The sequence below is a fragment of the Terrapene carolina genome, unplaced genomic scaffold (assembly GCF_002925995.2).
Source record: "Terrapene carolina triunguis isolate 2854851 unplaced genomic scaffold, T_m_triunguis-2.0 Scaffold23, whole genome shotgun sequence".
NCBI lineage: Eukaryota > Metazoa > Chordata > Testudines > Emydidae > Terrapene > Terrapene triunguis.
The window spans coordinates 30,524,181-30,596,269 of NW_020664374.1; the positions used below are offsets into that span (position 1 = coordinate 30,524,181).

Here is a 72,089-nt window from a genome sequence, read left to right on the forward strand (position 1 = left end):
TCCTAGCAATCCTTCTTCCCGGAACAATAGCCCATGGTCAGGGCCGGCTCCAGGGTTTTGGCCGCCCCAAGCAGCCAAAACAAACAAACAAACAAACAAACAAACAAAAAAAAGCTGCGATCGCGATCTAAAAAAAGCCGCGATCGCGATCTGTGGCGGCAATTTGGCGGGAGGTCCTTCGCTCCCAAGCGGAGTGAGGGACCGTCCGCCGAATACCTGGAACTGCCGCCCCTGTCCAGAACGGCCACCCCAAGCACCTGCTTGAGAAGCTGGTGCCTGGAGCCGGCCCTGCCCATGGTCAAAGAATCCAAAGCCCTCTCTCTGACACCGCCTGCGTAACCACACATTTACTTCCAAAATTTGATGGTCTCTACTTGGGCCTTTTCCTTCAACAGGGAGGATGGACGAGAACATGACTTGTGCCTCAAACTCCTTTATCCTTCTTCCCAGAGTCACATAGTCTGCAGTGACCCACTCAAGGTCATTCCTGGCAGTATCATTGGTGCCCACGTGGAGAAGTAGGAAGGGGTAGCGGTCCAAGGGCTTGATCAGTCTCGGCAGACACGTCATCACATCCCGAATTCTAGCTCCAGGCAAGCAGCACATTTTTCGAGTTTCCCGGTCTGGATGGCAGATGGATGACTCCGTCCCCCTGAGGAGGGAGTCCCCGACCACCACCACCTGTCTCCTCCTCTTGGGAATGGTGGTCATGGAACCTCCATCCATAGGACAATGCATCCCATGCCTTCTGGTCGATGGGGTCTCCTTCTGATCCCTTCCCTCAGATGACTCTTCCAAACCATTCTCCACCATAGTACCTGTGCAGAGAGCCTGAAAATGGTTTCTTACCTCTATCTGCATTGGGGGTACATGGGTTCTCCTCTTGCTTCTTCTGGAGGTCACATGCTGCCAATTATCTTCCCTATTCTGTATGGCCCTCTCTGATTCTTCAGCATGCTGTGCCTGCAGTACCAAATGCTGACTTCTATCCAGAAAGTCTTCATTTTCTCTGATGCAATGCAGGGTTGATACTTGGGTCGCTAGTCCTTTAACCTTCTTTTCCAATATAGAGACCAGCTTGCACTTCGTACAGACAAAGTCACTTCTATCATCTGGGAGAAAGACAAACATGGCACATCCTGTGCAGGTCACAACAGCTGCTCGCTCACTATCCATATTGTCTTCCTTCTAAGAGCCTCTTCAGATGTTGTATTTATTGCTCCCAGAAGCCTGAAAGGCAAAAAACTCTGTGGGAACTCCCCCTAGGTGAACTTCCTCTGTTTGCTTCTTCGCTGTTCGCAGCTCAAGATGATGACAGAAGAAGCAGTCACAAGCCTATGGGCCAAATTCTGGACTCAGCTCAGTGCAGGGAAGATGGGCTACACCCAGTAGCTTTCCATTGAATTGAGGAAGGCAGCAATAAAGCCACTTCACCACCTCTGTTATATTGTTGCCAGCTTTGGGTTGCAATAGCCTTGGCATCTGCTGCACTCCTCCCCCAGGGCAGGGTGGGATTATAGGTCAATGGAACTAAGTAGTCACTGGTCCACCGCCATGCCTTCGCTCTTGAAATTGCCCTGTGTGCTGGGGCAGAGGGAGCCTCCACAGTTCCTCTGTGCACCCGAGGTCACATCCCCTCTGCCCCCCCCCCCCCAGAGTAGAGGAACTGGACCAGTTCTGCTGCCTACTGGGCCCTCATTGGCTGCAGAGATGGAGACAGGTTTTCCTCCAAGTCACTTTTGAATGGCTTAACAAATCACTACTCTGAGGGAGCAGGGATGGAGAGGCAGCATGATACAGTAAATAGGACACTGGTGGAGGGAAAAGGGGGAACTGTTTCCCTTCTCACATAATCGTTATCTCCTCCCCACAGCCCTTCCGGCCTCTAAACAGTTATGATGCCAGATGAACTTCCCATCAACAAGGGGAATTTCTAAAGCCCCAGTAAACCGTGCCTCTAAAAATCCCCATTTCGATCAGCAAACATGATGGATGTGGAAATGCATAAGTGCATACAGAAGATAAGAGTTTAATTCTGTTTCTTTCAGATCTATTTTTACTGGCTCTGCAGAGACACTCATGCCTTTGAATGGTTTGCTGACCTCTTGCAGTCCCTGGAGAATCAAATGCAGGAGAGGGACAATGCAGAGTTTCTCAGTTACAACATCTACCTAACAGGCTGGGATGAAACTCAGGTAACCACTCTGGGGAAAATGTCAGTCTCTTAAGGGTCATGGATTTTATTTATTATTTTAACATCATTTGGGGTGGTTGGTTTTTGTGAAGATACAAGCATTCAAAAAGGAGCTGTACCATTCTCCTGGCCCTTGTATGGCTGTCAGGGATTTTATTTTTAGAAGGGTATTGTCAGAAAGACCAACTTGCACAAACCTATGGCCAACTGAGAAGTTTCCATATGCTAAAAATAGAATTTCTATTGGTAATAGTTAAAGCTGCGAGTCTGTCATGGAAGTCACAGATTCTGTGACTTTCCAGGACCTCTGTGACTTCTGCAGTGGCTGATGCGACTGACCTCTGGACCACGGGCCGTGCCCTCTGCTCCCTCCCCCTGCCTCTCCCTGGAGTACCAGTGGTGGTCCTAGGCTGACCTCTGCCCCAGAGCACCCACAGAGCCCCCTGCCCCCAAGCACCCAATGTGCCCCCGGAGCCCTTCCTCCAAATCACCCATGGTGCCACCGGAGACTCCCCCTCCAGAGCACCCAAGATTTAGACAGGGATATATGGTACAAGTCATGGACACGTCATGAGTGAATTTTTGTTTACTGCCCGTGACCTGTCCATGACTTTTACTAAAAATACTCATGACTAAAGTCTTAGCCTTAGTAATAGTGCTTAAAACCCAACATTGCCCTGTCGTAGGCCCTGCCTGCCTTCCGGCACCCCCTCTTGACCTAGTGTGGTGCTGCAGGCTCTCCCTGTCTCAGGTTCTCTTCTCTCAGGGTTGCTTAAGAACTCCACCCAGTCTAAAAGAATGTGAGATAAAATTCCCCTCCTCGGGTTCTAATTTATTCAATACAAATACACTTGAAAGAAAGCCTCTCTCCTTGGGCTAGGGGGTTGTTTAGCCCTCCTCCTTGGGACGTGTGGTCTCCCTTAAGAGAGCTTGTCTCTCTGCAACTGAGCAGTAACTCCAGCTGGGCCTCCCCTGCAGCAGCTAATGCACAGCAATGGGACTCAGCCACACAAAATTCTGTGAGTGGAAGGGGCGGGAAGTTGTCACACTTTTAGACTGGGGAAGAGAAGAAATAAGGTTGTATACCTCTTGGTTCTGAATAAGACACTTCTCTAATTCTTCCCCCAAATATAACTAGTAACTCTGTTAGGGCCTAATCCAAATCCCACTGAAGTAAACATGAGTCTTTCCATTGACTTCTGTGAACTTAGAATCATGCACTTAACTCTGTTGATGTAAATGGAAGTTACACAGATAGGGAGAAGAGAAAAGACTTCACAGGGACACACATTCCCCTCAGACATACCAGTGCAACCTCAGTGGGACCACACCAGTATAACTGAGGGGAGAATCTTGTCATTACAGTATCATCAGAGAACCTGAATCAGGCTGTTCACTACAACAGAAAGCTAATTACTAGCTTGAAGGATTAGTATTTTCAATCTCTGAGATCAAACATAAATTCCACATCCCAAAGGAACTCTTCTGGCCTGCAGATAATTCCACTGCATGCTAATGGGGTTAACTTTCTAAACTGGTGCTAAAGCAACCATCTCTAAACTTCTCTTTACGCTGTTCCCTAAAGTCTGTCTCCTTTCCCATAGGCCACTCATTTTACAGTACACCATGATGAAGAGAAAGATGTGATTACGGGTCTGAAACAGAAAACCTTGTATGGCAGACCCAACTGGGAAAATGAGTTCAAAACCATTGCAAGTCAGCACCCAAGGTAAATCAGATTTCAGATCTATAGTTTCTGTGGACTCCCTCAAACTAGCTGCCATAAAAAAATTGTCTTACTCCTTATGTTGGTAATATCTGAAAGGCAAAGTGATCCAACAGACTGAATGTGAACTTCAGAGCCAGGAACTCCCAAATTCTAATATCGGCTCTGCCTCTGAAATGTTGGATGGCCTTCGCCAAACCACTTTAGACCTACATTTTCAAAAATGTCCACTAATTTTGGGTGCTAAACTTCATGCACGGAAGGCCTCATTTTAGAAAAATCTGTAACTCCAATTGAAGTCAATGATTAATACTGATGAAAACCAGGCCTTAAAATGGATGGGCTGCATCTGGGAACCCAAAATTGGAAGCAGCAAAATTAGAGGCTGCGTATGAGAATCTGGGCCTTAACCTCTCTGTGTCAATTTCACTGGACCAAATTCTGACTCCATTGAAATCAATGGAAATGTTGGCATTGACTTCTGGAGGACCAGGATTAGGCCTGTCATTTGTTTTAAAAGCAGTTATAAATCTTGCCTGTCTACCTCACGGGTTTTAGGAGGATAAATTAGTTCCTGTTTCAAGAGCACTGTGAAGATTTAAAGAGATGTTAAATGTATTAATGTTAAGTAGCTGATATTGTAATACAAGGTTCTAATTTAGTGCCTTTAATGTCTGTCAGCTGCAGATCAAATGATCCATTTGCTCACCCACCCTACTCATGTTGTGGATTGAATACCTGCTTGATTACTTACCACACTGTGATGTTCTTTCTTAACAGCTCCAGAGTAGGCGTTTTCCTCTGTGGACCGGAAGCCCTGGCTGAAACACTCAATAAGCAGTGTATCAACAACTCGGCTGCTGATCCACGAGGAGTACACTTCATTTTTAACAAGGAAAACTTTTAACTCACTGGCCCCGACAGGATACTGGAGTAGCTAAATCCAAAAGCTAAAGAGCTTGGTGTTTTTTTTCTGTTGGAGTTTGGAGATTATGGACCGGATTCTGATCTCAGTTACACTAATGTTAAACCGTTTGCTTCAATGGAATTGCTCTGGATTTACACTGGTGTAACTTTGACCTTCGGTCTATTTGCATGGGCCTCCACAGTCTGAGCAATTTAGCAGAACTTTATTCTTTGTGGGGTTTGTCTCAACTAACTATCTTTAGCTTCCTGTCATTTGTAGTGATTTCCTCAGGGTATCGATAGAGGTTGCATCGTGGGGAGCCAGTTTACACTGATAATAGCTTAATCCTATGAAACAGAAAAGCGTGTTAGCAAAATGCTTGCTATTTAACATGCAGTTTATTTTGGCTGCAGGGATTTTCTGGAAGAAAGCGGGATTTGGGGAGGGATGAATGGGACTTAGGCTATGTCTGCACTACAAATTACTTTGGTACAATTTACATGGCTCAGGGGTGTGAATAATCCACACCCCTAAGCCAGTGGTTTTCAAACTTTTTTCTGGGGACCCAGGGTGTGGGAGGGGCTCAGGGCTGGGGCAGAGGGTTGGGGTACAGGGGTGAGGGCTGTGGGGTGGGGCTGGGAATGAGGGGTTCAGGGTGTGTGAGGGAGCTCTGGGCTGGGGGTGCAGGTTCTGGGGTGGGGCCAGGGATGAAGGGTTTGGGGTGCAGGAAGGTTTGAGGGGGGTCTCAAGGCTGGGGCAGGGAATTGGGGGGTCAGGGTTGGGGTGTGAACTTACCTCCAACGGCTCCCGGTCAGCGGCACAGCCGGGGTGCAGAGACAGGCTTCCCGCCTGTCCTGGCACCGCGAACCGCGCTGTGCCCCAGAAGCGGCCAGCAGCATGTCCAGCTCCTAGGCAGAAGTGCACAAGCGGCTTTGCGCAACTCTCACCCGCAGGCACTGCCCTCCCCCGCCCCCAGTGCCCATTGGCCAGTTTCCGGCCAGTGCGAGTACGGAGCTGGTGCTCAGGGTGGGGGCAGCATGCAGAACCCTGTGGCCCCCCTGCCTAGAAGCCGGACCCGCTGCTGGCCATTCCGGGGCTCAGCGCGAAGTCGGAAAAGGTAGGCACTAGCCTGCCTTAGCTGGGCAGCACCGCCATGGGACTTTTAACATCCTGGTCGGCACTGCTGACCAGAGCCAGGCGACCCAGCACCCTACATGCCACGACCCAGTAATGGGTCGCGACCCACGGTTTGAAAAACACCGACCTAAGTGCAGGTGTGGACAGCGCTTTGTCGGTGGGAGAGCTTCTCCCTCCTGCCAACAAAGCTCCCTCCTCTCACAGAGATAGGATTCATTAAGCCAACGGGAGAGCTCTCTCCCATTGGCTTAGAGCATCTTCACCAGAAGCACTACAGCGGCATAGCTGCATCAGTGCTGAAGTGTAGACATAGCCTTACCCAAAAGTGAGATTCTCTGAAAAACAACTCTCTGTTGCTCAAGTAGGCAAAAGGAATGTACAGATGATTATGCTGTAGCTACATATTTTTAATGTTTTAAAGGCACTGAATTAGATTGTAAGCTCTTTGAAGCAGAGACCTTGTCTACTTGTTTGTTCATACAGCTCCCAGCATAATGGGATCCTTATTTTTAATAGGTTCTATCGGCGCTACTGTAATATTACTAAAAACAAGTAGGAATAAAACACATCCAGGGCAGAAATGAGGTGAGTTAGTCTGCTCCCTTCATTCCTCAGCTTTGTTAATATCCAGTTTGTTCCAAGGGATTCCTTGGTAAAGAGCTACATTTTTCTAGGTGTTTCTCTGGTATATTTCAACTCAGGTCGCTGTGATCAAGTTACAATTTTCCTGAAGCGAATAGCTTTCAAACTTCTGACAAAACACCCCACCCCAACTCACAGGCTTTGACAGCTGGATGCTTTTATATTCATGGCACAGAAATATAAACAAAAATAGGGTTCATGTTTTCAGAGTCTCCTCCAGCTCTGCTTTCGAGGATAGCTCTGAAGCGGTGAATGTGCTCACCAAATGATTACCTGGGTCCATTCTTAGGAATTTTTAAATACATGTAATGCTTTTTGATCCTGCTGCTGAGCTATTTCTCTTTGACAACTGAGAGACAGGTATTGGAAAGAGGAGTTCCTGGGGGCTGGGTTTGGGATTTGTCTACATAAAGCTCTCTATAGACACCCACACACAGTACAGTAGTTTAAAGTAACTGTTACGGGCCACCTGGAGAGGCAAAAACAAGAAAAAGGAATCTACACAAATGGATTTTCAGTGCAGGCATGGTAGAGAGAGACACACAGTCACTAAGCAACCACACAAGGAAAAAGGCTTCCAGCAGCCAAATGTAATGTGCTATGGATTCCCTCAGTGCCTTCCTGGCTCTTGTTTATACTCCCCCAGTGCACTGCCTGCTTGCTGCCTTTTCAGCTCATAAGCAGTCCTCTGGAGCTCCTGCACACTAATTAGACCTTGCTGCCAGATTCTTGTAGCGATGTTATCAAGTGACCACCTGCTTCTTCAATTCCAGCCACGTTTGCGGAGGCATTTGATTGTACAAAATGTGTTTTTAACCCCCTACTTGCCAGATGCATTGTCATAACTATCAAGGGAAGGGTAACAGCCCTGCTGTGTACAATACTATAATCCCTCCTGGCCAGAGACTCCAAAATCCTTTTACCTGTAAAGGGTTAAGAAGCTCAGATAACCTGGCTGACACCTGACCCAAAGGACCAATAAGGGGACAAGATACTTTCAAATCTTGGTGGGGGGAAGGCTTTTGTTTGTGCTCTTTGTTTTGGGGGTTGTTCGTTCTTGGGACTAAGAGGGACCAGACATCAATCCAGACTCTCCAAATCTTCTGAACAAGTGTCTCATATTTCAAACTTGTAAGTAACAGCCAGGCAAGGTGTGTTAGGTTTATCTTTGTTTTCTCAACTTGTAAATGTTCCTTTTGCTAGAGTGTTTATCTCTGTTTCCTGTAGCTTTGAACTTAAGGCTAGAAGGGGTTCCTCTGGGCTCTTTGAATCTAATTACCCTGTAAAATTATTTTCCATCCTGATTTTACAGAGATGATTTTTACCTTTCTTTCTTTAATTAAAAGCCTTCTTTTTAAGAACCTGATTGATTTTTCCTTGTTTTAAGATCCAAGGGGGTTGGATCTGGACTCACCAGGAATTGGTGGGGGGAATGGAGGGGGAATGGTTATTTTCTCCTTGTTTTAAGATCCAAGGGGTTTGGATCGGTGTTCACCAGGCAATTGGTGAAGAAGTCTCTCAAGGCTACCCAGGGAAGGGAGTTAGCACTTGGGAGTGGTGGCAGCAAAAGCAAATCTAAGCTGGTAATTCAGTTTAGAGGTTCTCATGCAGGTCCCCCACATCTGTACCCTAGAGTTCAGAGTGGGGAAGGAACCTTGACATGCGTGGTGGTATCCATCGCCCCATCGCACATCTTTATTTTATGCAGGCAGCCTATATTTAAGTACTTCAGAAACACAGCTTCCCATTTTTTATTTATTAATGTCAGCTCCCCAGAGCTGTTTAATGTCATTTTCAATTATATCAGTGTTGGGAGGGGAATCCCATTTTGCATGGAGCTTGTAAATCCCAGCTTGTGTGGGAAATTTTTCAAGCTCCTTCTCTGCAAGGACATTTTTAAGTCTGAGAGTCAAGGGGGTGAGATAATATCTTTTACTGGACAAACTTCTGATGGTGATAGAGACAAGCTTTCGAGCTACAGATAGCGCTTCTTCAGGTCTCTGTGTAGCCTGAAAGCTTGTCTCTTTTACCAACAGAAGTTGGTCCAAAAAGAGATATTACCTCTCCCACCTTGTCTCTCCAATATCCTGGAACCAACACAGCTACAACAACACTTCAAAGAACAAATTTTAAGTCTGCACAGTTCTGATTGGAGGTCAGAATAAAGTTTAGCTAGAATGAAAGAAGTGTTTTCTTTTAATGGAATGTAAATATCTTACTGAAACAGAGTCAGGGTGAGATCCCGCACCATTGAGGTCAGGTGGAGTTTTGTCTTTGATTTTAGTGGGAACAGGATCAGACTAAGTGTATGAGAAGAGTAGCAAAAGGAAAGACAATGAATGAATGCAGGTTGTTTTAGTATGTTAAGAATCTTGCCTTTCATTATTTTTTTATTCAGTAGTTTTGATTTCATCTGTTAGTTTTCTAGAGGTTGCCATTATATTTGTTCTTTCTCAAGGCTCCAATGATCTTTTCTGCTTCCTCCTGTTTTAGTAAGGTTCCCTGTTTGTTGTATTTTATACCTGTATCATGAGTTCTTTGTCATCTTTAATTCAGAATAAAACCTCCCAAACTTCTTGCTAAACCTCACTTTCCAAAATCATATAAAAGAATTAGCAAATTCTTATAGTCCATGCAATGATATGATTCCTTCAGTTTCTTTCAAAGTCCATGCAATGATATGATTCCTTCAGTTTCTTTCAAAGGTTTGATGCATCAAACATGGATAAAATAACAAGACATAATTTATCAATCATGGTCTGAGTATAAAGATTTATGTATGGGATACTTAAATGGGCAGCCTTGAAACACAGCCAGAAGAAACAAACCCACTCTTCTCCTCCCATCCATCAGTGAAGCTCAGAGCAGGGAAGCCTGATGTACTGTTTAGCGTGAGTTGTCCTATCTTATGGGACAAAGAAGAAGCAAGGCACCCTCTCTTCACTTGCCTGGTCCATGTAAGGGATCCTAATCACAGCCTCTGCACTCTGGCTAGTCCCAAGGTGCTCCTCACAAGACTATCTCACCAGCAGTGATGGAAATAGGCGAAGTCATGGCTCCACGTTCTCCACACACAAGCTGGACAGCAGAGCAGACAGGCCATGCAGCAGGGATATCCTGAACCCTTTAAAGGGGTGTCACAAATTGTGTCCTACACCCTGGGAAATCTGGGCCGCATTGTGCCTCTCTGAGGCAGACTGCCACTTGATGTGCCCCCAATGGTGGTGTGACGCTGCACCCCCACCTACTCCACCCCTGTGCCTACCAGGGAGAATTGACCCCTAAATGTTTTTTAAACTTTCATGATAAAAAAAGAACCTTTCACTTGCAAATTGCTGATTCCAAAAATCTGCAGCATCCTGCCAGGGTTACAAACATCCCTTCTTTAAGAAAAGTCATAAATTGAATTCAGTAGATACGCACAGTGCAATGCTTTGCGGGCTACTGTTAAGCATCATAAACTTGCTGTGTGCTAAATGGATAGTAATGCAGGGTTCCCACACTTCAGCCTGATCCTACTGACTGCTGAATGCCCTCAATGCTTTATGGTGCGCAGCATCTGGCAGGGTCTTACCCTTAAGCAAGTTGATGTTAAGGCTTTCACGACCCCAGTAAAGAAAGCCTTTTACAATAACATACAGTACTGGTTCTAGGTCTCATCCTTATGGTGGAGATAGCTGAAAGTAATGCTTTCAGTACCTTTAATAATGTCAATAGAAATAGGGGATGTTTTGTGACATGCAATGTTGAAATCAAACCCGTGCTGTCCCTATTTGGAGGCTATAGAAGATGGCTTCAGACGCCAAAGGTGTTACTCATATATGTTCTACAAGGACTAAACAATTCACTTGAAAATGCTTTGCAAAAGATTACAGGGAATCAAACCAATTAATACTATGTTATCAAGATAAACACTTTAATTAATAGGAGCATTGTCCCACTATTTTTAAGATTTCTTTATCCTGCCAGCAGCTTAATCTGAACGTAGCTACTGAACTCAACTTCCCTCCCCTCTTATGTAAGATCCCCGCTTTCTGTGCGCATCTGGGCATGCATCTAGTAAGACTGGGCTGAGCAGCTGCCAGCCTATTTTTAACCATTGATGTTCATGGTTCTCATTAATTTAAGAAGTGTAAGACGAAAATAGCCACAACTTTCTTAGTCATAATCACCGTAGAAGGTACAGAACTGGCTCTGCAGTAGGAGGAAGAGTAAGCCTTTCCTGGAACCCCAAACAACGCAAGCTGGCTCTTTGGGTGAGAGTTACTGGACTGCCTGGAAGCCAGTGAGCTCCTCACTTCCCACCCTGCATTACTTCTGAGTGCCATGGCATGAGGCTGTGGAGCAGTCCCTGGGCTGCAGTCACTCTTCTAGGCACCAAGGGCATGGAAGGGTAGGCTCAGCAGCTGGACAGCTGCCAAAAGAAATCCAACTCTGATGTTTCATTTTCATGGCCCAGACTGCAGTGAAAGCCCCAGATGACACAATCGGGGCAGGACCTTGTGACAATGGTTTAATGACTCTGAACCAGTTGGTGCAAATTCAACCCATATCGTTATAGTTAGTCTTGCCGTTGGCGAGCATGAGCCTGAGATGTACTGAGCAATTACAACTCATCATTGACTTCAATGGGAGTTAAGGGCATTCAGCACATCTCAGAGGAAAGCACATCCCTTTAGTTTCTGGGATCCTTTATGGCCTGGAGAGCTTGTTTTTAGAAATCCTTGTACTGTTTCTGTAATTCATGCTGCTGTCAAATATTTACAAGATCAGCATGTAAGGCAAAGTGAGAGATTATGGTGTTAACCTTTGAAGCAGGTTTTTACATTTGTTGGTATATTTTAGTGCTAATAAAAGTAAGGGCCTAGATTTGGAATTGTTCCACACAACTCCAGAAACTTCTGCTATTTTAGTGACTAGCTTAATAGTTCCAAATAATGGTGGCATTTTTGCATACACACATGCACCGAAAGAAGACCTAAAGACCACCTAAAAGACTACGTACCTATATTATCATACAAGACCAAAGAGCCAGCAAGATTTTTATAAACTCTGAAACAGGCTTAGCCATGCAAAGTTTGCCATTGCACATCACAGAGGAAACCACACTTGTTGCAGAATATCTGTTCCTCTTTTCAGTCATGTTATTCTTTCCCAACAGGGCAGGGACTTACTGCATGTGACTGTCCACTGCCACATGGTTAAATTAAATTACTTTACTAAGAGCACAAAACTTCTCTTCTATACCTCAGAGAGTCTTTTTGATCACATAATAAATAGTGTCATGGCTTCATCTTGACACTGTCCCAGAGGATTCTTCTTCTGTAATGAGTATTCTTAAATATTTATTCCCAGTATTTTCAGATTTGATTTTTTTAAAAATCGGCTTCAACTGTTATTTCCTTGTAAGGCTTAGTGACAAATATAAGCCCTGATCCCTCAAACACTTACACGCGTATGTTCAAAGGGACTACTCATGTGCATAGAGTTGCTCATGGACCTAAGTGTTTGCAGCACTAGGCCTTTATGAGGTATGTCGGATTGTTCATAATGGACTCAATTCCACTGGTAAGAGCTAGCAGTGGTTCTCAAACTGTGGGTCAGAACCTCAAAGTGGGTCCTGACCTCTTTTTAATGGGGTTGCCAGGGCTGGTGTTAGACTCAGTGGGGCCAGGGGCTGAACCCAATGCTCGAGCCCCATTTTCTGGGACTGAAGTCAATGCTCCTCTCCCCCCCCACCCCCCGCCACCCGGGGTGGAGGAGTTTGGGCTTTGGCTTCCCCCCGCCAAGGGCAGTACAGCTCGGGCAAGTTCAGGCCTCGGTCCCCCCTCCTGGGGTCGTGTAATAATTTTTGTTGTCAGAAGGGGGATTGCGGTGCAATGAAATTTGAGAACCACTGAGCTGCTTGTGTATTTAGTCTTTACGAAAAGAGTCAATCCAATGCCATATTTGAAGAAATGGTTAGCTACGTGTCTGAGAGCAGAAATTGCTCTAAAGCTTGCAAAGATTTTATGGTGTGCTCTCCGAAGTATTATTTCCTTTTTTGGTCTATTCTCTGACATTCAGAATGTCATAAAAAGTAGCATTATGGATTATCCCAAAAGTGACACCAGCCTGGAATGGCTGATGATTTTAATAGCTTTCAGCTCCCTTAGGAAATACAGTCGAGTATGAGGAGTATTGTTTGGCTTTGAAATGCCATACATTCAGTTATTTTTGCCTTTTGTTTCATAAAATCCCATCACAATGGCTACCCAATTGGCCTATTTTGTATTTGTTGAAATTTGCATAATGTACCATACATCTAAGGGCTGGTCTACACTAGAAAATTACATCAACCCATCTCTATCGCTCAGAGGTGTGAAAAAATCTACACCCCTGAGCGATGTAGTTAAGCCAACCTAAATCCCCATATAAACAGTGCTAGGTTGATGGAAGAATTCTTCCGTCAACCTAGCTACTGCCTCTTGGGAAGGTGGATTTAGTTACAGAGACAGGAGATCCCTCCCATCATTGTAGCAGAGTCTGCACTGACGTGCTACAGCCGCGCCGCTGCCATTCTGCAGCCGTAGCATTTTAGACATAGCCTAAGTCTGCTGGTGCAATAACGGGGATAAATATGGCCCTAAATTATAGTAAGTGTAAATTTGGACTAACTCCATTGATATTGACAGAGTTACTCCAGCTTTACACTAGTGTTACTTAGGCTGTAAGGCCTGACTGACCACTGTGTTTCTCCAGATTTAGGTTGATGTCACACCACTGAATTCAGTGGAATTACATCAGTCTAAACCTGTCACAATGCAGTGGTGACTGATCAGGCTCATAGTCTGGTCCACAGTGTCAAAAGACTGGTGGTGTGATAATCCCAGTCCTGTAGGTAAGAAGCAAGAGGTTTCATTATGGCTAATTTAGGCTGTTGATGCCCTAAAAAGAATCCAGTGATCACTGAGTTAATTTTCATGAAAAGAAAATTTGATCAGCTCCAGGAAATTTAGCTGGGTAAAATATTCAGTTCGCTTAGTTCTTGCTGTGTTGTAAAACAAGTTCTGGGCTTATTTACATTTTGTACAATCCCATTGATTTCAACGAGCTTAGATAGGGAAAGGCAGAATATAGGCCATCTACAGGGGTATCGTTAAGGCTGCATAGCTCTTCAGTCTTGTGTGAAATATTTACATTCACATAGCTAAGGCCCTGATTCACTTATGCACATACTTAGATTTAAGAACTCTAATAATCCCACGTCTAGTCAACAAAACACGTAAGCATGTGGATAGTCCCACTGAAATGCATAACCTGATATTATGAATATTCAAATTTCTACAGTTGCTAGGGTGGAGTGTGGTTTGCTAACATTCAAGAGGCAGTTGTCTATATAAATAGAAACTTTGTTTTGCTTTCCATTGGTTGTTATGCAATGGCAGCAATCTCTATTCTTATTTTATAACGGGGACTATTCACAGCGATCAGATAGAAAGTAGGTGTGAACCTAATGCAGCCTATTGTTTGTTCTATTTGATTGCTATAGGACCCATAAAAGGAATAACATTTAAAGGAACAACTCACTTTCATTTCTAGAAAATACCATTTCTTTTTCTTTCAACCTTTTCCTGGACTCTTAAATCGCCCAGGTGGGCCGCAGGGCTCCTAGGCGCGCGTGAGGCGATACCACCAGCAGCGAAGGCAGCCGAGCGGGCATGTGGAAGCCCTGGCCGTGCCAGAAGAGCCCATTGACTGTTCTGCTCTGGGGGCCGGAATTGCTGTCGGCAGGCCTGAGTGCAAGAAAGAGAAGTTAAAGATTCCCCTTTGTGATTCCCCTCTCTCCCTCAAAGCATAAATAATTCCTGGCATTGAGGGAAGTAGGCGCTTAGATATTTGATTAATATCCACATGACAAAACTACCATGAGATTTGTCACAAATAGTCCAGGCCTGGACTAGCAGGGGTTGTACAGAACAGGGGTGAAGGTGCTCTGGCTCAGCTCTAGTGCAGATTGGACTGCATCTTTCTTTAGCAAGCCCCTGTTCCCTTCACCCCCACCTCCCACTTCACTGTGGCTCCTGCTTGTATTCTTCTGCCTCTCCCTCTCAAGCTCTGATCTCTGCCCACCTGGCTGTTGCCCATATCTCCTTGTCAGCCCCATGCATCTTCCTCCAGTGACCGCCCTTTTCTCACCCACTCCTTCCCTGCTCGTCCATCACTGCTAGTCTTCTGAAAATTCCTAGGTACAGAAGTGGGGCGGGGCCACTACCATGCCCCCTTTGGAGTGCCTAGTGGAGTGGATGATGCTTGGGCCTGGTCCACACTAACCCCCCACTTCGGACTAAGGTACGCAAATTCAGCTACGTTAATAACGTAGCTGAATTCGAAGTACCTTAGTCCGAACTTACCGCGGGTCCAGACGCGGCAGGCAGGCTCCCCCATCGATGCCACGTACTCCTCTCGCCCAGCTGGAGTACCGGCGTCGACGGCGAGCACTTCCGGGATCGATTTATCGCGTCTAGACAAGACGCGATAAATCGATCCCAGAAGATCGATTGCCTGCCGCCGGACCCGGAGGTAAGTGTAGATGTACCCTTTGACTCGCCGTTGGTGTGTGGGGAGAAAGCGTGAGCTCCCTGTGCCCACAACTCTGTGGAATGAGCCAGAGGCCCTTGCCAGAAGGTGTGGAAGTTCTAATGGGCAGACAATTGTTACCGTTGTCCCCCTGCTGTCACCCTTATCCTTCTACCTATTTATCCCCCTTCCACTCCTGGTAACCAGTGATAGACCAGACCTGAAAAGACCAACCTGTCTTCACTTGATTAGTCCAAATGAGCCTTCTAAGATCTGAATCCTGCCTAGCCAGCGGCAAGGAAATAATGAAGATGCCTAGTCCAAGCCAGCCTTGAGAAATAGAATTTCTATAGGCAATCTCTCAAAGAGAACAAGAGCCCTTTGATCCACAAGTAGCTCTCATTAGGCTTTTGTTGGCTGTCTTTGTGTCCCAAGATTATGATTATTACCATTATGTATTAATAATAAATAAGATACTATCCAGATTGCACAGTACTTGTACTGCAAGTGATTAAGTAAATATGTAGATAATTTCCCACAGTTGTTCTCTGTGTTAGGTCTGGGAAGCTGAATTCCTCCATCAGTAAAGAACTGAACCACAAGGCAAACATATTGATAGAGCTAATCTATAAATTACAACAATGTGGAGTCTTTTTGTTGTCGGACCAATATTCACTGGAGTACCAGTTGACCCATATTTTCTTTGCCAAACCTAGAAACCCATTAAACATATAATTTCTGACTCCATTCTTACTCTATGGGTTTGCCCATCCTGTCTATTTCCAATTTCATACTCTTTGAGGCATACAGCAAAATTTGAATTGAATGTGCAAGTGTAATGATCACTTCGGAAAATAAAGCCACTGCTGTGGTTATTTTAATTATCTGAATGTGTGACCATTGTTGTGTCTACCAACAGGTGGGTAGGGAATGAGAGTGATCTTAACCAGTTAGTGAGGTCTTTCAATAAGGACTATGGATATGTGCGTGCTACCTATTATCACAGTACTTGCTGATTACTGCTGATAGTGAGCAGGGAAGCAATACTTAAACACCCTGATGATCCATATGCTTTGTGCTGAAGCCTATGGAAAAAATGAGAACACTAAAAAGAAGATGTCTGAGATACCAATGGGAGCATTGAGGTATGCAGGTACGACCCCCTTAGTAGTGCCTGCAATGATTGAGAGAGACGTACTTGTCATGAGTACCTGCCTAAAATACAGTAAAGGAGCATTAGCAATGGCAGAGCAGCTGGCTGAAGGAGAGCTCCCTGAGTGCTGGTCCCCAGTAGAGACATAACTTTACCTGCCTAAGCCCAGGAAAAGATGATTATATTGATTGCTAATGAAACAAGTCGTGATGTTGTGGTGAAACATGGGCAGAAGATAGCAGACCGCTTTGAGCCCAAAACCATTGTGAGACCCCCAGTGTGAAGTTGTTGACTTTGGAGATTCACCATTGTCTGAAGAGTGAAAGGATTGCCTAAGGAAGACACTTTGTGGAAGATCCAAGGTATTCTCACTGCAAGAGTGGGATGAGTAAAAGGAGTGGAACACAACATCAGACTACAAGACTCACAATCCTTCAGGGAGCTATCTGGGAAGATTGTTCTCTCAGAGATGGAAGACGGGTAGGATCATCTCCAGGCGCTGATTGCAAATGGCATCATTACAGTGTCCCACAGCCTGTGCACCTGCCCCATTGTGAGAAGAATGGGAAAATCTGGATCTGTAACAACTACTACACCCTACATAGGTGCACTGTAGTTGATCAGCACACCATGTCTCGAGTACAAGATGCCTTGAACTGTTTGCTGTTCTCAGCATTGGATCTTTGAAGAGAATACTATCAGATCCTTCTGGGAGCAGAAGATAAGGAGAAGATGGCCTTCATCTGTCTGTTAGGCTTTCATCAGTTTGAACACATGCCCCAAGGAATTTTTGGAGCACCTGACATGTTTCAATGTCTTATGGAAAAAGTTGTTGGAGACATGAATTTACTGCAAGTCTTAGTTTATTTGGATGACCTGACTGTGTTTGGAAGAACCTTGGAAGAACATGAAGAAAGACTTCCTAAAGTTCTAGACCAGTTGGAAGCCTATGGACTTAATCTTTCAACTGATAAATGCCAGCTCTACCGAACATTGATGAAGTACAAGGGTCACATTGTGTCTCAAGAGGGCGTGAGTACTTATCTGGATAAAATAGATACAGGAGTGCTGCACCAAATCACCGCAGATCCTTTACAAAATCAACTAACATAACTAGTGCAACCAAAAAAGTACAGAGTCCTGGCCATGAGGATCCTGCATGATGACTTTGCTCATTTGGGAATGGAGAGAACCCTCGAACTTATTTGTAGTAGGTTCTATTGGCCCCGGATGTCTGAGGACATTCACAGAAAATGTGATACCTGTGCTCAGTGTGTTCAAAGGAAAACTGCCCACTAGAGTGGCATATCTGAAGAATATCACCAGCAGCAAACCCTTGGAACTGGTATGCATTGACTTCTTGTCTTTAGACTGTTGGGAACATCTTAGTAGTGTCTGGCCATTTTACATGGTATATGCAGGCATACCCCACATATGACCAGAAGGTCACCACCATCGCTTAACAGTTGTAGGAGAAATATGTTTCAGTGTATGGATTCCCAGCATAGATACAGACCAATCAGGGAGTCACCTTCTGAGGGAGGTGGTGAGGATGGCAAGAATTAAGAAGTCCCGGACAACACCTTATCACCCATAAGGTGACCCACAGCCAGATCAGCTTAATCAAAATCTGTTGAATATACTGGGGACTTTATGTCTAGAGCAGAAGGCAACCTGAAGACAGCATGTTGTGTTTTTGGTGCAGGCCTACAATGCCACAAAGAATGGTGCTACAGGAATCACCCCATATCTCTTGAGGTTTGGACAAGAACCAGGATTACCCATAGACTTGTGCTTAGGCACACCAGAGGATGGGGATAACTATGAGACACACCAGCAGTATGTCTCCCGATTAAGAGAAAAGTTGCGGGATGCTTATCGCATAGCTACAGCTCCAACCCGCAAGAACTGACAGTAACAAGCACTGGTATGATGTTAGGGTGTGTTTGCAAGAGCTCCAGCAAGGGAACAGAGTTCTGTTGTGAAATTTGGGTGTTGATGGCAAATACAGGATGGCCAACAGATGGAAGGCAATACCTTACCTGGTGGTGGAAAAACTGGGAGATCTGCTGGTTTACAAGATTAAACTTGAAATGGGGCCAAGGCAAATAAAGACAGTACATAGAAACCTCTTACTACTTGTGGGAGAATTGGTAGGTGACTGGTATGAAATGGACCATGACATGGGACCTGGGTGGCAAAAGTGTGCTGGACCAAAGCCACTGCCCAATACATGCAGTTGGCTCCCTAGGGCTAACCCACCCCTACTCACAGGGCCGGATTAAGACCTTTAGAAGCTCTAAGCACTCAAAAGATTATGGTGCCCCCCCCCATATGTAATTCAAAATAAAAACAATACTATACTGTAAAATAAAATTTTATTTTTCGAAATGACACAAAACTTACGTGTATGCTGAAATTAAAATAGCTTCTTTCTAGATTTTCTGATTGCAAAATTCTGGATAAGTTCATTGAAGCTGACTCGACGAAGCATGTCCGCTTCCATACACAATAGGGAAAGTGAATCGAGTCTGTCCTGACACATTGTTGTTCTCTGAGGGTTTTTTATTCTTTTCAGCTGAGAAAAAGAGCATTCTGCGGAGCAGTTAGCAATCATCAATGTTAGAAAAATACGTAGTGCGATCTCTACATTTGGAAATACACATTGTATTCCGTCTTTCAATATTGTGTCATGAAGATCAATGTGACTGAATTTCATTTTTCCTGTTTCATTAAGCTTTGCACGCATATAACAGTGGAACTGCCGTACTTCTCCACAGAGATTCATGTTCAAGTCAACAGGGTATGAGTCAACTAGCTTTTGGGAACCTTGTGAATATTGTTTGTCAGATAAGTCCATATCGTTTAGAAAAGAAAATCTACTTGATACTTCTTTGTACACTTCGCCTCTCCTCTTCATATGAGCTTCAAGTGTATCAATTATAGAGTAGTAAGTAGATACGCGAAATTTGTCTCTAGGATTCAATGCTGTTTCTGTTGCACTGCTATCATTTGCTTGTTTTTTCCTGATTCGCTTGCAGGACTGGGCTTCTTTGTAGTTAGTATCAGGCAAGATATCTTTTGATATGTCTTCAAATCTTTCGAAATCATTCCTCAAAATGTGTAAGTGGTCTGCTAATGATTGACAGAGGTCTGCACATGTTTTCAAATCCAATTCTTTTTCTTGGCGAGCTTGACTTGTGTGGTAAAAGTGTTGTAAAATTTCATTCCACATGGTCAACATGAATACAATCTCTAGTTCTTGCATCTTGTTTGCAATGTTTTCTGCCTCTCGTATAGTTTCTCCCTTTTGTGATTGGTCTTCAGCTATACTTTCTAATGCATCCACAATCTTTGAGTAGGACTCCAGAATTGCACTTGTTGCCACTGCATGTGCCTCCCAGCGAGTATTAGAAAGAGATTTCAACACACGATCATTGCCCAAATATGTTTTAAGAACTGCCCATCGGTGTGTTGAGGCAGAGAAAAATGTATAAAGTAACTGGACTGTTGAGAAAAACCTTACTGCCACCGGACAACAATCAACAGCACTGCAGCCAACAAGATTGAGAGAGTGTGCAGCACATGGTATGAATATGGCATATTTGTTCTATTCTAAAAGCTGCTTCTGCATTCTTTCATAACGCCCTGACATGTTGGCAGCATTGTCATAAGATTGACCTCTGCACTTTGAGAAAGCTATTTTGCAAACTTGGCACAGATAATGCAGTACTTGATTTGCCATTTCTTCACCAGTGTGGCTTTTCAAATTGAGGAACGTTTCATCCTGCCCCTTATCTCAGTTATCTGAACTTAAAAAAAAACAAATTACACAATGTACATTATTTGTATGTATATTTATTATATATATAAGAAAGAAAAAAAACGAATCAAGTATGTATAACTCAGAAGAATATATCAATAATAAAACATAAATTTATTGCAGTACATGACAGGATCTGATTTCCTTGCATTATTTCGATCTACATTAGTAGGATGCCCCCCTGGTTTAGGTGGGGATAAGTAATAAAAAGAGAACAGAAAAACGGGGGAAGAGTGTGTAGTGGAGTGTAAGGAAGTCTAACAAAGTTCTGATTTTTCCCATGATGACTACTTCGATGTTTTTTTTGAAATATCAAATATCAAATTTTTTTTGGTGCCCCCTGCTTTGCTGGTGCCCTAAGCATGTGCTTAGTCTGCCTGTTGGGTAATGCAGCCCTGCCTACTCAGCACATCTGAAAGTGAGTCTGAAGACAAGGACACTACCATGGTATATCCTAGAATGGAGACCAGATTCCAGCCTTGATTGGCTGACCCCAGTGAGAGCTCCACTTCTTTGGCCCTAAAACTCATGGCAGAAGCATTTAGGTCAGGGGTCGGCAACCTTTCAGAAGTGGTGTGCCGAGTCTTCATTTATTCACTCTAATTTAAGGTTTCGTGTGCCAGTCATACATTTTAACATTTTTAGAAAGTCTCTTTCTATAAGTCTATAATATATAACTAAACTATTGTTGTATGTAAAGTAAATAACATTTTTAAAATGTTTAAGAAGCTTCATTTAAAATTAAATTAAAATGCAGAGCCCCTGGACCGGTGGCCAAGACCCGGGCAGTGTGAGTGCCACTGAAAATCAGCTTGCGTGCCGCCTTCGGCACGCGTGCCATAGGTTGCCTACCCCTAATTTAGGCCCATTGCTGGCACACCCATGACACCCATAAGACCAGCCTCAGATGACGAGTCTGCCCCACCAAAATTTCCAGACCTCCTTGAAGAAAAACAGGCCTGTGATGACCCACTAGGTTGTTGGACAATGGGGACATACAGTTGGAAGGTGTCTCTGGTACCCTGGACCTTCCAGTGCTAGAACAAGAGGGGCCTGTGCCAATAGCTGAGGGACCCTCAAGGAGAAGACAACTCTTTCTCTGCTGCTCAGCCTGTTTCATTTTAAGACCATGCCCTTTGGGTTACACACAGCAGCAGCCACTTTTCAACGTTTGATGGACTGATTACTCCAATAGCACAGTCAATATGTGGCAGCATACTTGGATGACGTAGTTATCTGTAGTAAGGATTGGGGCTCCCGTCTTGAAAAAAGAGTTTAGCTGCCAAATGGGCAATAAAGAACCTGCAGTACTCCCTGATCACATGCCCCTGCGCTGGCTAAATGTGATGAAAGAGACAAATCCCAGGATCATGAGATGGTACCTGTCATTACAACCATACACCTTTTGGATACAACACCGAGCAGGAAGTTTGCATTGTAATGCCGGTTTTCTGTCCAGGGAAGTAGCCTACGCTAGGCTAGGCCTCGGTCTTGTGGGGGAGGATATGTAATGGTGTCTACAAACCAAATACTGAGACTAGACAGAGGAGGAGGAGACAGGAGAGCCTCTCTTGTTTGGAGGCAAGCACCTTGACCACACTAGCACGCAGCTGCCAGAGCTGCCAGTCGTGGAGGCAGGCACCCACAACTGCATCCAATAGAAAAAAACAAGGCCTGCTATAAAGGGGAGAGTACACAGAAGGAAAGGAAGTCAGAAAGATCTGTGATAGCAAAGGGGCAACACCCCTGCACCAACCTCCCTGAACATAGCCAAGAGACTGAAGCATGCTTCTAGACTTAGAGGTGAGGGTTCAAGAACTGCCTGACCAGGGACTAACAAAGGAGGGCCAGTCAGGGGTAGCAGAGACCCCTCAAAAGACCACACCAGGGGCCGGTGACAGTCCCACATAAGCCTTCTGCATGCTGACCCTCTACACAAGAATGAATTTCATCCTGTATGCTTTAACCCTTTCCCTGGGTAATGTCTTAGGCTAAAGCAAGAGAGAAAAAAGAAGGGGACCATTTATAATTGTTGATCATCTAAAGAGCAGAAACTAATGCCGAAACCAAGAAAATGATGAAAGCGGTCCTGATTTTATCAGCATATGGAAAGAGTAAAATGTAATCCAATGAGATAACCGCTTCCCTTTCAGAAGTAACAGATGTTTCCTTGCTTAGCTGCTCAGACTAAATCCACAGTTATTTCATTAGTTTCAAGATACAATCCATCAGACTGGGCTTTCATTTCTCCCACTGCCAATGATAAACTGCTCATTGTCAGTCAATGGAAAATGGGCTGTGTGTTCTGCAACCCAACAGGAAAGCTACATAAGGATCCTGGCTGCAGAGAAAGCACAGTTGGTTTGAACTTTCTGGCCTGACTGCCAACTGCCTTACAACCTGGGTGGGCATTTACTCCCATGCAAGGAGGGTGTCAAAGGCTACTGTGCCGAGGGGCAGCATTTTATACTCACTTTGCACAGGTGTAAGTGACCGCACAGGGTGCAAAGCAGTGGAGAGCTGGACCAGGGCTTTCCAGCTGCCGCAGTTGGTGCAGTGCTCGAGACGGGCTTCCAGAGTGACTGGTTTTGTGGTTTTTGGTAGTGGAGCCAACATTGTAGAATTTGCTTCTCCTTTAAATCATCTCCCCGATTGGCTAGCCTCAGTGGCTCCCCACTCAGCTTGCTGGCTTTTGTGGATCTCATTCCTATAGACACCTAATTCTCCGCCGCATTGTATAGGGAGCCTGGGCACGAAACGGGGCTGAGGATGCCACTAGGCAGCAGGCTACCTAAAGTTAGGCATTGCAATGCTGAGCCTGAGTCCCCTTTGTGGCTAAAACCCGACGTGTTTTTCTTAACTATGTTCTAGACACACCCAGTTTGGCTGTCCTCCACAAGTGGGCGTAGGCAGGACAATTAGGAAACCAATTAGTGACTGAACATGGGCTGCGTTTAATTCCCTTCCAGCAATCACCAGGACTCTGAGTAGGCTCTAAAAAAGACTCCAGCGTTCAATGAAGTATCTTATGGGTTATATGAAGTGGTTAGTAGGCACAGTACAAATCATATGAAGAATGGTAAAGCAGCTCACAAGAGTCAAACTGCATTCTCAGGAAAGTCACTTTGACTAGCTGGAAGAATGATCCCCTTCTTTCTGCTGCTCATTAAAGTCCAGCAGTGCTCAAATGCAGGAAGAGTGACACTGCAGAAATAAAGAAAAACCTGGGGCTCTCTTAAAGGGAAAGGCTGTACAATGAGCATAAACTCTGGGATAATATTTGTATGCTGGATCAATGTTTTCCTGTGACAACAATATGCTCTTCATACATAATCCAGACTAGTCTGACTGTATCTCCTGGTTTACAGTGTGATTTTATGCCCCATGTTTCCACTATGCATGAGATGCACTTGGCTGAGGGGAGAATGGTGGCTGCAGGGAGCCACTTGCAGCTCCTTGGATCCTGGGTCAGTTGGCGCTGGTGAAAATTAGAGCAGATGGGGGTGCTCTGTAATTTCCACCAGTGAGGATCAGGTGTAGTAGAGCTCTGCTCCACACACTCTGCCCCATCAAGCTCCCAGCCCTCCCCTGACATGTCCACTCCTCTCCCTTACACCACAGTTGACAGGTAGTGTCATAGGAAACAGTGCAAAGTGAATTTGGTGGACTGAACACCCATTGTTTCTCACCATGGATCCAATCCAACACCCACAGCTGACATCAATTGGTGTTGAGCAAGGCCCTATTTGTGGAAAGTACATGTAAATAGTTATTATTCTTTGGTTCTCTCTACTCACTGCCATAAGAGTCAGATCCTGGGCCCCCTGACGACAATGGGAGTTTTTCTATTGATTTCAGTGGGGGCAGGATTGGGTCCTAACAGAAGTGATCAAACAGAACAGTACAATTGAAGCAAACTAGGGAAATGTTTAGAGAGAGATTTTTTTTTCATGTAGGGGCTCCATGCATTCTCTTACCAGAAGAAAAACATAAATGTGATTTCAACCTTGAATTTCTCATTAAGCTTCAGGTGAACATTAATCTAGATACGAATACTAGCTAAAATATTCTAGGGATTAGGTATACTATAAAAATATCATTTCTATTAGACAAAGATGTGACTCCATCTGCTGGTTGAGAAAAGAAATATCCCAGGAAGCTTTCTAGAAAACGAGGACAAAATTTTCCCTGTGCAACCCACAGTGTGCTTGTCTGGAAATCAGACAAGAGACTTTTACACCTAATTTCAAACAATGTCTTTCATAACAAATTACCTAAAGAAAACTCAGAGAATGTAGGTAGTAATATAACTCTATAGTGACCAATCCTATATGTGTTTTATTTGCATTGCATTAATTGAAGTTGAGCATTTACACAAAATTATATGAGCTAAACTTTTAAATGTTTTATATTTTTTATATTATTTTAAGTATCTTTAGTTGCATGCTGCTGAGATGAGAACAGGAAAATGACATAATATTATCACATAATAAGGCAGAATACAATTATGAAGATTTGTCAGAAGACCGCTAAAGGAAAACATCCATAAATACGTTCACTTCATTGTCAAATTCAAAAAACATCTAAAAATGAAGTCAGAATATTCCTCTTTAGAAAGGGTCTGTATTCAGCACACTAGTGGGCTAAGTATTAAGTGACATCTTTAACAGCCGTATCCCAAAAAATAAAATGGTCCGAGTGAAAATATTGCAGTATGCCCACCAAAATATGCAGTTGTTCATATTACAGTAGTCACACACCAAAGTACTTTGCAAAACCACAGACATTAGAGATTGAAAAGACCTATCAGGTGATTAATGAGAGATGGCCCAAACCCAGAGTCTCAAAACCAAACTTCTGAGGGGTTTGGATTCAACTCAGGGGATCCAAATCTGGCCCTGTTGGGTAATCCAGAAATTCCAGGATGGAGCCAAAACAGGAAAGTTTGTATTTTCCAGTTCCAATTCAGATGAACCCAAAATACTACACAAACAAGGCAAATTCATAAGAGTTTGCCCAAGATGGCATAACTATTGTGTGAAAAGATGGTCTTAGTTCAGATTCAGTGGTGCTGAAATCTCCCACACCCAACCCTAACTGGCCTAGATCAGAACATATGACTTATCTCTAAATTAAAACTATCCACATTGTCTTCCTCCCTTTCTATCTACTCCAAGACTGTTCTTAATGTTGTATTGATGTTTCTAAATCACAGTTTATTATAAGTAATCATGTAAACTATAGTTCAAATTAACCATCATTGATATTCATCAAATATTCAACTCTATTTTTGTTCATAGCATTAACAGACCATTCTAGGGACAACAGTTATCATATTTTATTTATATGATAACTGTTGTCTCTAGAATGTCTAAATAAAATGCAAGCATGTTGCCTTAGATCAACACCTTTTAAAGAATATTGTTCAAACACATACCCTATACAAATGCCACAACATTGATCTGCAGGATCATATGGACATCAAATGCAAACTAACAAATGAAATCACTAAAAACTCTAGGGTGGATTCCTGTGTTTTGTCCAGTCTATTTTTTAAAGTCAAGGAACAACAAAGCCCACAAATTTACTGTCTGGCATTGGTTAGACTAGGGACTACTGAGACCATCGTGACTGTTGGCAAAGGTAATCACACCTATCTGTGATGTTACCTTGTCCTTTCACCCCTCTGTTGTATAGTGAATCTATATCCTACATTTAAAGACCCCCTGGGACAGGGCATTTGTTTGCAGAACACCTTGTAAATGGGGCTCCTGGGGACCTGTTTGGGGTCTCTAGACACCACTACAATAGAAATATATATTAATAATTGATAAATAGTAAGTGAAAACATATTATTTATGTCTGACTTAAAACTATAGCATCGGATAGGGAATATAAAGAGTGAAGAATGAAACATGTCTGATTCCTATACCATTCATTTAAAATCTTTTGTGTGTGACAAGGTGCACAGAGCCTCCCTGATTTTCAGCAAACAAAGAGTTAACTCCTGCCTCCCCCTCACACAGGTAGTCATGGGCAAGTAAGGAAGCAGGGCTGGAGACTCAAACTCCAATCAGGCTGCTGGGGGAATTCAGCAAACTCTATAAGAACAGCTACTTGGGTGGTAGTAAATCCTTAGGAAGGGTGCATTTCACATGAAGTTATTCTTGGGGCTGGCTTATAGTATAGGTATTTTTAATGGGGTGTTTTTTGTTCCTTTTTCTTTTTAATTATGTAAAGCGATTTAGAAATCATTCTTACTGTACTCAGGGTAAAACCCTGAGGAGGAAAATTTGCTGATTGGAAGACTGAGTTCCCTGTCATTGAATCAGTTGATCCGTTTCACCAGCTTCCACTAAGGTTAGAGTTTTTTATTGTTTTGATTCATTTGTTTGTCTGGGGGATAGGATGCTGCACCAAGAAGTCACTTAGCTATGGATTCTAAGCTACCCTAATGCTCAATGGTTAAAAGATCAGCTCAAATTGACTATCCTGTCTTAACTTTTATTATTATTCCTGCCTCTTCACAGGTGCGTGCATCTTAATGGCCCTTTGCCAAGAGCAGCAGGTTTGAGGCTTGTTTTATAGCTTATGCTAATACCCTGCCTGTTGATCAGTTAGCTTTCAGGGTTAATTGTGAATATTTAAACTATTTTATGCCACACTGAAGTAGCCATGAAACTTCCTAAATACAAGTTCAAAAGGAATTGGAAACTGAAATGCAGCTTTCAAGCAGATTCAAAAGTAGCTGTCATGGACAAGTCTGGGAGACTTGTTACCAGGCTTTTGGGCTTGTGGACGGTCCTAGGAAGTGATGACCAGAATCTAGAGGGGTGCTCTCCCCACTCTACTAAGAGGGTGTATGGAACCAGGATGAGCCCTCCACCGGCCTCCAGTGCACCTTGCCCCTTAGAAGTCTGGGGAATGATGACCCACAAGCCTAGTCCCCCAGCCTGCTCCACCAGAACCATCTTTACAGGTCTGGGGTGACCCTCATGCTGTTCCTGATTGTCCCTGCTGCAACCTATAGCTCTTTGTCTCTGTACAGGGGATTTGGGGGAAGATATTCGCCAAGCAAGGGCCCAAGGGTAAGTGGTCTGTTTTGCCAGGCCACTTCTTCTCCTGGCTAGATAGAGGGATCCAGTGGTGATAGGAATGTTGGGGTACTACATGCTCACTGAATTGATGGAAGTGTCTTCTGCTCCCAGAATATAACATGAGTGTGAGCTCACTGTGACAGTATGTGATGGTAGGAAGTGAAACTCACTACACAAAGCAATGTCAAATGCTAGCTGTAAATAAATGGCTGAAGTTTTTTGTTTTTTTGCCTAAACCAGGGGTGGCCAACATGTGGCTCCGGAGCCACATGCTGCTCTTCAGGGGTTAATATGCGGCTCCTTGCATAGGTGCCGACTCTGGGGCTGGAGCTACAGGCGCCAACTTTCCAATGTGCTACAGGGTGCTCACTGCTCAACCCCTGCCTCTGCCCCAGGTCCCGGCCCCACTCCACTCCTTCCCCCAAGGCCACTGCCCCTTCTCCTGAGTTTCCCCCCCCGCCCCCCCCCAAGCCTCCTGCACACCACAAAAGAGCTGCTCATAGCTGCCGGGAGGCGCAGGGATGGAGGGTTAGGTGCTGATCGGTGGTGCTGCTGGTGGGTGGGGAGCTGACGTGTTACTGTGGGTCTTTGGCAATGCACATTGGTAAATTCTGGCTCCTCCTCAGGCTCAGGTTGGCCACTCCTGGTCTAAACTTTCAGTTTGGGTTAGGCCTCTCTGGCAGTTAAAAATAAACCAGAAATCTTGGACCCTGCCCCACAGAACTAATGTGATCTGCATATAAACCAGGGATGATACAGAGGGGAGTGGGCAGGATAGGGGGAAACTGGTTACAGTAACAGGCTTATATGGTGGTTGTGGTTAGTAATGCCTCCTCCTAGTTATTTATAACGCAAGAGGAGGCATTCAATGTAATTATAAGGAAATAAACATTAAAACTGTGTGTGTATTACTAAGCACAGCAACTGTTTAAGCCTATTACTTCTCCCTCCTCCCTCCTTTAACATTACTTTTTTATAGTTAGCTCACATAAACTCTTTGGGACAGGAGATATAGGGACTTGTTTTTTAAATGTCCATTTAGCCCAGTTTTGTTGCCCTTTTACACTATGTATAAACCTACAGATAGGTTAAGATAAGATAAAGGTTAAGAGTCATGTAGGATTCAAAAAAGGACAAGACATGATCATGACCCAATTACTTTAAAACTTACTTTAAGATTTTTTTTACAGTGTATATAAACCTTTGTGCTTCAGGGCATAAAGCTAAGGGCTTGTCTACACAGAACTGTAATGGAGACTATAGACGAGTGATTTCTAAAGTGTATTAATATGATGCACATTAATTGGTTGTTGTAGACCCTGCTGGTGCACGCTAAAGATTCTCTAGTGTAGTTTATATAGTATGATTTCAAACAGTACTACGGTAAAGAGCACTAGGGAACTTTTAGCGTGCACCAGCAGGGTCTAAATGGACCAACTAATGTGCAATACATCAGTGCATTTTACAAATCACACCCTTGTAATTTGCATTACTCCACTGTGCAGACAAGTCCTAACCAATCAAGAGTAATAAAAACTTGCTGTGGGCAGGTTATTTCAGAATTTTCTATCACAGGATTTTTTGCACCTTGCTCAGAAGTGTCTGATATTGGCCACTGTGAAAAAACTGGATTTGAGAGATGTACTGCTTTTATTCTGTATGTTTGCAGTTTTGTTCTAGCCATGTTGGTCCCAGGATATTAGAGGGACAAAGTGGGTGAGGAAATATTTGACCGTGTCTCTTTATTCTATATGGTAGTTTCTAGTTTCTTAACATACTCTGTGAAAATTTAATAATATAATGATAATTTTTAATTACTCTTTAAAACTGCAGTGCCATTATACCTAGCACTTATACAGACTAACACAAAAATGAGGCTTCATTGATTTTGTGAAGTGCTTTAGGATCTTCTGCTGAAAGATGCTGATACAAACATGAGATGGCTATTGTATCATGCTTTGCACCTGTTCTGATCACAGAAGCATAATAAGAGAACCACTTTTAAGGTTTTATTTTGGAAAGACAAAATTCTGTTTGCAGAAATTGGTGGTGGTATGAAATCATCAGACTAATTTTGGGCCTTACTGCCATCTATATGGGTTGCTCCCACACATGGAGACTGGAAATTTCTGTAAGATTCTACTCAGTTTCCCATTAACTCGATCAGGATTTGGGGACTTGGTTTGCTTCCTGAAAAAGGAGGGGGTGGGTCTAATGCAACCTGTGAAGGCCAGGGCTATCTATGCAAAGACCCTGATTCTCTACAGTTAGCACCTTTGCTCCTACATGATTTCAGCTGCCAGAGAATCCCAACTCAGGTGTTTCCATAGTATGAAAAGGGGAAAGCAGGTTGCACTGGCCAAATGGTACAGTTCAACCCCTTGGAAGGGAATCTGCAGGGTTAGTAGAAGAAAAGTAACAGAAATTGACATTTTGCCCCTTACTCCCCCGCTCCACCCCCCAACTGCTTTGGTATTTTTTCAATCTGGATCTGCAAGGTTCTTATCCATCTTTGACCATGCTAAGTTTGTTACTACTTAGGTTCTAAAATAATATTTTTTGGGGGATTTATAATAGGTCCCACTGCAAACTCATCTTCATCCCATTAATAAGACTGCATGTCTGATGGTAAGTTTTCTGAAGTGCTTTGAGATGGTTGGAGATAAAGGGAATTTAAAAAAATCAGAATTTAACATTTAAAAATACTATATATTGAAGAAATGCAGTCATGTATTTTAGAATAAATTATAACGTTAATAAATGTTTGTAGCTAAAGCCGTCACTGAGAAGAAAAATAAGTACAAAAGTAGATTGTTGACCCATTAGAAGACAATTAAACAATGTAGAATAAAGTGCTCTGGTCCTGAAGTTTCTGTAATGAAGATAATTTGTTGATCCAATAAAAGTTATCTTGTAAAATAGTATGGAAGGCAGTAAGGATGAATGTAATGTTGGGGAAGGATATTAGAAATCGGCACTACTCCCTGAATTTTGGGACACTTGCCAGGACAGATCCATAGTTTCCAAAATATCTGTGCACCTGTAATAACATGCTTCACTTATAAAACAATACAAGATGGAGGAAGAAGTGTAGTAGCAAGCTATCTATCTATGATGAGCTGATCCTACCAAAGGTAAATACAGCCAAGGCAAACCATCTTTATTTTTGGTAGAAACAAAATGAAGTAACTTTACAACAATCAATATTTTAAAATTGTTTAGTGAGCTTTTCCATAGTGGAACTCCACCAAGCCTAGTTACACTGAATAAGATATCACTTCGTATCTTCAAGTACAGCAAAAAAGACTAACAAAGTTAATGGCTATTAGGAATATTCCAGTCATGGCAGCTAAAGCTTATAAAATTAATGGGATAGCAGCTGTCCCTATATTTTTACCATCCACATCTTGCCCTTAAACCAAATAATCTTTCTTAATTTACTTTATTATATATCTGAAATTCAGTGCACCATGCAAATGTTTTCACACTACCTGCCTCCTAGACAAATGCAATATTCTTGAGCTTCACTCTATTTGTGCTCATATAAAAGCTGAATTCTATTTTATTTATGCCTGCCAAGCAATGGATTGTGAACTAGCATTGTGTATTCTAGATGTATGTAGGTTCTAACTTTTGGAGCCTTGTAGCAATTTCAAATACAGTTTGAAGAACCAGGGTTGTTGTAACTTTTTTTTTAAGGACATATTTGCCATTCGACCAAATCAGAGTGACTGTGAAAAATAATTAAAAATAAATAAATCAGAATTGCATAATATTGAAGCAGTGCTTTCAAAGTCCATGTTAAAATGCAAAGCAGATTTATAGCAACTATTAGATAGTTACTGAATATCTTTAGAATAGATAGTAAATAAGAAAAAATCTTTAAGCGTTGTTTGAGATATGGCAGAACTTAAAATGGCTGCCACTCAGTGGCAGTAACAACTTGGATCTTTTTATGATCAGTACAAATACTTGACAATTTACATAATTTAGGCATTGACTAAAATGTAGACCCCCAATCCTGCAATTGCTTACATACACAAATAATTTTACTAATCCTGTGAATGTCTCATGTAATAGGATTGCTCATATCTGTGAACTGAGCACATGTGTGAATGTTTGCAAGATGGGGGGCCCTAGCTATGTTACTAATTTTTTACTATTTTATACTTTACTTCATAGTTATTACACAATTTTAGACTTGGGAGTATAGGCAATACTTTTATAAATATAATTTAAGGATATGTTCTGTATCATATATTTGTGCTTAGAGAGAATAAGGCCCTTTTAAAAATGTGGGCATCTCCTACCTACACAAACTCATTTATTTAACTCTACATGATTCTACTGAGGTCAACGGGTGTAGAATTGGGTCCTTTGTTAGGAAAGACACCTACTTAAACTGGATCAGGAATGTGCAAAGTGCTCACATCATGAGTTTTCCTACATTCTTCTAGTCACTGAACCAATCGGGCCAGGTCAGATTAAACTAGTTTTATAATTTGGTGAATTCTTCTTAAGAAATGCACTGAGTGCTAATGAACAGTGCACCCAATCATGTTTCCACTTAATTCAATGACAACGTTCCAAATGGTATTTGAAGAAAGATCATACCCTTTAAAAGGACTAGAGTCCACTGAAGAAATAAATGCTTTGGCATGATTTTGTCCCCCAAGCAGAGAAACAGTTTGGGCTTTTTACGCTTGATCAGGTAACTGTGGTGTTCATGCAGCATCAATGCATAATCTAGAAATAGCCTTGTTTAATCAGATATGAGGCACTGATACTTATCATACAATACTAGGAATACTGTAAATGTAATATATTCCTAGTCTGTTCCCAACTGCATTTTAATCTCGCTGTTTCTTAATGCTTGTATCCTTTCATCTCCCTTCCGCTGATTAAATTACTCCATCTCCCTGTGAGTAAAGTGTCAGTTGCCTATGTCTACACTGCAGGTGAAGGTGTCCTTGTTGTGTGGCTAGGCATGCCTGTGTTATTTTTAATCTAGCTAGTATGGATAACAATAGTGTAGACATGGTGGCACAGGTTCAGCATGGGTTAGCAACCTGAGTACATACCCAGGCTCACTCACATGTTTGTATTTGGGCAGCTAGCCAGTGCAGTCACATCTATACTATCGCGTTACCTAGATTAAGGCAAGCACGGGTATGCTTACCTATGCTAGTCTCACTTTCACTTGCATTGTAGATGTAATCTTTTGATGCAAATATCCATATTCTCATTTTATTAATATCATGGCATCTCCAGTTTAACATATCATCAATCTGGAATATTTAAATTGCTAAAATTTGCTAAAGGAAAGCCAGTTGTCACAAGTTAAATTGAAAGAATTTGTTCAGAATGTACACTTTGTGTAATGGACTTTACAGCATGTTCATACCTTTTTCTTTAGTGCACAAACAGTATTACATAATGGCAATATGCTTTGAGATTTTGATACTTTCTGATCTTAAAGGCTTTGGTGTAACTTAATATTTGTACTCCAGTCAGCTACAGGACAACAGCAATGGCAAAAACATTGACAATGCAGTTCATAGTCCGGTTTTCCCATCTCACTGTGCAGGTACCTAAAAGATAATTAAAAAAAAAAATCAGAAAATAAGCTTGTTCCCCATGCCTTCTCTGTTAAATTCTATTACATTTCAGTGCAAAAGACCAGAAATTTAGGATTAAAAAAACCCTCATACTCATTTCTCTGAGGAAATGTAATAGGAATTTGTAATCCTCTCCATAAAGATGAATTTACTCTTACCTTTTTCTCTTTGGAATACAGATACTAATACCATCAAAACTGCATCAAATTTACACATACTATTTACTAATAAACTTAGTTTTAAATAAGATAAAAACCCCAATATAATAACAAATTAAATTCTCTCTATAAACCTGGAGAAAAATAGCTTTTTCTCCAACTTTTGATTCTACAGCTAAAGATTAGAGAAATGTAAATTACTATGGAGTGTAAGAATGGAGTGAAAAGCTCTGATTAATGACTTCCTCCTGTCCTCGTGAACTAATAATTTTCCTGAGGTCAGAAAATCATTTCTTGTTCTTCCCTATCACACAACATATAGCGTTTGATAGTTACTTAAGCTCAAAGCCTACCTGGCCCAGTCACAGGGAGAGAAGATTGGTTCAGAATGAGTTTTTAAAAACATTGATTTAAGTCAGTCCTTGCCACCCTGCCAACAAGGAATTCCCCCTCCCTCCACGTTCAGCCAATGAATCAATATTTTCAAATCCTTTTATATACTTTTTGGCTCTTTTGCTTTTTTGTATGTAAAAAAAACTTCCATGGCAAAATAAGAATAGACTCGTACTATACTTATGACATTAAGAACATAGATAAGAATATGTGGTTTTATTTACATGGACATAATGGGAAATCAGCAAAAGAAGCTGCTGCTCTGACATTTCTAAAGCCAACAATATATACGTATCCCAACACAACTCTGACCTGAATGTACTTATTTATTGGAACCTATTTTCTAACTAATGATTCAACTCAGTCTTGTGTTTTAAATGCAGTCTTTTGACCTGTATTACAACAGAATCCTGGTGCCTCATTTTAAGTCCTTTCTACGGTACTTAAAGAAACTGAGCCCTGGCAGGCTTGAAAGCAGTCCAATAATCTTACCACACCACACAGTGAACTGAAATGGGGGAACTTGGAAATAATGCATAAGTGAATAAAATAAAGGAACATGGCAACTGACTGCAAGAAAGAAATAAAAGCTTTAGCTAAAAAAAAAAGCCAATTCTTTATTCGTGCCAGCTTCTCTTAGAGTAGGGCAGTCCACTTATAATAAGTAGGCAAACATTCAGAATTGCAAATTTACATTTAGAGCACACACTACTAATTAAGTCAGCGTCCCTACAATTGAAGATCTTCTATGGGGACTAATTTGCACAATCTTTCTTTCATACTGAAGATAGCTCCACTGGTATTGCTAATTTTGTCATACCCCAGTGTTCTCCATCCATCTATTATTCATTCAATCCTGAGTGCATCTGTTGAAAATGCATACAAGGCTTCCGGGTCTGGAGTTGGTGGCTTTTTGTAATCAACCCTTCAAACTGCTAAAAATACTATTTGTAGCACAGCTGAGCAACGGGTAGCACATTCACCGTCTTTTATTTAACTTGAATCTGAATGAGGGAACTTACCATCAGTTGTGGTATCCCAAAAGCACGAGCTTGCTGTGTGGAGACCAGCGCCACACTTCTGCATCACTGCACAGGTTACTGAAGGACAGAGTAATAAAATCAGTGTTTTCATTAATAAAACAAGACTGATTAATCTGCAGACTGAGTGAAACTACCATCATGAAACATATAATTGGAAGCCTCAAAACGCAGCCAAGTCTAATTCATTTAGTGACAAAACAAGACTGGCAGCCTCTTCCCTTTATGTATTTGTTATATCACACTGTCATAGACAAGCTCCCATTTTACTGACCTGCAAGCCTTCAGTTACCTTTTAACTAGTCTCAAAACAAAGAAAGCTATTCTGCAACATTCCCTTTAAAAATCTTCATACTAAGATTTTTAATATGAAGTCTACTGAAAGTGTCTTAACACTGATCTATCATTTTTGGGGTAATTGTTTAGATATCTTCTAGACTACGTATTAGCACAGGTAGTGGCAGTGGAGACATGACTGAGCCAGACTGAGTACATAGCCACTGGTTTCAGGCTCAGCCATGCTGCTGCTACCGTGGCTATGCTGTTATACACTGCTCTGAGAGTTAGCATGAGTATGTATACACAAGGAGGGGAATCACACCCCTAGCTCGCAGTGTAGACATAACCCTAGTGGTATGCAAATAACCCCTTTCCCAGAAAGCTCACTGGTATGACTAAATTCCCTAATTATCTTTTAAAATATTTAGAATTAATTTTGCACTTGAAGGCACAGCCATTCACCAAGTTGGTGTGGAGACACACTGTCCCAGTGCGAGCTGCAGGAGGAACTGTGCCTGACGCAGATGGTGCTTTTGGAACTCCTCTGAGCAGAAGCAGCATGTAGTCTTACACCATCTTTTAAGTGGGTGCAGCATCTAGCATGGTCCAGCTGCCTTTGAAGAAGCAAGTGCCAGCATCCGCTCGAGCTGGAAGGAGTCCTTGCACCCCCCCCCCCCAAAGGAAAGACCTGCCCTGCCACTGTGTCCAGCCTACACATACGGGCCAAAGTGGGCATAGTGTGTACTTTTTCCCTTTTAACTTCTCCTTTACATGTGCATCCCTGAAAACAGTGGATACAATCTACCCTTTAGGATGAAATCAATTGAACATCCTCTATAAGGGTGTGTACTGTACGCTAAACCTCAAGTACAAATATTTCTAAAATCCTTTTGGTAAGGATTTAGATTAATACAACCTACCTTCTGAAATTATGAGAATTTTTGGCAGATGTAATAACTTTGGGTTTTCTTTACTTTCCCTTCGTTGATTTTTTTTTTTTTTTTTAAGAGAAACAGGAAAGACAATTGTCAGATTTAGCTCCTTTGGGAAGGGACTGTCCCTATGGTATGTCTTGTACAGGGCTAGGCACACTATCAGCATTTAGCATCAAGTAAAAATGAAAAAACTGCCACAGTTTTGTTGCATATAAATGTCTAAGTGATTAAGCATACACACAAATAATACGGACATTTTCTCAGTTCCTAATCACCTGTTGGGGGGGGTGCGGGGTGTGTGTGTGTGTGTGTGACGGATGGGTGAGACGGGAGAGATTACAGTACAGGAGAAAACTAAGAGGGTATGTTTTTAAACTTCAAAGTACCTCCTAGCTTGAAAACGAATTCTTCCCAGCAATTACTCATCTGAATTGTATAAGGCAAAGTATGGATACTGGTACTTACCAATGTATTTGTATGTTTTTCCTAGTTTTACCAGATGTGTTAAAGATTGCTCCACTATAGTTGCAGTCCACTGATTGACTTTGTTGTGATTGTAATCTACCTTGCCCAAAATCCCTTCTATGCACTACAAATAGAGAAAAATCAATTGCACTAGTAATACATCAATATGAAATGTCTCAAAACAAACCATGTTTAATAGAGTAACTCCAAATATTTAATAAACAATCCCAGAACACTTGCAGGGCAACTGAGTATCTTAGACTAATCATTTGAAATCAATTTACCTCACTGCATACCAGTTGCTGAAATGGGAAATGAAATATAATTCAGCATCCATAGATGCTGGGATATTTACTATATATTCTGTCTAGCTCAAAGGTACAACTGATGTGGCAAAGTGAGGCTGTCAGTAGAAATGTATTGCAGAAAATACCTTTTAAATAGTTAAGACTGCAACATGACTTCTGTTTAAAAGTCAAGCTTTCTTAAAATCTACATGCTGAATCAGATTCTTTTGAAAGCAGGTATGCCTCAGGAGGGCACAGGGTAGGGTTAGTGACCCTAATTTGAAGTAATTTGAGGGGGGGGAGCCGTTTTTGTTTCTAGCTTTTTTTTAACAGAGCTAGGGACCAAACTATGGATGTGATGTGGATAAAAATAGTTTCAATCTGTTTAATCAATGTAGTGCATGGCACCCTCTAAGTGAGAGGGTGCATGGGAACCCAAACTGAGAGAGGATATTTAAAATCATGTTCACTACCCTTGCACAGATGTGTTGCCTGAAAGGATTACAGCTAACATGCACCCATAAAGGGGAAAAAAGTGAGAGGGTTTCTATGCAGTTACTTTATGCTTGCCTGGGGCATTTATGTCCGCACATTCCTTTGAACCTGACCTTTTCTTTGTACACCTGCACAATAAATATTTAATAACTCATGTTGCTAGCTAAAAGATGTCTTATGTGTTTTTATTTATGGGGAGGTTTTACTGTGCTTGCTGTTAGGTCAGCAGGCAATCTAACCAAAGTTTTGTTATATCAGAAGGGGGGGAGACAGAACTTTGGGGTGGGGAAGGGAGGAAATGATGGGACAGGAAGAGGGGTTGCAGTTGTGAGGAGGCAGAAAAGGAGTGAGGTAACTTCCTGATCTTGGGAGCAGGTTAATGTGGTTTCCAAAGACACGGCATGGAGGTTTGGAACTAGCAGTGCAGGTACCTTGACTGCTGAGAGAAAAGGACTGTGTGTTGCCAGAGTTGTCAACACGCAGATTCTAGGCAATTCCTGGATCACAAGGTTGCAGAAGTTTCCCAGACAGCAAGGTGTACACCATGACAAGTGATTTGGGTTGAGACATGTGGTCTGCATTGGCATTGTGTTTTGCCCACTTTCTGGTGTGTAACCAGTGATTTGAAGTTGTGATCTACCTGGCACACTGGCAATTCACTTGAATGGAAATGATCTGGCTCTTATTCCTGGTGTTCACCTCATACAATGTATGAGAGCAGATTTGGACCACATCAGAGATTTGTGTCCGGGGACTGTGATAGTTTTCTGATTTGGCTGAGTGTCTACATAACTGCTACAGCAATAAGATGAAAGCTATTAATAAGTGTTGGAAGAAGATTAATCAGGAAATTGAATGGGTCATGGCTGACAAAGTCTACTTTATTGCACAGAAATATTACGAGCTCTGAAACATCACTGTTTTGGAAGATTGAGTACTTTTATTGGACGGGGTCAGAGGAGCTTTCTCTCAAATATAAAACTCTGTATTTTGGAACAGAAAAACATTTCTCTTACTGGCCCTGCCACAAACTCCACCCTCTAACCATTCTGAAACCTGAACAGAAACACTATTCCACTGTAACACAGTTTATTTTTAACTCCAGGCACTAAATATGAGTTGGGTTATGAGGGGGTGGGGGGAAGTAACAGCAATAGAAACTTTTGTATACCAGGGTGTGAAGACTTCAGGGAGATGTGTTCCCACCACCACAAGTAGGGGAGACTAGGTACAGTAGTGGGCTCGGTTATAGGGGGGGAAAGGTACTGAATGAGTCAGGGATATGGCTGGGGAGGTGTGCCAAAGCAGAGCTAGTGGGGTCCAGCTGGGATGTGCGCATGGGGGGATGGGAATGGCAAGATAGTGGTGGGCTGGCTGGTTTTGTATGCAATTGTGGGATATGTGTACAACTACCTAAATGCCTACTAACCCTACCACCAACATCTCTTTCCTGTTCAAAAAACTAGGAAATTCAATAGTAAAAAACTATAACTTTCTATTAGTATAGTTTACTTGGTGGTAGATCGTCCCCTTGCAGAACACTCAGTGGAGCAAAACTCAAACTTCTGAAAACTAGGAAATGCAATTAAGGTTGCCCATGCAACCTTAACTGTGCCCTCTTTCAGAAATGCCCCAATATGCCTCATTAACACACGTAACTTTTACTCTGCCACCCTAAGAATTGTTGAAATGTACAAGCTTTTACAATCCCCAGGAATCCAGCTAACGTTATGGAAGGACAAAGTGGGGGAGGGGGACAAAGGTTGCCCAATATCACATTCCATCTACCCTCTTCAAGCAATGCCTCAGTATGCACATACCACATACTCACTAGAGATGTAAATAGCAGTTAAAAAAGGTGACCGTGTAACTGATTAAAATGTTATTGGTTACACTGTTAAATGTCTAACCGGGGAACTAGGGGTGCCAGGGGTGCTACAGCAGCCCCATGTTTTACTTGGGGCCGGCTGGAGTCCTGGATGGGGGAACGGAGTTTAATCATTAACTGAAACCAATAAGACTGATGCTTATCAGTTAACTGGTTAAACTTTTACATCCCTAATAATAGTGCCAAAGGCCAGTGTAAGATTCAGGAGGTTCCAGATCCTGGCCTTCACTCATACACTTAGTCAATTGCCCTTTGTAATAAAACCCCTTTGCCCTGCAAAGTATATAACGTGCAATTCTGCACTGAAATAACGCATACAGTATCCTGCAGGTATACATGCACCTCTTCCCTTTGCTCATGCACAAAGGGTGCAAAACAAAGATCTCCTCAAATCACAATCAAAGCTTTACTACGCACTTGAAAATAATCCAGACATCCTCATATCCCGAATACACCTTTACCAAACAGGCCCAACGAGTGTCTTCACCAATTAGCACAGATACACATAACATACTGATTGCACCTGGAGTGTTTACAAATAACTCCCATTGGCTACTACCAGCTCCAGGGGAACATAGGGAAGGTGGTGTGTGCAATCATTTTTTTCTTTGTCCTTCAATAGAGTTAGATGGAGCTTTGTGGGTGAGAATGAATGAGTTGTGAAAGCAGGCGAAGAATGTGTATTTCAGCAACTGTGGGGTTGGCGGAGTAAAGGTAAGTCTGTTATCCATTCTAATGCTTAGGTGGGCAACTTTAACTCTTCTGAAAACTGGGAAATAGAGTTGGAGTTTTGCTCAACTCAACATTCTGCAACAGGATCACATACTGTACCACTCAGCAACCTTAATGGGATTTTTTGCCATTGAATACGTTCTAACAATTCTGTCAAATGAACATTTGAGTTTATTTACAGTGAAGGAACTAAAATTTCCCATTACTCTTATTGATAACCTGTGGCTGCCTGGAATGCTAAGGTGTCACTGCTTGTGTTTTGAAGTACAGTATGGGTTCCTAAGTGCTACTGGAACATTAAAAAAAAAAAAAAAACCACACCTTTCAGTAAAGGAACATATCTAATGGAAACAATACACGTTGGTTTAACCCAACGGTGTAAACTTAAAATGGTGAAAAACTGAAAGCATTCCCTGTAAATGTAATCCCTTCTAATTCTTATTAAATTGCAGCCTCTATCATAAAGGAATCCAGTCATGTGAATTCACATGCTGAGACTAAATATAATATTGGCCAATCTTAAATTGTAAAGAAATTAACATCTGAAAAAGTCTACATAATTAAATGAGACTGTATACACTTTTTAGATTCAGTGATGTAAACCCCATGCACTCAACTCCCAATTAAGTTATTTAGGAGGCCTATGCCCTGAGGACGGGCAGGATCAAACCCCTAGGCTAGTTTTAATCAACCTTTATACATTGTGACACGTACAGGAAGTAAGACAGGGCTGTTGGCTTCCATTTATTACTTTATACCATTTTATGAATGTTTTTTCAAAAGAAATCTTCTCAAGGTTTCTAGTCTTTCTAGAGCTGTATTAATGCTAGACAACAGTATGGTAGCTTTACTTAACTTTTGAAATGGGGCATGGATACTTGGCTTAATTCCCTGTATCAGATGCGCAAAAAAAGTGTACAGTATTTGTCCTTACCTTGAAAGGCTAGTTGTGTAAAGAGCTGAACTGTTTATCTGACATTGTTTTTGTGCTTGCTGTGCATACTGGAACAGTTTTTGAAATGTGAAGTTTGACAGGACATGCAGAGAGGGACTTGCAGAGTCTGCAAAGTCCTTCAGGGAATCTCATTTTAATACACTGTCTCCTAGAGAACTCCACAGGACCTGTAAGCAATAGGCTCTGCACTATTCAGTTGCTGGTTGCCATGGTGTTGCATTTAACAAATTCTATTACAGACTATTCATCATAGCCTACTTTTCCTTGTATAAAAAGGCATTAAAAATCTGTCTTCAAAACTAATTCCAAAATTATATTTAATAAATAAATATGCATGTATGCTAAAAGCATGAAAGTATCACTGAAAGTGATATGCAGCTTTTTCTAAATATTGTATTTCATTCAAGTCACTAAAATTGTTAAACATAGCCTACCTCCTTAACGATGTTGTGGGCTTCCTCAGCATTGAAGGTCATCTATAATTTAAAAAGTTAGAAGTATAATCAGTTACTTATAGCATTTCACATTATTCTGGGGAGAAAAGAAAGACTTGGGATATAGTTTTCCTTACCCCAACTAGAAAAGGCATAGATCCAGCACCAGACCCAGTTAAATTGTATTTTAAACCCAAACTAGATCAAAAGTAGTTTTAAAAATACCTCCACATTCTTCAACACAGCACAGCTGCCATCTGGCATTAATTGCCGTGTTACAACCCCCTCAAAGAGGGATTTTAAAAGCTGAGGCCTGGATACCAGGGTCCAAACTCATTTTTCCCTATCCTAAAAGATTCTTATACCATGTCTCTAGGCATGCCTTACACATGATCATGAATATCCACCAGAACAAAAGACTGAATTGAACTCCCTTCATAGGGATCCCACTCCCACTGAAATCAGGATTCCTATTGACTATTTTTTACTTATTTTAACAAACGATAAAACAGGGGATTGCAACCCTAGTACGACAACTGCTGAGTTTTATAGGCACTAGAATGCCAAGTCACTTATTCAGAATATTTTTTTATTTAAATCACGAGTCTTCTCTGCATTTGTCTGCTGGTTTTCCCTTCTCATCTTTTGGTTTTTTTTTTTCTCTGTTGCCTTCCCTCCATTAGTTTATTCCACATGTTACTTTCTCCTTCCACTCCCCCACACTTTGGTGTTGGGTGCTGTCTTTACAGACAAAGATGCATAAGCAGCCTACCCAATGAGAAAGTACTAATTCTTATCATTTTCGCTATGCTCTAGTGGTTCCTAGAAGTGGAGAGGCAGGGTTGAATAGATTAAATCTGGTTAGTTTAATTCTTCTACTCTGGCTGGGAACAGCATGGCAAAATGAAATAAATAAGATCTTGTCATTCACTTTACTGTTCTTAGAGTGGGCCCAGAAGTTTTTTGCATTTCTTGTCCAAAAAACTGATTTATGCTTTGGGGTTACCAACCTGTCACAAATATCAATAGATAACTAAACCAGCAGGATTTTCAAAGCTTATTTTTGAAATATGAACACTGTGCTCTAGGAAGATTGTCCCTTCATCCTTGAAAGGCCACATCCTGTGACTGGTGTTGTGCAGGTGGACCCCTGATACTGATATCAATGGGGCTTTGCGCATGGTGCAGAAAGCTGTGCAAGCAGATCCAGTTCCAGGAACTAGCCCTAAATCAAATCACTCCCTCTAAAGCCATTTTGCCATTCTCAACTTCTCTGCACTCTTTCAAAGCTCAAGAATTGTCCTAAGAATATATTCTCTTTTTACACAGGAAGACAGGGAGGAAAAAAACAGGTGTAGATTTATTCAGAGTGAACTTAATAAACTGAAACTTCTACACTTGTTTGCCCCGCCCCCCTTCTCCACAGAGATGCTGAAGCCTTCTTGCAGATGATTTTTTCAGATCTTCGCCCCAGCAATTGAGCTTATGTCTTCTGGTGCAATAGTTGTATCTACCTCTGCTTCAAACCACTGCCTACTCCCTATCAAGGGCGTTGCAAGAAGCAGCTGCTGGTACAGATCTGGCTACCTGCAACTCCCACCTCTGCCAGACCCCACCCAGCGTTGTCCTAGTGTGACTCTCTTCCCAGCCGCAGCCCAGGAGGAAAGGCGGCCTTCTGGACCAGGGCCCCGCGGCAGCGCCCTGCACCCAGCCGCTGTCACACGGGGCCAGCACCTGCCTGACCCAGACACCCCGCAAGGCGGCGGACCCCGCGGGATACACAACTCGGTGCCACCCCCGGGCCGCGCGGGCTCCGCGCTGCGGGACACGGACACTCCAGCGAGCTGGGGCCCGACTCCCCTTCCCCGGGGCTCCGTCCTGCCGGCGGTTTGATTCCCCGGGGCCCAGCCCCCGAGGCCGCTCGCTCAAAGCCCGCCCCGCTTCCCTCGCGCCAGGCGACGGCCCCGGTGCTGGGCGCGGGCCCGAGCCGCAGCGCCCCCTCCCCCCGCAGCGCCCCACCTCGTCGTTGTGGGGGTGAAACTCCTCCATGGCCCGGCTCCGGCGGCGTCTCTGGGCCTGGCGCGGCTCCGTCTCCCCCGCCCCGGCCGGCCTACGGGCCTCCTGCGGCAGCGACCCCTGCCGGGCGCCGGGGGGAGCGCGCCCGTCGGAGCTCCCGCCACAACAGGGGACGGGCGGGCGGGCTGGCCGGGGGGTTCCAGGTGCGGGGAGGAGACGAGACTCCTGAACTGCACCTGACCGCACCGCCCGCTCCTGCTCTGGAGTAAATGGGCAGCAGTGAAGGGGCTGATGTCTGTGGTGAAAGCCCGTCGGTCACTGCTGCCTGGTGCTGTGTTCTGGTGACCTGTCAAAAGGGGGACAAATGGGCTTGTGTGCTGCTCTCACGCCCCCGCCTCCAGCCCCTGCCGTGTATAATAAAGGCTGGAAAGGGCTTATGAGATTGGTGTGTGGGGAGGGAGATTCTTTCCTCTTCTGTTTTACCCCTAGAAATATCAAGTCTGGCTCCCCTGGGTTTGCTGGAGAACCCTTGAGGTTTCCCGTGCCGCACTGTGTAAAGCTCCCATTTTACTGACCTGCAAGCCTTCAGTTACCTTTTAACTAGTCTCAAAACAAAGAAAGCTATTATGCAACATTCCCTTTAAAAATCTTCATACTAAGATTTTTAATACGAAGTCTACTGAAAGTGTCTTAACACTGATCTATCATTTTTGGGGTAATTGTTTAGATATCTTCTAGACCATATAGCAGCACAGGTAGTGGCAGTGGAGACATGACTGAGCCAGACTGAGTACATAGCCACTGTGGACAGGCGGTGGCCTACTGGCTAAGGTACCAGGCTGGCACGCAGGCGGGCTGGCTGCTTCTTTTCCTGGCTCTGCACTTGTTAGAGCTGTGTGATTTGGGACAAATTATTAAATTCTCTGTGCTTAAATCTTCCCTGCTGAAAAGTGGAGCTGATGCTTAGGCACCTTTTGTTAAACACTTTGAGATCTTGTGGATGAAAAATGCTGTATAAAGCGGTATAAAAATGCTGTATGAGCCTTTGCGTCTCTTCCTTGGGGGCTGGGATGGTGGGATCTTTACAGATGGTCTTTCCCTGTTAAACCTTGGTGTTAAATAGGGGTTAAAACATCTTAAACTGCTGGAGGAAAAATCTTTCACCCTCAGTTGCTCAGTTTTCAATTTTTTTCCTTGTAATTTCATAATCCCTTCAGTAGTCATAAACAGAGTTTCCAGGTAGACAAAACTTGAATTTTTAGTCTTTAAGAAAGTGAAAAAAAATCCTTTCAGGTCTTCTTCATATGTCACAAAGCAGCATAAAAGTTTATGGAACCCTTATCCCTTTGTAGTTCACCTTTTTAATAGCACCCCGTGTTCTGTGTAGTGACCCTGTTGTACGGGCAGGATTCTTCTTCCCTGCAACTGGGAAAGAGAATGTTCTTTTATTATTATTTATTACATGTTGACAGTGTGCACAATACTGCACAAAACCCAAAGATAGTTTCCTGTGCTAAAGAAAGTGCTTTTTTGTATTTATATGTCAGTTATAGAGCACCTTTAATCATGAAGGATCTCAGAGCATTTTACAGACTTCAGCTGATAACCAGAGGAATAATTTTTCCCAGTGGTGACTGTACTTTGATGGTAGAAAAACTGATCAGTTGTTCAGCTGGGCATAGCAGTTCTCCATAACCATATAATAAATGAAGTGAAGAAAAATACCATTTGGAAACTGCAGCTGTCTGTAGGTAGGCAGAATGTAAATGAGAAATTGTCCCTAAGATTTCCCCTCCCCGCCCGGAATTGGATGGCATTTCCTTTTTACTCCGTAACTGGCACTTTCTGTAATTCTGAAAGACTCTTCTTGATGCTGTATGATTGAATATGACCATTTACATCATTGATATTACCACTGTTATATAATTGCAACAAATTGCAACAAATCTTATACAAAGTATGTCATGTAAGTGTCAATCCAGGTATCATCTTTGTATCTGAAGTTATGAATATTGGTCATGGAGTTGTATCTGATACATGTGTGTTAGTCCTGGGTAACACCTACCAGACAGGATTTACATTGGTACCAGACAGCTATGTAGTGATGGTCCATCAAGGACACTTCACTCTCCCAGTGGGCCTAAGAAGAAACTCATCCCGCCCAGATAGCTGTATGCGGGCATGGTCCTGCCATGCGGGCAGGGGACTGGACTCGATGACCTCTCGAGGTCCCTTCCAGTCCTAGAATCTATGAATCTATGGTCTTCCTGCTGATGCATCAGTTTCCGAGGGGCCAATAGCCACCTCCTGTGAGTCATCAAAGCATGTAATGGCATGTGATACGCTCATATGACCCTGGACTCCATCTTGGCCCAGTAATTTTCCATGCACCTGGGCTGTGAGTTTAGTTGGGACAGCAAAATTCCATGCACATGGCAGAGGATATATAAGGACCCTGACATATATCCATTTTTGTCTTCATTTTCTCTAGACTGGATTTCTAACAAGGAAGTTCTAAACAAGGACTGATGACCTCCAACCTGTTTGGGTAATTCCAGGGAGAGAGTTTTGCAAGCTAGCAGTTTATTCCATCATTGCTATGATCCTGATCTATGAACACTGAAAAATCACTTGTATCTATATGATCTATTAATCATTTATAACTCTCTTCTTTTCTTTTAAACCTTTAGCTTTTAGTTAGTAAGGATTGGCATCAACATAATTATTGGATAAGATCTGAGTTATATATTGACCTGGCTAAGTGGCTGGTCCCTTGGGATTAGAAGGACCCTATATTTAATTAAATTGGTCTTCAGTAACCACTCATCATAAAGTTCAGTGTCTGTGTGGTGAGCCAAGGGCTGGAATGCCTAAGAAGACTGCATTTTTGGCTTCTTTGTTAACCAGTGTGGTGAGACATAAGTTCACTTTTGTTACTGGCTTGGTATAATCTAACGATAGAATAACCACCAGTTTGGGGTGAGTCTGCTCTATTTCTCAGCAGTCTGTCCTGAATTTTGTATTCTCAGCTGTGACCCACTGAGGCATGGTGACATCTTTCAAGATGTTTCAGTGAGGCATTTACAATCTCGCTTTAAAAACAACAAAGCCCAATTATTTTTATCTCTGCTAGGGAGCCCTGTAATTCTGTAAATGAGACACTTCCTCATGGGAGCAATAACCTTTTTTTCCTTCTGCTTCTAGGTGAATTTATCTGCATGACCTTGTCATGCATCTGATGCAAAGTCACCATTTTGCAGACGGGTATTAAAAGTGAATTGCAAGGTAATGTTCTCTAATTGCTGCATTTAATTAAAAAGGTTAATACTGACATTTACTTTTATTCTTGCACATAATAAAACAATGAATAGCTAATAAATAGGAAGTCACCACTATCTTAGGCTTTTGCGAACAGGGGCTGCTAACAGGGAGTTTCGCAAGGGAGTTCTCCAGGTGAAGGAGGAGCAATACAGCACCCTTTTGGGGTAAGTGACTGTCTGCAGTGTGTGTTTGTTTGTGTTTGGGGGTTACTTGCTGTGTGCTGAGCTTGTGTTTGTCAGTCTGTTTGTTTGTTTGGTTGTTTGAAGGACCGTGTGCTGTGGCTGACAGTTGGAAGCTGTGAGCTTCAAAGGAAGGTTTGAAACCTAGAAGCCTCTGGTAATTGGCTGAGCCTTAATCAGTGGGCGGGGCATTCATACAGGCCAGGGCTTTATAAAGCAGCGCACAAGCGACCAGGGAGCTTTTGCGAACAGGGGCTGCTAACAGGGAGTTTCGCAAGGGAGTTGGGAAGGGCAGTGGGAAGGGGCGAGGGTCCCTTGCCGGTTCTATCTGTTTTCCCTTTATTCCCCTTAAAACTTTAAACTTCTTGCTTAAACAACCCCTTCAGCGGACAGGGGGCTGCAGACGGGAGTTTGACAGAGGGAGGCTTACGATGGTTAGGAAGACCCACAACACCTGTGCCAGCACTGCGTCTGTCTCCTCCACCTGCGCCTGTAGCCAGACAGAGCGCCTGAGCATGGATGCTTCTACCCAGATCCTGGTGTGGTTTTGCAGAGACTGTAACTTGCAATTTCCACTTACTGATATCCAGGCTGGGGGGACCATCCAATGTGAAAGGTGCCTGCTGGTGGAATCTCTCAGGCAGCAAGTGGGAGAGCTACAGGAGGAGGTGGCTAAGTTGAGAAGCATCCGAATCCACGAGCAATTCCTGGACAGTGTCCATGTGGAGACAGCTGAGGTAGCTGTCCCAGGACACAGGACTGCTGATACACCACTGGTGGAGGAGGAGATGGCTCAGGGTGGACACTGGCAGCTGGTTACTTCTGGCAGCAGGCAGTGCTCCACCCCTGCTCCGAACCCTCCCGCTGTGGTAATAGGTAACCGTTATGCTCTTCTTGATACAGGAAAGAAGGCATCACCCCCTACAGTAAAGGAGGAGAAGCCTCGTACCCCTAAGGCTGGGAGGTCTGCTGCCACCACTGCGAATAGGAAACGTAGGGTAGTGGTGGTCGGAGACTCTCTGCTGAGGGGGACGGAGGCGCCCATCTGTCGCCCTGACATTTCATCTCGGGAGGTATGCTGCCTGCCGGGAGCCCGTATCCAAGACGTTACGGAGGCATTGTCGAAGATTATCCAGCCCTCTGACTACTACCCCATGCTACTCATCCATGTGGGCACAAATGATACTGCGCGGTGTGACACTGAGCGGATCAAGAGTGACTACAGGGCTCTGGGAGTACGGGTGAAGGAGTTTGGAGCGCAGGTGGTATTCTCTTCGATTCTTCCTGTCAAAGGTAGGGGCCCAGGCAGAGACAGATGCATCATGGAGGTGAATGCCTGGCTGCGAAGATGGTGTCGCCAGGAGGGCTTTGGCTTCCTAGACCACGGGATGCTATTTGAGGAAGGACTGCTAGGCAGAGATGGTGTTCACCTTTCGAGGAGGGGAAAGACCCTATTTGGACACAGACTGGCTAACCTAGTGAGGAGGGCTTTAAACTAGGTTCGACGGGGACAGGTGAGCAAAGCCCGCAGGTAAGTGGGGAACATGGAGACCTGGGAGATGGGTCGGAGACGAGAGGAAGTGTGGGCTATATTGGCAGAGAGAAAGGAGGGTCAGGACAAAACCGGGAGGAAAGATCAAACCAGTATCTTAGATGCCTATATACAAATGCGAGAAGTATGGGTAATAAGCAGGAAGAACTGGAAGTGCTATTAAATAAATACAACTATGACATTGTTGGCATCACTGAAACTTGGTGGGATAATACACATGATTGGAATGTTGGTGTGGATGGATACAGCTTGCTCAGGAAGGATAGACAGGGGAAAAAGGGAGGAGGTGTTGCCTTATATATTAAAAATGTACACACTTGGACTGAGGTAGAGATGGACATAGGAGACGGAAGTGTTGAGAGTCTCTGGGTTAGGCTAAAAGGGGTAAAAAACAAGGGTGATGTCATGCTAGGAGTCTACTACAGGCCACCTAACCAGGTGGAAGAGGTGGATGAGGCTTTTTTTTAAACAACTAACAAAATCATCCAAAGCCCAAGATTTGGTGGTGATGGGGGACTTCAACTATCCGGATATATGTTGGGAAAATAACACAGCGGGGCACAGACTATCCAACAAATTCTTGGACTGCATTGCAGACAACTTTTTATTTCAGAAGGTTGAAAAAGCTACTAGGGGTGAAGCTGTTCTAGACTTGATTTTAACAAATAGGGAGGAACTCGTTGAGAATTTGAAAGTAGAAGGCAGCTTGGGTGAAAGTGATCATGAAATCATAGAGTTTGCAATTCTAAGGAAGGGTAGAAGGGAGAACAGCAAAATAGAGATAATGGATTTCAGGAAGGCGGATTTTGGTAAGCTCAGAGAGCTGATAGGTAAGGTCCCATGGGAATCAAGACTGAGGGGAAAAACAACTGAGGAGAGTTGGCAGTTTTTCAAGGGGACACTATTAAGGGCCCAAAAGCAAGCTATTCCGTTGGTTAGGAAAGATAGAAAATGTGGCAAAAGACCACCTTGGCTTAACCACGAGATCTTGCATGATCTAAAAAATAAAAAGGAGTCATATAAAAAATGGAAACTAGGACAGATTACAAAGGATGAATATAAGCAAACAACACAGGAATGCAGGGGCAAGATTAGAAAGGCAAAGGCACAAAATGAGCTCAAACTAGCTAAGGGAATAAAGGGGAACAAGAAGACTTTTTATCAATACATTAGAAGCAAGAGGAAGACCAAAGACAGGGTAGGCCCACTGCTTAGTGAAGAGGGAGAAACAGTAACAGGAAACTTGGAAATGGCAGAGATGCTTAATGACTTCTTTGTTTCGGTCTTCACCGAGAAGTCTGAAGGAATGCCTAACCTAGTGAATGCTAATGGGAAGGGGGTAGGTTTAGCAGATAAAATAAAAAAAGAACAAGTTAAAAATCACTTAGAAAAGTTAGATGCCTGCAAGTCACCAGGGCCTGATGAAATGCATCCTAGAATACTCAAGGAGCTAATAGAGGAGGTATCTGAGCCTCTAGCTATTATCTTTGGAAAATCATGGGAGACGGGAGAGATTCCAGAAGACTGGAAAAGGGCAAATATAGTGCCCATCTATAAAAAGGGAAATAAAAACAACCCAGGAAACTACAGACCAGTTAGTTTAACTTCTGTGCCAGGGAAGATAATGGAGCAAGTAATTAAGGAAATCATCTGCAAACACTGGAAGGTGGTAAGGTGATAGGGAACAGCCAGCATGGATTTGTAAAGAACAAATCATGTCAAACCAATCTGATAGCTTTCTTCGATAGGATAACGAGTCTTGTGGATAAGGGAGAAGCTGTGGATGTGGTATACCTAGACTTTAGTAAGGCATTTGATACGGTCTCGCATGATATTCTTATCGACAAACTAGGCAAATACAATTTAGATGGGGCTACTATAAGGTGGGTGCATAACTGGCTGGATAACCGTACTCAGAGAGTTGTTATTAATGGTTCCCAATCCTGCTGGAAAGGCATAACGAGTGGGGTTCCGCAGGGGTCTGTTTTGGGACCGGCTCTGTTCAATATCTTCATTAACGACTTAGATATTGGTATAGAAAGTACGATTATTAAGTTTGCGGATGATACCAAACTGGGAGGGATTGCAACTGCTTTGGAGGACAGGGTCATAATTCAAAATGATCTGGACAAATTGGAGAAATGGTCTGAGGTAAACAGGATGAAGTTTAACAAAGACAAATGCAAAGTGCTCCACTTAGGAAGAAAAAATCAGTTTCACACATACAGAATGGGAAGAGACTGTCTAGGAAGGAGTACGGCAGAAAGGGATCTAGGGGTTATAGTGGACCACAAGCTAAATATGAGTCAACAGTGTGATGCTGTTGCAAAAAAAGCAAACGTGATTCTGGGATGTATTAACAGGTGTGTTGTGAGCAAGACACGAGAAGTCATTCTTCCGCTCTACTCTGCTCTGGTTAGGCCTCAGCTGGAGTATTGTGTCCAGTTCTGGGCACCGCATTTCAAGAAAGATGTGGAGAAATTGGAAAGGGTCCAGAGAAGAGCAACAAGAATGATTAAAGGTCTTGAGAACATGACCTATGAAGGAAGGCTGAAAGAATTGGGTTTGTTTAGTTTGGAAAAGAGAAGACTGAGAGAGGACATGATAGCAGTTTTCAGGTATCTAAAAGGGTGTCATAAGGAGGAGGGAGAAAACTTGTTCACCTTAGCCTCTGAGGATAGAACAAGAAGCAATGGGCTTAAACTGCAGCAAGGGAGGTCTAGGTTGGACATTAGGAAAAAGTTCCTAACTGTCAGGGTGGTTAAACACTGGAATAAATTGCCTAGGGAGGTTGTGGAATCTCCATCTCTAGAGATATTTAAGAGTAGGTTAGATAAATGTCTATCAGGGATGGTCTAGACAGTATTTGGTCCTGCCATGCGGGCAGGGGACTGGACTCGATGACCTCTCGAGGTCCCTTCCAGTCCTAGAATCTATGAATCTATGAATCTGTTGTTGTTTGAGAGACAGGATGGGCAACCAGCACAAAATACTGCAAGTTGGAGTACTGAAGTACTGAGACTTTTCAGTGTTGTAACTTTTGTGATTTATTTTGTTCACAACATAGAAAGACTTAGCCACTGTAACATCATTCTTCTCTTCCCCTAACTCTCTCTAATTTGAAAAAGACTTTTAGGTCTAAACTCAAGACTGGGAGTCAGGAACTCCTGAGTTCCAATCCTAGTTTTGACTGTGAGGTTCCTTAACAGATTGATATATGCCTGCCTACCTCACAGGATTATTTTGTGGATTAATTTTGCACAGTACTTTGAAAATATAAAAAACACATACCAAATTATCATTTTATTTTGACTTCAGTCACTTGCCCTGGAACTAGCTTTCAGGTTTGGCATGTGCTGCAGGACAGAGTAGGAGAAGTTTGATCATGAGGGAGAAATCCCTTGTTTAAAATAGATATTGTTATGCGCAAGCACAAATGGAAACCGAATAATGGAAAACACTTGAAGCTTATATAGTTTTTCAGCATAACGTGTTTGATTTTTCTATTGTATCACAGCACCTCTTTACTGTCCCATGCAATGCTTTCTCAAGACTCCATGCTTTGAAGCTATCTCCAGCAAATCAAAATGTTAGATTTTTTTTTTAAGATAAATTATTACTATGACAGCTAATGGTAACATTCCATCTTGCTGAATTTAAACTGATAGAAGTTTTCTGTAAGATATACATGTAGAATATACACTAGTGAGCCACATTGTGGAGAAGAAATCAGCGGTGTGGAAGCGGGATTTACCCCAAGGTTGGAAAAGTTCTCTCTTTGGCGTCTTTTCAGGATGTAGGAAAGTATAAAATTAAAATAGCTTCTAGTTCATCTGTGCTTATCTGTTCCCGACTACTGAGCAATTGCTATTGTTTTTCCACTGTGTATTTTATTTGTCTGAGAGATTCAACAGTCATTCAACTAATTTCAACAGTCAAAATTCTTCCTCTTGTCATGGAAAATGACTAAACCTGTTACTGATGCCACAAAAACACAGATAAATTGAAAAGAAATATTTTGACCCCCTGTTCCACGGTGTATTTCTTGATCATGCTACTTATTGCTTTATTACACTAGAGGGAACTATTCGCTGGCAAGTGAAGATGGGTAGTTCAGTATAGCTCTGTCAACTGTAAAAGGAACTGTGCTGAAAGAGATGATGCAGAAGTAGACCCTTGAACTTTTTTTTTTCATGCACTACAGACTTTCTTCATTCAAATGAAGAAAAAGAGAGCATCAATGCAGAGAATAAACAGAGCAGTTTGAATCTATGATTCAATTAAACCATTCTGGTGACATCAAGTAAATACTTGTTGGGGAAGGATGATGATTTTACATATGGGAGTGGTAGCAATCTATGAAGAGTCTATGTTGCTTGAGGTGATTCAGTATAATGCCAATGCTAATGCTGCTAAAGTATCAAGGAATAACATTTATATCACTTTTTATTTAAAATGTTTATTATAGTTAAACTATAAAGGTCTACCTTAAATTGCCAGAGACAAAAGCAGTAAAATTCTGGCATTAGTTTGTCCTGGCTTTCTTCGCCATGTTTGGGCAGATCCTGTACTTCTTACTCAGCCAGAAGTCTAATGAGAATCCTGCCTGCATAAGGAGTGCAGGATCTGTCCCATCGTGTATATGTATTGTCAAGAGATGCTTTAATAATATTAAAAGAAAACTAGTGGCTTGCTAATTACACCCTGGATAATTAAATGCTTATTAAATAAGAGAGTTCTTAGTTGAGTCATTATGGGTATTGCTAACTGCACAGCTGTAAATGGTCCCTTTAAAGAGTGTCCTGTACATGTAGGATCTTATCTATACTGGAATATTGCATCCTGTTAGAACACCTGTTGAATGATATGGTGGACCAGTTTATATGAAGTATATGTAGGCATAGGTATTGCATTAGGTATATTCATGAGGTATTGTATGCCCATAAAGGTAGTAAGGCTAATGCTCCCAGTTGAGGTATATATGCCCTGTAACAGCATTGCAAATAGGAATTCATATAGGAAAGAAGATTAGGTTAGGGATAGCATAACTGTACGGATCGTAAGGCAATTAGCCAAAGTACACCAAATACCATTTAAGCATTACAGCAGTCAAGTAGACAAAGGTGGCATAATGACTTTTCACAGGGTTACATATTTCATAGAAAAAGACTGGGAACTGTTAAGGTTTCAGACAATCAGTCCAGAACCCTATCTGTTTTTCTCTGCACTTTCTTCATGTCAGCAGGGAGATCTAGCAATTTCTCAGTCTTAGATTCTGCTTTATTTTTGGTATAGACATTCAGTGGAACAGTAACATGATCATTGCCCTTGACATAGTTTGCGACTCCCTTCCGCTTCTGCAGCACTTCTGAGGGAACCATCTTGGGGAATAACATCACAGCAGCGTAACTCATTGGTCTTCCCTTTGCTTTTTTGAATAAGTGCCTTCTCTGCCTCCTAATCCCTTGTCTCAGTATAACATCATCAAGAGTCGGGACTGCTTACAGGGGATGCAGAGGGGATCACTATCCAGTTCACTTCCACACCATATTATTTCCTCCAAGGCACAGCATAAACTTCAAACCCCAAACCGGGAACAGAAATCCCAACATCCTAATCTAGCCTTTATGTATTGCACATCACTTATCACCTCTGAGGCCTCCCAAGACTGGGATGAATCTCAAGGGATGGAATTCAGAAATAGAGGCTAAAACAAAACAAAAAAATGCTGTAATTGCTTCTATGGAAAAAGCACTAATATGGACAATAACTACTTGTTGTTTTCTGTACTTTCCTTTATCAAGAGCTGAGCAGTTGACCGATATGAAAGGGAAGAAACAGGTTTAAGGATGAGATGTCTGAAGCCTTCCTTACAGACTTTCCAAAAAACCCTCGAAAACTACTGACAACTGGAAAGTGTTTTTGATGTCTGAAAGAGAAAGACAGGCAGCTATCCTGCGACAGCATTGAACTGGCCCGAGGCAGTGTTGCCATGACGAAAGACGCTGCGGAGAAAGATAGGGACTCCTGGAGGCAATGATCAGGCAGAACGTTCTGTTGGATTGCATAGTGAAATTAGGCCAGCAGACAATCCAGCATCTTCAACCAGAACCGGTCATGTTCTGCAGCCTCTCGATTATCTAGGGTACTGGGAACACCAGCCTTGCTCCCAGAAGCCATTCACTTCCCCAGCCTCAGCACAGGGTAGTAAGAACGCCACATGGGAGCCCAGCACATCTGCACTACCCAATGCACGTGACAACTGTGACCCCAATACACTACCCTAGAAGGCAGAGGATCTAGAAGAAGCAAAGGCAAGATGTTCACCTGCGTGTGAACAGAAGCCCCCTCCCCTGACTTATTGTGTGTTGCCCTCTTCAGCCCACTGTGTCTGAAAGTCATTTTTTCACTTTAAAGCTGTGTTTGATGTTGTTTCAATCACTAAGATCAACGCTTGTAACATTTTCTAAGTTTTATTTTTGGTTTTTATTTATTGCAATAATTTGTCCAATAAAAAACATTAAGTCCCAAAGCACCTGCAATGGATGGTACACACAACCCACAAATTTTCAATTGAACAGCAGTGTCATAAGTTTTTATAAAAGCACAGATGGTATAAAATAGAGTAACCAAATGTGTCACTTCCAGCGTCCATAAAATCAACTTTAATGCTCAAAATTCTCCCCCCTTCCTCCCCAAAAACCCACAGCTGGATGTATAGCTGCACTCCTTCAGGCACCAGACTCAAAGTAAGAACAAAAGCAGTCCCTGACAATGCCTTGTATGCCTTGGGGCTGCTCGTACTGCTGAGCAAATCTCGGCACCACAGGCTCCCATAAATTAAGACTTTCTCCCTTACTCACAGATATTGTGCAAAATACAACATGCAGCTATAATCCTAGGTAAATATCATTGTGCAGCTTCTAACTTAATGAAAAGATAATGCCATCTTGATTTCAAATGGCCGAATGCACACTCCGCTGCCATTCTGCGACTGCTGAGACGATAGTTAAGCAGTTTATTCCTTCTGTCGAAGTGCACCATAAATTACTTCACGGTTCAGTGTAGCAGAGGATAAACTGGGTCTCCCACAGTACCCAAAGAAATCTGCATGCTGTTAATGTCCATAGTGATCCTGGAGGCAAACGCTCCGCTCATTAAGATAAACAGGCACGAGTTCCAAAAGATCCCAGTATTGTTGACTTTTCCAGACTACCCTGCATGTATGTTTGTGAAGCTGCCACGGTCGTCAGCCAGGCCTTGGATCATCATAGGGAACACCTTTCAATTCAGCTCTGACGCCTCATGTTGAAGGCAAATGATAGGTATGTGGGTCCCATCAGTTGCCCCAATACAATTTTGAGAACCCCATGTATGCAAAGCCATCAATAGAGTCCTAAGCATTAGCATTGCCAAGCTTTATAACCCCGTGCACCCATACCTTCTGATAGCAGTACACACTTGCATGACAGTATCCCCACAGTTGATCTTCCAACACTGAATTGGTTGTCTACAGACCAGTAACACTTGGGGGTGGACCATTGCTAGATGGTGACCTGTTTGTCAACGATGGTAAACAGCATGTTAGTTAGGGTGACCAGACGTCCCGATTTTATCGGGACTGTCCCGATATTTGCTTGTTTGTCCCGCGGGACACTGGACAAACAAGCAATTTTGCCCTCCGCTCCAGCGCACAGGCGGAGCCTGGAGGGGCTCTCGCCCCCGGCCCCATCCCCTCCTCCCCCCATTGGATCCCTCCCCAAATCCCCGCCCTGGCCCAGCCCCGCCCCCTCACTGCCCCATTGGATCCTCCTCAAATCCCCACCCTGGCCCCACCTCTTCCCCAAGCACGCCGCATTCCTCCTCCCTTCCAGGCTTGGCTGATCAGCTGTATGGCGGCGCAAGGCTGGAGGGAGGGGGTGGCCCTCAGCACTCACCCTGCGAACTGCTCCAGTATAGCTTCTCCAGGAAGGTGAGCACGCCCCGGCAGAGATCCCGCAGCGGCTCCCTCCGCCCGAGCCCCCGGTAGAAGGCGAGGCAGGCCTGGGCCTCCTGCGCCGCGCCCATGGCTCACGGAGTGGCCTGGCCCGGACAGGGAGGGCGGCCAGGAAGCGAGCCAGGCTGCCCTGGGGATCTAGTGCAGCACGTGGGCTTGGCAGCTCCGAGGCCACCATAGAGTGGGTGGAGATGGGGCTGTGCCGCCTGGCGGGGGGGGCAGGTGCTCCAGCGGCTTTTTTTTTTTTTTCCCCGCTGCCGGCTTTTTTTTTCCCCTCTGCCGCGCCCCCCCCGCCCACGTCCCGATATTTCATGTTTGTCATCTGGTCACCCTAATGTTAGTATGCTGCCACTGCAGCTTTGAGCTGAGCTCAGCACAGATCTCAAAAAGAGCTGTCTTTGCCATCCAGAAGTCCTGTCACCACTGCATATCCTCCCAGGTCTGCAGAACCGTCCTTTCCAACCAATTAATACTGGTTTCCAAGCCCAGAAATGGCGTTGTGCTGTGTGAAGCTACTCCAAGAACAGCTCGTGTAGTAGCAGTTGCTCAGGGTATGTCTACACTATGAAATTAGGTCGATTTTATAGAAGTCGATCTTTAGAAAGCGATTTTGTACAGTTGATCGTGTATGTCCCCACTAAGCGCATTAGGTTGGCAGAGTATGTCCTCAATACCGTGGCTAGCATCGACTCATGGAGTGGTGCACTGTGGGTAGCTATCCCACAGTCCCCACTGCCCATTGGAATTCTGGGTTAAGCTCCCAATGCCTGATGGGGCAAAAACATTGTCACCGGTGGTTTTGGGTACATGTCGTCAGTCTCCCCTCTCTCCTTCCTTGAAAGCAATGGCAAACAATCGTTTCGCGCCTTTTTTCCTTGGTTATCCATGCAGACGCCATAGCACGGCAAGCATGGAGCCTGCTCAGCTCACCGCTGCTGTTGTGAGCATTGTAAACACCTCGCACATTAACCTGCAGTATGTGCAGAACCTGGCTAGGAGACCCCAGCATGAGGACGATTGTGAAGAGGACATGGACACAGATGTTCCTGAAAGCATGGGATGTGGCAATTGGGATATCATGGCGGCAGTGGGGCAGGTTGATACAGTGGAATGCTGATTCTGGGCCCGGCAAACAAGCACAGACTGGTGGGACCGCATAGTGTTGCAGGTATGGGATGATTCCCAGTGGCTGCGAAAGGCCACTTTCATGGAACTGTGTGAGTTGCTTTCCTCCGCCCTGAAGCGCAGGAATACCAAGCTGAGACCTGCCCTGACAGTTGAGAAGCGAGTGGCAATAGCCCTGTGGAAGCTTGCAACGCCTGACTGCTATCGGTCAGTCGGGAATCAATTTGGAATGAGCAAATCTACCGTGGGGGCGGCTGTGATCCAAGTAGCCAAGGCAATCAGTGACCTTCTGCTAGCAAGGGTAGTGACTCTAGGAAATGTGCAGGTCATAGTGGATGGCTTTGCTGCAATGGGATTCCCTAACTGTGGTGGGGCGATAGACGGAATGCATATCCCTATCTTGGCACCGGAGCACCTTGCCAACCAATACATAAACCGCAAGAGGTACTTCTCAATGGTGCTGCAAGCACTGATGGATCACAAGGGACATTTCACTGACATCAGCGTGGAATGGCCGGGAAAGGTGCATGACGCTCACATCTTTAGGAACTCTGGGCTGTTCGAACAGCTGCAAGAAGGGACTTACTTCCCAGACCAGAAAATTATCGTTGGGGATGTTGAAATGCCAATAGTTATTCTTGGGGACCCAGCCTACTCCTTGCTCTCTTGACTCATGAAGACATACACAGGCAGCCTGGACAGTAGTAAGGAGCATTTCAACTATAGGCTGAGCAAGTGCAGAATGGTGGTAGAATGTGTTTTTGGACATTTAAAAGCTTGCTGGCGCTGTTTGCTGACTAGCTTAGACCTCAGTGCAACCAATATTCCCATTTATTGCTGCTTGCTGTGTGCTCTGTAATATCTGTGAGAGTAAGGGGGAGATGTTTATGGCGGGGTGGGAGGTTGAGGCAAATCGCCTGGCGGCCAGTTTTGAACAGCCAGACACCAGGGCGATTAGAAGAGCACAGCTAGGTGCGCTGCGCATCAGAGAGGCTTTGAAAACCAGTTTCATGACTGGCCAGGCTATGGTGTGACAGTTGTGTGTTTCTCCTTGATACAAACCCACCCCCTTTGTTGAATTTACTTCCCTGTAAGCCAATCCCCCTCGCCCCTTTGACCACAGCTGGCAAAGGAAATAAAGTCCCTGTTGTTTTGAATCCATGCATTCTTTATTTATTAAGAAAAAAGTGACATCACAGACAGGGTAGCCCGGGTGGGCTGGGGGAGGAGGGAAGGAAAAGGTAACATTGCTTATTGTAGCCACACTACAAATCAAAGCTGTTTGAATGACAGCCTTCTGTTGCTTGGGCCATCCTCTGGAGTGAAATGGCTGGGTGCCCGGAGCCTGCCCCCCACGTTCTTGGGCGTCTGGGTGAGGAGGATATGGAACTTGGGGAGGAGGGCTGGTGGTTATACAATGGCTGCAGCGGCGGTCTGTGCTCTTGTTGCCTTCCCTGCAGCTCCACCAGACACCTGATCATGTCCATTTGCTCCCCCATTAGCTTCAGCATCTCCTCCTACGTGTTCCAATCACACTCACTGAATGCTTTCCTGGCCTCTGCCACCGAATGCCTCCATGCATTCAGCTGTGCCCTATCAGTTCGGGAGGACTGCATGATCTCAGAAAACATGTCATCGCGAGTGCGTGTTTTTGCCTTCGAATCTGCAATAACCTCAGGGAAGGAGATGATACGGGGAACATAGAAACATTTGCACCTGCAGGGAGGATAAAAAGGGAGAGTAAAATTTAAGAAGATACATTTTTGAGAACAAAAGGGCCCTGGGCAAGTACACTGAATGCACATTGGTTAATCCAGGCCTGCTTCCTCCAGGGCCTGGGGGTGCTCAATTCTTCCCTGCTCTGCCCCAGGCCCCATCCGACCCCTTCCCCCAAACCCCCACCCCTGCTCTGCCTTTTCCCACCCCTGCTCCCCCCTGTCATGCCTCTTCCTGTCCAGTTCTGCCCCCTCCCTCCCAGCAGCTCCTTCAGGCCGTGGAACAGCTGATTGCGGTGGGCGGGAGGGAGGGAGGGGGAGGAGTTGATCGGCGGGGCTACCAGCGGGCTAGAGGCACTGGGGGGTGGGGAGGAGTTGGCTGCCAGTGGGTGCTAAAGCACCCACTTTTTTTCCGTGGGTGCCTATGTCTGCTTCTACTCTTCTTTGGGCATTCTTTTTTGAGGAAACAGAGAGGGAAAGCAGTAGAGTGGTGCCTAAAGAGTGATTCATTTCTGGGAGAAAAATGAAAATAAAACGTGTTATAAAGTTTCCTGGACATCTCAATAGATAAATCCTACTCCTCTCTTCATATTACATAAGCAGAAAGGGGGCAAAGGAACACTGGAACAAGTGTAACTTTGGGGTAGTGTTCCTAGCATCAGTGATCTCCAGCCCGGAGTTAGTTTGTCAGTGAGAGGCGGCAGATATTATAAAAACACAGGCCTGATCCACGCTGTGACGTTTGACTATGTTAATAGGTACCAAGATCAAATTACCATATTTCAGCAGGAACATCACTCTTACTCATCATGAGTTGATAGTAATTAGGTGTGTAATTGAAACAGTTGTACCCAGCCATGTATATGTTAAACCCTGGACAAATAGGAGTTGTCAAGGGATAATGTCTCTATTGAATTTTTAACAGTATTTTTGCTTTTTATTAAAATTTAGTGGATACAGATTAACAAAATAATATGGAGCAAATAAACTAATTTGCTGTCACAAGGGAACTGTTGGCAGTAATAAATGGGTTAAAGAATGGGCTAGCTCCAGTGTATGTTCTGAGAGTATTTCTGTATTCTTTCCTAAAGTGTGATTTTTGCTTTGTTATTCCTCAGTGCATCATGACAGGCATTGCTACACCTCTTCTAACAACAGTAAATTAGTGTGGCTATTTTCTTTCACCAGCAGTGGAAAAGAACACTTGTCATAAACTGTGATAAATTAGGGCCGGGACCCGTTCTCCAGATATACCAATAAGTCGTTCATTTAAAGTGTGGACGCAAATTGGTCTCAAACCATTGGGAAAAATAGCCAATGAGACAACATATTTTTTCAATTAAATGTTAGAAAAAGTTTCCCTAACTTTCTGATCCCTAAAATAATTTTAAAATCTGTTAAATGTCTACTTTTATGTAGACCATGTGGCAACAGCTCAAAACTTAGTGATGTAAATGGCTAAGAAATGTAAGGCCCTGTACATGTTACTGACAGAACCCTGACTTTGTGTAACTGGTTAGGGAAATGGTCAGCTGAACCAGCTACAAATTGAATGTTGCGGTTATCTCTTCACAGCCATCTTTTCTGTCATTGCAACCATGTTTTGCATCCACACATAGCACTCTAATTGGTTGCAATGGCAGAAAAGATGGCTGTGAAGAGATAACCACAACATTCAATTTGTAGCCAGTACAGCTGACCTTGTTTTTAGGAGTGAATTGTGGGACAATCTAGGCAGCTACCCCGTAGTGCCTGTCACAAGAAAGTCCTCTGTGAGTCTCTCACCTTAGGTGCAGACCACACTCAGTCCAGGCTACCTTCACCACCACCAGGCTATATTATACTATTCTAGCAGATAATGGCATGTAGTGCTATTTACAAGTCCCAGCCAGCTCCCCCTCTTACTTCTGAGGGTATGTCTACACTACAATCAGACACCCCTAGTGGGCCTACACCAGATGCCTCTGGCTCATGGGGCTCAGACTAAAGGGCTTGTTTACCTGTAGTGAAGACATCAGGCTCAGGCTCAGGCTCTAGCTCTGGGACCCTCCCACCTGGCAGAGTCCTAGAGCCTGGGCTCTAGCTTGAGCCCAAATGTCTCTACCACCATTAAACAGTCCCTTAGACTGCATCCAAGTCAGCTAGCACAGACCAGCCACGGGTTTTTAACTGCAGTATTGACATAGCCTGGGAGGCACAGCACAGTGCTAGCACCTTCCTTTATGCTCTTCACCCCAGGGCTTGCTTCCTCTCTATTTATCAGCCCCCAGCAGCTGGGGTTGCTTCTCCTCTAATTAGCCCTTCAGCTGTGGCTACACTTGTCAATTGATCCTCTATTTAGGTCCCGATTAACCTATATTGGTGGTGATTTGAGTGACAGGGTATTGAGTCAGCTTCTGGCTCTGAACCTGGGTCATGGAGCCATAACAGCACCTACTGCAAAGGACTATGGGTATTTTCTAGATATACCACCTTTTTACCAAGGATTTCTTACACAAAACCCATAACCTCAGCCTAGGGACACCCTGCTTATTTCGTTTCCTTGAGACCCTTTCTGGCATTACAGGTTGCTGCATCCTCTGGCTTTCGGAAGGTTAGTGCTGGATATCCTGGAAGCAGGACAGGACAAGGCGAAAAAAGAGCACCCAGAGCACTTTGAGGTGGCGACTAAAAAGAAAGCAAAGACAGGTGTAGAGGTTTGTGTCCATGTATGTGACTGAATGGAACCGTGAGAAGGGTGGACTGTGGACCAGGCCACATTCCAACCATTCGTAGGCTAATGTTGTGGCTGTCTGGACTGACAGTGACTACAGATGTAGATGCCCAAATCTACGTTTGATTTCTGGCGTGTAGAGCTGGCAGCTGCCTTTCAGTGCAAAAGAACCCTGAAAACATCTGCTGTCCTTATGAACAAGAGCATTGCCCTCACGCTCTGGAAAGTGGTCATGAAGGCAGACTGTTACTCCTTACAGAGCTCTCTGTTGTGGGCAAGATCACAGCAGCAGGAGATGCCCTACTGGAGCAGGGCACAACAATGAAGCAGGTGCTGCTGACCTATGGAATCAAGGTTACTAGTAAAAAGAACAGGAGTACTTGTGGCACCTTGTCTCTGAAATAATGGAAGGCTTGGAATAATCTTGAGGTTTCCTAAGCCGTGCTGGGGCTATTGATGTAACTCGCATCTCAATTCTTTGCCCCTTCTCAATAGATCATGGAATTCTACCACCATAAGTCATAGGGGCTGTGATGGATCACAGAAGACCCTTAATGGATGTAAGCCTGGCAAGATTCATGATGCCAAAATATTAGAGAATTCCAGACTGTACAGGAAGAGACAGGTGGGGACACAGTTCTCCAGCAACAGGGAAAGAATGGTGCATCTGCTAACTCTTTCTCTGGAACTCTGCCATCCTTTGTGGCACTGGCTGATGAAACTGTGCCCCAAATTATGAGGCTGTTGATTCTGCCATTGCCTCAGCTGCCCGGTGATAGTGGCTAATTATGGTCTTTGGGAGATCAAGATGCCTACTGATGTAAAATGACACACCTCTTGAGGTTTTTTAGTGTTGTTTCAAAGAAGCAGCAGCAATTTCTTTTTGATCACCTAATGAAATTAATAGGCAGCAAGTTTAAAACAAACAAAAGGAAGTATTTCTTCACACAACACAGTGTCAACATGTGGAATTCTTTGCCAGAGGATGTTACAGTGATCGAGCTGCAGTTCTTACAGGAGACTATTTAAAACCAAACACCAATAGCTGAGAAAAAATGGAGTCTTCTGAGGTATATCAGGGCACTGCAAGCAGGAAAGGAAAATAAACAGGCACAGGAGCTCTGGGCAGCTCTTTCTCTTGGGGAAAAAAGTTGGGTCAAGTCTTCCAGTCCTTAATCAGGTAAAACTTCTATTGCTGTCAGCACCTCCATTCATAGATATTAACATGTGTTCAATAATTATACACTTCATACTTAAATATCTTGAGCCATCTTATCCAGGGCTACACATTTTGTAAGCATTGGCTCACGGACTATATTTTCTGGCACATTCTGAACAGTGCTGAGCACACAGATGGTGTCAGTGAATAAGAACATAAGAATGGCCATACGGGATCAGAGCAATGGTCCATCCAGCCAAGTGTCCTGTCCTCTGACAGTGGCCAATGCCCAGTGCTTCAAAGGGAATGAACAGAACAGGTAATCTTCAAGTGATCCAGCCGCTGTCGCCCATTCCCAGATCTGGCAAACAGGGGCTAGAGCTACAATAATACAATATCATGAATAATACAAATCATGACAATAATCATCGACTTTATGGACTCTATGGATGCAATTTCAGTTCTTTGTTCTGGAATTGGCCTGAACATAGGTGCCGACTTTGCTCGACACTTCCCCACCCCTTCCCCCAAGGCTCCACCCCCGCCCCACTTCTTCCCACCCCTGCTTTTTCTGCCTCTTCCTACCTCCCTCTAGTGCCTCCTGCACACCACAGAACAGCTATTCTGTGGTGTGCAGAAGGCTGTGGAAGGGAGGGGGAGGAATTGATCAGATACTACGGTGATGGGGCCACATAAGTACCACAAGAAGAGGAGAAATTTCTCTGTACCACTGCTATCCCTTCCCTGGGTTTTGGCCCCTTCTTTTCACCCCTCCCCCTCCCATCGCCCTCTTTTTTGATGTGACTTTGGCTCAGAGGGCTTGGCTGTATTTCTTCGGAGTCCCCTGTGTTCCCTCTTAAACACCCCCCTTCTCCCCGCCCGAAGAATCCGTGTTTTACAGGCTCATCTATCGACTTCCAGATCCTTAATTTAATTATCAGCCCTTTCTTAAAATCATCCTGCATCTGTTTGTAAACAAAATACTGACTCCCTGCCCCTGGGCATCAGCTGAGACCAGCACCTCCCGTCTGCTGAACTCACATTGCACACCCAGGCTGCAGGGCAGTTTGGGGGGGGGGGGAGTGCTGCTGTTGCAGAAGGTAAAGGAGCAGAAGGAAACCTGGTTCCCCCTTTGTTTAGCTGTATTGCGAGTCGCCTGCCAGCCCCGTTAATGGCGGGAAGCTGCCTGTCCTGCTGGAGCAGGGGATGCACTCGGGAACCTTTCCCTCCCGGGGAGAAGCGCCCGCGTAGCCCGGCCCCACAAGGACCCCCGCGGGGCGAACTCTCTCGGCGCTGGCCCCCTCCTCCCGTCAGTCCCGAGAGCGCTCCTGCACCACCCCTTCCCCAGCCGCTGCTCTCGGGGCTGCGGGCTCCCCTGCCGCTCTCCCCGCCCCTTCTTGACACCGTTGTGCTGCTCTAGCGGCTGCCCTGGCAGCGGGGAGACGCTCTGGGCTGGCGGCAGCCGCAGCTCCTGGGTGGATGCAGGAGAGGGGAGCCGGGGGCTCCGGCGGGGCGGGCAGCGCCGAGCTGCTGCCATTGGTTGCCGGTGAGGGCTGGTCTCCAGCCCAGGCCCCAGCTGCGCTCCGCCAGCGATGCTCCCGCCGCAGGTGCACAGCAGCTCGGGACGTGCCCAGAGGCGGCGGGAAGGGACGAAGGTAGGGGGCAGAGACTTTCCGTGGTAGCAAGTTGGTGACCCAGGAGCGGCAGCTTGCGCGCATCACGCTCCGGGAAAGGGGGCTTGACCCCCGGCCATTCCCTCCGCCATCTCCCTGGGCTCCGGGCTCGCCCGCCCGCCGCCTGCAGAGGGAGCTCCCCGGGGGCAGGTGCCCAGCGAGCTGCCTGTGCGTTTCCACCGCGGGCAGCCCCGGGGAGACTCCCCCGCCGGGGCTCTGCAGCGAGCCAGCCTCCCTTACTCCCCAGCGGCAGCGCCACCGCCACAGAGCGCGGCTGCTCCCACTGCCCCGGCCACGTGAGGAGCGGCTGCGCTGGGGCCGGTGCCCGGGCTCGCTGTAGCACCCCTAGCCCTGCCCCTGTGTGTGCGGTGTTAGGGGGCGAGGGCTGGAGCGAGCGCTCTGCCTCCCAGCTCAGCTGAATTAACAGAGTTGCCACCAGCAGCTCTTAGTTGCCTCGGCAGTAAAGGGGGCTGCTGCCAGAACAAGCCTCTTGGCCGAAATGATTCCCGGTAAGTGCATTTCTTAATGGTAGTTACGGGGCGGATGCGACGGGACCGTCGCTTTCTGGGCGGCTGGGGAAGGAACACGAAGAGTAGAGATCAGCTATCGAAGCGGGGAAAAGGTAATACCGATGTCAAAGCGAGGTCCTCGCTGAGATCTACCTTGACTTAAAGATACAGGAGTAACTGAGACAAAAGGCTGTTCTGTCTTTTCTCTCTCTGTTTAGTGAGTGCTAATCAGGGTGATATTAGCAAAAACAACGAGGAGTCCTTGTGGCACCTTAGAGACTAACAAATTTATTTGGGCATAAACTTTCGTGGGCTAGAATCCACTTCATCGGATGCATGAAGTGAAAATACAGGAGCAGGTATAAATACATGAAAGGATGGGGGTTGCTTTACCAAATGTGAGGTCAGTCTAAGGAGATAAATCAATTAACAGCAGGATACCAAGGGAGGAAAAATAACTTTTGAAATGGTAAGAGAGTGGCCCATTACAGACAGTTGACAAGAAGGTTTGAGTAACAGTAGGGAGAAATTAGTATTGGGGAAATTAAGTTTAGGTTTTGTAATGACCCAACCACTCCCAGTCTTTATTCAGGCCTAATCTGATGGTATCCAGTTTGCAAATTAATTCCAGTTCTGCAGCTTCACATTGGAGTCTGTTTGTTTTTGAAGTTTTTTTGTTGAAGAATTGCCACTTTTAGGTCTGTTATTGAGTGACCAGAGAGATTGAAGTGTTCTCCTACTGGTTTTTGAATGTTATGATTCCTGATGTCAGATTTGTGTCCATTTATTCTTTTGCATAGAGACTGTCTGGTTTGGCCAATGTACATGGCAGAGGGGCATTGCTGGCACATGATGACATATATCACATTGGTAGATGTGCAGGTGAACGAGCCCCGGATGGTGTGGCTAATGTGATTAGGTCCTATGATGGTGTCCCTTGAATAGATATGTGGACAGAATTGGCACCTGGGTTTGTAGCAGGGTTTGGTTCCTGGGTTGGTGTTTTTGTTGTGTGGTGTGTAGTTGTTGGTGAGTATTTGCTTCAGGTTGGGGGGATGTCTGTAGGCGAGGACTGGCCTGTCTCCCAAGGTCTGTGAGAGTGAGGGATCATCCTTCAGGATAGGTTGTAGATCCTTGATGGTGTGCTGGAAAGGTTTTAGTTGGGGGCTGTAGGTGACAGCTAGTGGCGTTCTGTTACTTTCTTTGTTGGGCCTGTCTTGTAGTAGGTGAGTTCTCGGTACCCTTCTGGCTCTGTCAGTCTGTTTCTTCACTTCACCAGGTGGGTATTGCAGCTTTAAGAGTGCTAGCGGTCAGTAGGTTTCCGGCATAGGGTGGTGTTTATGTGACCATTGCTTATTAGCACTGTAGTGTCTAGGAAATGGGTCTCTTTTGTGGACTGGTCCAGGTTGAGGTTGATGGTAGGGTGGAAATCGTTGAAATCTTGGTGGAATTCCTCAAGGGCCTCCTTCACATGGGTCCAGGTGATGAAGATGTCATCAACGTAGTGCAAGTAGAGTAGGGGCGTAAGGGGACAAGAGCTGCGGAAGCGTTGTTCTAAGTCAGCCATAAAAATGTTGGCATACCGAGGGGCCATCCGGGTACCCATAGCAGTGCCGCTGACTTGAAGGTATAAATTGTCCCTGTCATAACTATAAAGGGAAGGGTAACAGCTCTCTGTGTACAGAGACTCCAAATCCTTTTACCTGTAAAGGGTTAAGAGGCTCGGGTAACCTGGCTGACACCTGACCCGAAGGACCAATAAGGGGGCAAGATACTTTCAAATCTTGGGGGGGGGAAAGGCTTTTGTGTGTGCTCTTTGTTTTAAGGGGTGGTTCGCTCTTGGGACTGAGAGGGACCAGACATCAATCCAGGTTCTCCCCATCTTTCTAAACAAGTCTCTCCTATTTCAAACTTGTAAGTAAAAAGACAGGCAAGGCGTCTTAGATTTACTTTGTTTTCTCAACTTGTAAATGTACCTTTTTACCAGAGTGTGTATCTTTGTTTGCTGTACTTTGAACCTGAGACAGAGGGGGGTCCTCTGAGCTCTTTAAGTTTGATTACCCTGTAAAGTTATTCTCCGTACTGATTTTACAGAGATGATTTTTACCTTTTTCTTTAATTAAAAGCCTTCTTTTTTAAGAACCAGATTGATTTCTCCTTGTTTTAAGATCCAAGGGGGTTTGGATCTGTATTCACCAGGAGTTGGTGAAAGGAGGGTGGGAGGAAGGAGGGGGGATGGTTAATTTCTCCTTGTTTTAAGATCCAAGGGGGTTTGGATCTGTGTTCACCAGGGAATTGGTGAAAGGTTTCTCAAGGCTTCCCAGGGAGGGAATTCTTGTGATGGTGGCAGCGGACCAAAGCTAAGCTGGTAGATAAGCTTAGAAGTTTTCATGCAGGCCCCTACATTTGTACCCTAAAGTTCAAAGTGGGGATACAGCCTTGACAGTCCCCAAATCTGAAATAGTTGTGGGTGAGGACAAAGTCACAAAGTTCAGCCACCAGGTTTGCCATGATGGTACCAGGGATGCTATTCTTGATGGCTTGTAGTCCATCTTTGTGTGGAATGTTGGTGTAGAGGGCTTCTACATCCATAGTGGCTAGGATGGTGTTTTCTGGAAGATCACCAAAAATGATTGTAGTTTCCTCAGGAAGTCAGTGGTGTCTTGAAGATAGCTGGGAGTGCTGGTAGCGTAGGGCCTGAGGAGAGAGTCTACATAGCCAGATAATCCTGCTGTCAGGGTGCCAATGCCTGAGATGATGGGGTGTCCAGGATTCCCAGGTTTATGGATTTTGTGTAGCAGGTAGAATACCCCTGGTCGGGGCTCTAGGGGTGTGTCAGTGTAGATTTGTTCCTGTGCTTCTTTAGGGAGTTTCTTGAGCAGATGATTCCGTTTCTTTTGGTAATCCTCAGTGGGGTCAGAGAGTAATGCCCTGTAGAATGTGGTGTCAGAGATTTGTGTAGCAGCCTCTTGTTCATATTCCGACCTATTCATGATGACTACAGCACCTCCTTTGTCAGCTTTTTATATTATGTTGTCAGAGTTGTTTCCGAGGCTGGGGATGGCGTTGCGTTCTGCACAGCTGAGGTTATGGGACAAGTGATGTTGCTTTTCCAGAATTTCAGCTTGTGCACGTCGACAGAAGCACTCTATGTAGAAGTCCAGTCTGTTGTTTCGACCTTCAGGAGGTGTCCACACAGAATCCTTCTTTTTGTAGTGTTGGTAGGAAGCTTCCTGTGTGTTAGTGTGCTGTTCAGTGGTGTGTTGGAAATATTCGTTGAGTCGGAGACGTCGAAAGTAGGTTTCTAGGTCACCGCAGAACTGTATCATGTTTGTGGGGGCGTTAATTGATTTATCTTGTTAGACTGACCTCACACTTGGTAAAGCAACCTCCATCCTTTCATGTATTTATACCTGCTCCTGTATTTTTCACTTCATGCATCTGATGAAGTGGGTTCTAGCCCACGAAAACTTATGTGCAAATAAATTTGTTAGTCTCTAAGGTGCCACAAGGACTCCTCGTTGTTTTTGCCGATACAGACTAACACGGCTACCCCTTTGAAACCTGTCAGGGTGATATTGGCACATGTGGATGATGACTGTCCTTTGAAATGATTGCTGAGCTCTGCTTGTCTGGTAAATTAGAGAGGTGTTTCTCTCCTATCCTGGGACCAACAGGGCTGCAACCAATCTCTAATAAATTGGAGAGCCACGTCTCTGGAATGTTGCAAGTTTGGGTCATTACTGTGGAGAATTTAAACATACCCATTCCCCTTCAGTTGGTAAAAGGCGAAAGAATTTATTGTGGATCAAATTATTGTTCCTATTGGGGAAAAAATCTAAGTATAGCGGTCAGTAGGTTTCCGGTATAGGGTGGTGTTTATGTGACCATCGCTTATTAGCACTGTAGTGTCTAGGAAGTGGGCCTCTTGTGTGGACTAGTCCAGGCTGAGGTTGATGGTAGGGTGGAAATTGTTGAAATCTTAGTGGAATTCCTCAAGGGCCTCCTTCCCATGGGTCCAGATGATGAAGATGTCATCAACGTAGTGCAAGTAGAGTAGGGGCGTAAGGGGACGAGAAAATTCATAGTAATACAGACCTATGGGACAACCTCTTTTCCCTCCTAATATTAAAATGCTCTATAAATTGGAAGTGGTTGGCTGTAACCATCCTATTTTTATTTATGCTATTTATCTTTTACAGTGTTCTGCAAAATGGGAGAGGAGGGAGAGAGAGCACTAATTGCCATTGTTTATCATGGGTGTGTTTCCAGTGGGTTCCCACAAGGATTTGTGCTTGGCCCTATGCTTTTTAACATTTTTATCAATGACCTGGAAGAAAAACAATAAAACCGTTATTGATGCAGTTTATAGATGACACACACATTGGAGGAGTGGTAAATAATGAACAGGGCAGATCATTGATATAGCAGGATCTGGCTTGCTTGGTAAACTGTGTGTAAGCAAACAATACACATTTCAAGACAGCCAAATGTTAAGTCCTATATCTAGGAACAAAGAATGCAAGCCATGTTCATGGGGTGGGGAACTGTATCCAAGGAAGCAGTGACTCAGAAAAGGACTTGGGGCAATGGTGTGTCAAGATTGTCCCCATCCCCCCCAAAAAAGTCGTTTGATTTGGACTAACTCTTTCAAAGTTTTGCTAGTTAGTTTCTAGCTTTTTATGTTTGAGCATATATGACCCCTAATTGCAATTCAACCTATTTGGGCAGATGTTTGTTTCTGCGGGACGCACAACTGACTGCAATGGAGCTCTGTGGAGTGCAAGGGTCCATGTGCAAGGATCTGATTTCAGGATTGTGGAGAGTGTGTGTGTAGCTGTTGTAGAATCATAGACTATCAGGGTTGGAAGAGACCTCAGGAGGTCATCTAGTCCAACCCCCTGCTCAAAGCAGGACCAACACCAACTAAATCATCCCAGCCAGGGCTTTGTCAAGCCGGGCCTTAAAAACCTCTAAGGATGGAGATTCCACCACCTCCCTAGGTAACCCATTTCAGTGCTTCACCACCCTCCTAATGAAATAATGTTTCCTAATATCCAACCTAGATCTCCCCCATTGCAACTTGAGACCATTGCTTCTTGTTCTGTCATCTGCCACCACTGAGAACAGCCTAGCTCCATCTCTTTGGAACCCCCCTCCAGGTAGTTGAAGGCTGCTATCAAATCCCCCCTCAGGCTTCTCTTCTGCAGACTAAATAAGCCCAGTTCCCTCAGTCTCTCCTCGTAAGTCATGTGCCCCAGCCCCCTAATCATTTTCATTGCCCTCTGTTGGACTCTCTCCAATTTGTCCACATCCCTTCTGTAGTGGGCGGCCCAAAACTGGATGCAGTACTCCAGATGTGGCCTCACCAGTGCCGAATAGAGGGGAATAGTCACTTCCCTCGATCTGCTGGCAATGCTCCTACTAATGCAGCCGAATATGCCGTTGGCCTTCTTGGCAACAAGGGCACGCTGCTGACTCTCATCCAGCTTCTCATCTACTGTAATCCACAGGTCCTTTTCTGCAGAACTGCTGCTCTAGCCAGTCGGTCCCCAGCCTGTAGCAGTGCATGGGATTCTTCCTTCCTAAGTGCAGGACTGTGCACTTGTCGTTGTTGAACCTCATCAGATTTCTTTTGGCCCAATCCTCCAATTTGTCTAGGTCACTCTGGACCCTATCCTTACCCTCCAGCATATCTACCTCTCCCCCCCCAGCTTAGTGTCATCTGCAAACTTGCTGAGGGTGCAATTTGTCCCATCATCCAGATAATTAATAAAGATGTGAACAAAACCGGCCCCAGGACCGACCCCTGGGGCACTCCGCTTGATATGGGCTGCCAAGTAGACATCAAGCCATTGATCACTACCCCCTGAGCCCGACAATCTAGCCAGCTTTCTATCCACCTTATAGTCCATTTATCCAATCCATACTTCTTTAACTTGCTGGCAAGAATACTGTGGGAGACTATATCAAAAGCTTTGCTAAAGTTAAGATGTATCACATCCACCACATTCCCCATATCCACATAATATTATACACAATATTAGTATTTAGATGCTTATTGCTCAAATAATTTAAAAAAATCACTTTTTATGAATCTGGTTACATAAATCGAGGGAGAGCTTTCTACATTTTGAATATTTATGTGTCTTGTTCGTTTATTGATGTACTTTAGTTTTTAAGGATTTCAACACGTTTACTTTGTTTGCTTTCTAAATCAATTATCAGTTTTCAAATATGCAGCTCTTTGAGGGTGATTATTCTTCACCAGTCTTGTTCTTGATGATAAAGCTTACTACAAAAGTTTCTTCTATTTTTTATTTTTTGGCTGATGATGCATTATTATAGTGGAAAGAAGAATGTAACCAGTTAAAAGCAATCTTATTTAATGATTTAAGGTCTGATCCTGCAAACAAGATACACATGAGTAACTTGTGAGTAGTTCTATTGAGTTCAAGATGTTGGGTTCAGTTAGGCTATGTTTCTGAGTAAAGTAACTCATTTGTGTGAGTATTTAAGACTTGAGCTCTAATTAGATATAATTGGAGTTACTTGATCTTCAATCTTGCAAATACCTAAGCATGTTCTTAACTTTAAAGTGCTTGTCACTTCTGCAGAATCTCATTTATGGCTAACTTAATAAACAGAAAAAAAAGGAGGTGGAGCCTTTTTATGTTTTTGGAGATGAGATGGTTGCAGGTGGAACAGAGAAGAGGTGGAAAGCAGAAAACTAGAAAGCATGCATTATGTTTTCCAGCTGAAGTAGTAACTATTTCCATTCTTGTTTGAATTTCATCTTCTGAAGATAGGGAACCATGTGTGGAACTGGAGAACTGTAGCTAAGTGGGTAATGGAAGCAAAGCAGTGTCATGACTGAGATGGAAGAAGTTATTCTGTTAGCTGATGATCTTTAGCTGAAGTCTGAGCTTGTGTGATCTGCTGTAACTCCAATGGAGTTTCACTTGTTTATACCAGTTCTAACTGTAGCCTGGTGTGTATGATATGGCTTTTATGTTTTAAGGATCATCAGTGAGTCACATTCTTGCCTAGGTTGGTGCATTCTCTGCAACCAAGCAATTTAAAGGATTGGTCTGTCAGGGAGGATAAATGAAAGAGAGAGTGGAAAGGAGAGTAGCACTGAGCAGCCACTTTTGAGAATGGCCTATAGACCAAGAGAGGCACTTGTTCTCCTTTCCAGTCACCTTGTCAGATAC

General features: G+C 44.0%; 2 protein-coding genes and 1 long non-coding RNA gene across 3 annotated transcripts in view; 2 read left to right on the forward strand and 1 right to left on the reverse strand.

The window, feature by feature from the left end:
• Nucleotides 1-5,005, forward strand: part of LOC112104193 (cytochrome b-245 heavy chain) — a 23,224-nt gene extending 18,219 nt beyond the window's left edge. Inside the window, exons 9-11 of the mRNA XM_026649229.1 lie at nt 2,049-2,195; nt 3,799-3,923; nt 4,701-5,005. Coding sequence (XP_026505014.1) covers nt 2,049-2,195; nt 3,799-3,923; nt 4,701-4,827 — 399 coding nt within the window. The 3' untranslated portion in view covers nt 4,828-5,005. The remainder of the gene's footprint in view (nt 1-2,048; nt 2,196-3,798; nt 3,924-4,700) is intronic.
• Nucleotides 5,006-32,329: 27,324 nt separating this feature from the next.
• LOC112111513 (dynein light chain Tctex-type 3) lies at nt 32,330-43,022 on the reverse strand. The gene is made up of 5 exons (XM_026649964.2): nt 42,937-43,022; nt 40,918-40,959; nt 36,127-36,250; nt 34,430-34,507; nt 32,330-32,829 (listed from the first exon to the last, which is right to left on the reverse strand). Exons 1-5 carry the CDS (start codon nt 42,964-42,966, stop codon nt 32,753-32,755), a joined length of 351 nt encoding a protein of 116 aa, XP_026505749.1. The 5' UTR covers nt 42,967-43,022; the 3' UTR covers nt 32,330-32,752.
• Nucleotides 43,023-44,759: 1,737 nt separating this feature from the next.
• LOC113406270 lies at nt 44,760-54,134 on the forward strand. Its single transcript, XR_003369709.2, has 3 exons — nt 44,760-45,481; nt 46,138-46,218; nt 53,790-54,134. It is a non-coding gene; the product is annotated as an uncharacterized LOC113406270 (long non-coding RNA).
• Nucleotides 54,135-72,089: the final 17,955 nt, after the last annotated feature.

Bases quoted from the DNA above. Each gene is read 5' to 3' on its own strand.
- LOC112111513 (XM_026649964.2), bottom strand. From the start codon at position 42,966: ATGGAGGAGTTTCACCCCCACAACGACGAG. The intron at 36,251-40,917 runs GTAGGCTATGTT...CTCTATTTGTAG, and splicing joins CCCACAACATCGTTAAGGAG to TGCATAGAAGGGATTTTGGG. The intron at 32,830-34,429 runs GTAAGTTCCCTC...ATTATCTTTTAG, and splicing joins TTGGGATACCACAACTGATG to GTACCTGCACAGTGAGATGG.